The sequence below is a fragment of the Dreissena polymorpha genome, chromosome 2 (assembly GCF_020536995.1).
Source record: "Dreissena polymorpha isolate Duluth1 chromosome 2, UMN_Dpol_1.0, whole genome shotgun sequence".
NCBI classification, from domain to species: Eukaryota; Metazoa; Mollusca; class Bivalvia; order Myida; family Dreissenidae; genus Dreissena; species Dreissena polymorpha.
In genome coordinates, this window is record NC_068356.1 from 123,337,757 (window position 1) to 123,403,076 (window position 65,320).

Sequence of the window (65,320 nt, forward strand, 5' to 3'; positions counted from 1 at the left end):
GTGTTGAGGTCTTCATCAAACTGTTTCCACAGGTTCCTGTCACTTGTCTTGGGCCATGTAATTCTAACCTTCTGAGCTGTGGCATTAGTATTGGAAGCTGTATTTCGGGTGTTGTGCTGTGTGTCTGTGTTTGGCCTCAGGTCTTCTGGAGTACCTAAAAGCTCTAGAAGAGGGTCATCTTCTTCGAAGATGTCGCTGACTTGCGAGACAATATCAGGATCTGCTGAATTGGTGCGTGGCTTCTCAGCTGCGTAGAGGTCCCCAGTACTGTGGGTTGAGTCCTGACTAGGATCCTCCAACGTCTCACCAGATGTAAAATCTGAGCGTTGCCGCTGCCTTGCCGTGCTTCCGCATGCCGTTCTCCCTTGATGAATACGCAAGCCTCTAAGGTTCTTGCACACCTTTCCACATCTACACTTCACCTCTGCCTTTGTTCCGGTCAATGTCGATTGGACTAGCCGTGTCGTTGTCGTTGAATGCGTCTGATCGAGTCTCTCATCCTCCCCCCCTCTCGGGAGACTCTGGGGGTATTCTTCTGTATCGGAGTCTGTAGCTTGATAGTGGGTGTCTTCTCACGAAGACTGCAATCTGGGATGCTACCCCGTCATGCCCCGGGTCCAGTCTGTTCCTGGTGTCATCTGTCTCTCCAGTGTCACTGTTCTATTCTCAGTCGAATAATAAATTTATTATGAAAGAATTTCTATTTCTGGGTATTTTTATTCTAAAAATGGTCGCGAAGATATGCCTTAACTTAAGAAAATTGCGAGCAGTGTTTAATATTTCAATGCAAATAAAATGGCGACAACGCTTTTGTTTTCACCGTCGTCAAGGGGCATGTAACTCTAACTGACGCAAGTGCCCTATGTTGCGATAAGGTCAATCGCCCAAGAGGGTTCGCTTCGGTTCGCGAACGTTCGCGGCGAACCGAGCGTTCAGTAGCGAACGTTCGCGACTGTTCGCGAACTATAGACCAATTCACGCGTGACGTCACGCGCACCTGCGTGTCTTTATCAGTGCTACTCTGGTAGGCAAAAGAAAGACACGATCAAAGGGGAGATATCGAGCACGATATTTTATTGTCACGCTCTACATCTATATTAAATACATTATTTAATATATTTTGATATGTATACGATCATTTTTAGATTTTAGATTTAAACATCCCAAAAGTTGTTGTACTGTACTCAAACAAATAAGAATAAAAACAAACAATAAATAGATCGATTCCATGCACACAGCATATATTAACCTACCACTATGACAATCCATAATCCATCTGTTATTAAGTATGTACAATTGCTGCAACTAAAGAACAGGGTCTGAACTAATAACACTTTGATTATGTGTTAAGGAAACTTTGAGTATCAGATCAAATTTGTTAAATCGTATAACGTAATTTACCCATTGTTCATCTTATGTACCCCAATATACATTTGATTTATTCATACTCGTGTTTGTTGAAATATGTTTTCTGGCGCGTATCAATATCAACCACATGACTGTGATGTTGACGAGGTACATTGTGCAAGTCAACTAAAAAAAGTCTTCCAAAACATTGAACTAAATTTTACAATTATATCATTCTGTAATCTGACCATAGCTGATTACATCAATGCACATATTATAAACTCGGTAGTATTATTGGCAAAATATTTTATTTTTAAATGCAAACAGGCAAACCGGAAAAAAACAACACCATAAATCGATTTTCTTGTGTCCTTTAAATAATATAATTTTACAAAAGGAATTAATCGCGACTTTACAAAATAAATAACATATATTGTATATTTGTTGTGCGCTTTTTATGCTCAATGGGTACACCTACCCTAAAAAAAAATGTAAATATACTTTGTGACATAGTTTCACCTACCTGAAAGCAACATATATGTATTTTTATTGTTATATACAAAATATATTATGTTGACGATGGGAGTAAAAAGGAAATTACTAAAAAAAGTATTGTCTGTCTGTCTAGGAAAACTAACACTTTGACACATTAAATTAATTTAATTTAATTGGTTTGATTTGATTGTTTGCATCAATCTTAAAATCATGTTAGCCTTTGTATTCCGGTGTTTAATTGTCCCCTTTGATCGGCACAAGCCGATTATCTCGTTTTGATCAGATATTGTCCCTACTTAACTAACAGCAAAGTGTCATAAACTACAGCAGGGACCTATACAAACAATAGGTCCCTGACCACAGGTGGTATATGAAAGTCTGGTCATTAAACACAATTGATGGTACCACCATGTCTTCTCTTTCTAGTAGTATTGAGCAGTTATTTGGGGTTAAGTAATATACCGCCAAAGTTCAACTGTTCAATTAGATATGCTTCATATTGTAAAAAAAATATAAAATAATTTGTCCAGTATATATTAACAGAAAATGTACGCTTTGAAGATACTAGCCTGTTTGCCGGTAATTTATAACAAAACGTATTTAATAAATGGTAAATGTACATATAATCATTAAACGTATTTAGCGGGTACCGGTTAATGAAAACTACGTCATTCCGTTTGAAGATTGAATGTTACGACCATGCACAAACGACATCATGAAAACAAGAAATTACGTATGACTACCGGGGTAAATAATATTTACGAAAAATAAAAAACAATGTAGATATATATTATAAAATGTAAGATATTTGTCACTCATATACACTTGTAAAGGAATTTCAATATACATGAATTCACAGGTTAATTTGCATCATGTGAAGTTGTGTTTTTCAGTTGTATGTTACGATTCATCTATAGTGTTATTCACCTTAAAAACAAATCATCCAATTTAAAAGAAAATGATCATAACATTTAAATACTGTCATGCACTTCGCTTTTAATAGGGCTTTGTTGTACCGGTATGTCAGATTTTAATGCACCCCTTTTCTTTCACTCATTTTTTTTACCACACTTTCATACTCATACAATTGATAATTATAATTATATAATGGGATGCTTTATTATTTTTTGTAATTTTTGAAGTCCTTCTGCAAGAAATACAACGGCTAATGCATAGCTTTGTTTTGTGAAATTGTCGGTGTTTAGTCTTCAGACCACCTTTACCTTGATGCTAATGACTAACGAGTATATATTTTTTATAGATAAGAATACATGTATTAATTAAACAATATTGACATTAAAAATGCAATATCTTTAATAGTTTTTAGGTGTTATGATGTTGTTGTTAATGTTTTCGATATATTGACTAAACACGTGCCGTTATTTATATGACATAGTGTTTATCGTAACTGTACCCAGTGCTTTTGGTCACATAACCCCAAACCGGAACTCCTGTTTTTAGGGTTACATGCAGTCAGTTTGATACTTAGCACACATTGTTGAGTGCATGCTGCCTAGGATTTGTAAAATACATTGCAAATGGTTGGTTTTGGTATCAACTTGAAGGTATATTTGTAAGCAATAAGAAAATAAGCCATTTTTGTGCTCTACTTTTTGTGTTGATGGTTCCCGGCTTCGAAAGTAGGTCATACTATTTGAGCCCAAAATGGTTGTCTGCACAGCTGTCAAAACCGGTTTGCCTATTCTAAGGTAAATATTTTGAGTTTGCGCGTATAGAATTTAATGACATGCATTTTTTTCAAAAGTATATGCATTAATCTTTCCAATGATGTATGATGATATAGTGGGTATGCGCTTGATCATGGTAAAAATTGATATCGAACTTCAACTATTTTATATGTAATATAGAAGGAAATTAATTGCGCATGCGTAACCTTTAAGCACATCCGACCAAGTAAGTCGTCTGCCAGAATTTTGACATTTGACCATCAAAAACTCTCTGTATTGCAAAACATAACTGCCAGATGTCATTTTGACCCAAATAAGGGCTGTTTGCAATTGGGCTGTTGCACTTGGGGTCATAAGGGGGGTAAATGCTGGAAAATCACACCGAAACCTGTTCCGGAGACATATTCTAAGACTACTTAAACACCCGGTATTGTTTTTCAGTGCCATTTTGACATTAATTTGCATCAATCTCAATAATGAACCTAATGCATGTCTTTATTTCATCTGTATTTATTATTATTGTTTACTTTTTGAGCCTTTTTCTGTTAAAAATGCCCGCCAATTTTGGACCTACACTTCTATCCGCCTTCGCCTTCAACCCATTCAGGCAGATCTACTCAGAATAACACTACTTTGCCTTATTTTACCTGTTTGGATATCTCGCTGAGTTCAAGTAAAATCAAGTATTCAGCTGAAAACACAAAAATGATAATAATATTATGCTTTCTTTCCTGGAAGAATGTTGTTGCGATAGACCCTGCATGAAAAACACCAGGGAATCTGTATTTAAGTGACCTTAATATTATGCGTAAACCTAAGTGTGCATTTGTAGGCGGTGTCGAAATGGGTCTATAGCTCTGCCTGAACTGTCGTCCAATTGGTTTACAAGTCCGGCTGAAGTGACAGGCCATCAAAAACTGTACAGTGTGACTGATTCGGAGACGGCCCTCAACACTCGCCCAGTCGTGTCGAGAGGATCGGTGTCTTTGCAGGTTAGTACGCCGTTATTTTCAATTAAATCTATTGTAAAATGATTTCTTTGATATCCTGGCACACTTTTGTCACCAAAATTAGGAAATTTGTGTGTTTTACATTGACTGCAGCTCTGAAACCAAACTTTGTGGCGATAACTTTGCCGGTGTGCCCGACAATGTGATGCCGGCGTGGTGAATTAACCATTTGCAGCAAATAAAGCGAGAAAGACTATTGAAAGCTTACTCTAATTGTATCTAACTTACATTAGTTGGCACCGTAATGGGCAAATGCGCACAAAAAACCTTTTTTGTTTTCTCAGATTACACGGAATTGAGCACCCGGGCCAGACTGACACTTTCCGGAGCCTGCCCTAGACGGAACTCGAGCTGAGGAATCATAGGTCCAGGGTTGACAAAAGACTTAAAGCTCATGTCTGACGATGACTTTTTTTAGTCAGGAAGCCAAGTGTGTTGTTTTTCCATGCAAGCGAGCCCTTTTGTTGGGTCAAATGACATCAGCATTGCTGCTTCTACATGGATTTTACCTAAAATGTGCAAAAAAAATATAAAAAGTTTGTTCGAATCCTGTTCAAAACCTGCTTTGATGCACAAATATTGCCATTGATGATTTTTTTCACTTATTAAGCCATATGTAAGATAAGCTTTGCCTATTAGAATCGAAAGACATGCCTTGTATGGAGTCTAAGTGCTGCATGTATGATGTAACCGAGTTTGGCTTTTCTACCTTAATTCTTGACGCGAAACGCTGTTACGCATGGCGCTTTCAACGGCAACTTTTATGAATTAATCTGTGTGTCATTGTACCGGAACTTTGTGATCTTTCTCAAAACAGATTATACCTGTGGGAAAAGTGCCTTTAATTTAAATTTGAAGGGGTTGGGTTCTCTTAAAGGTCACATAACCCCAAACCGGAACTCCTGTTTTTAGGGTTACATGCAGTCAGTTTGATACTTAGCACACATTGTTGAGTGCATGCTGCCTAGTATTTGTAAAATACATTGCAAATGGTTGGTTTTGGTATCAACTTGAAGGTATATTTGTAAGCAATAAGAAAATAAGCCATTTTTGTGCTCTACTTTTTGTGTTGATGGTTCCCGGCTTCGAAAGTAGGTCATACTATTTGAGCCCAAAATGGTTGTCTGCACAGCTGTCAAAACCGGTTTGCCTATTCTAAGGTAAATATTTTGAGTTTGCGCGTATAGAATTTAATGACATGCATTTTTTTCAAAAGTATATGCATTAATCTTTCCAATGATGTATGATGATATAGTGGGTATGCGCTTGATCATGGTAAAAATTGATATCGAACTTCAACTATTTTATATGTAATATAGAAGGAAATTAATTGCGCATGCGTAACCTTTTGCCTACCAGCGCATCGCGCATGCGCGAAAATTCGGAATCAAAACAATAACAATGAATTGGTCTATAGCGAACGTTTGTCGGACCGTATTTGGTACAAAAACGAATATGAAGATGGTACAATTTTCGACCGAATATGGTACAAACATTGTACCATATTCGGTTGGAATAAGTTTTTCTATGCTCGCCAAAACGTATTTGGTACATACCAAAAAAACTCATAAAAATGAAAATGGCCTACGTATATGGTACATAAATTATGTATTTCTTAATAAATTAAATAGTCTGCCGATGTGTAAACTTTTTTTCAAACTCAAATACATTGTATTAACCTAATATTGGAAGTGACAAAAGTATCATCATCATCATCATCATCATCATCATCATCATCATCATCATCATCATCATCATCATCATCATCATCATCATCATCATCGTCGTCGTCGTCGTCGTCGTCGTCGTAACTAGCAGTAACAGAAACAGCTAACCTAACCACACTTTACATGGATTTTGCTGGTTGTGCAACTGTTTCGCCGGCTAGCTCAGTCGGTTGCGCGTCAGATTGGCACGCAGGCGGCCTGGGTTCGATTCCCGGGCGGGCCAGATACTTTCGTGAAGATCATTAATAGCAATTTTCAAATTTTTAAAACTTTTTTTTTCGAAAGTGTATTTTCACCAAAATCCGATTTAAGAGATTTTGAGCTCTTTTAAATGAATATATCTCTCCAAAAATAAGGATGTTTGACTGGCTGCTTTAGACAGGTGTGACTGTATTCCTAAACATTACTTTGTAAAGTTGATTTGTCGTTCCGACGTCATATTGCTGAGAAGCCGACAAAGCTTTGAAGTTTCCGATTTTTTCTTTGATAACGTGCCGCTTTAAAAAGGCGGGAATTTTGCACACGAGTCTTACTCAGAAGTCAGTAACCATATTTGACTTGGCGGTCGGCAAGAAAAGTTGTGATTTTCGACTAGAAAGAATTGAAATCCAAACTTTCTTCAAACTTCAAAAGAATTCTTGACAGTAAGTACTGTACATAATTTTAATTTTCAGTTGTCTTAATATGCATTGATGTTTTAACATGCATTGATTTTTATGTTTTATGCCCCCCCCCCCTCAGAGTGCATTTGCAGTTGTCCGTCCGTCTATCCAATTGTCCGTGGCATTCCTTCCGGGTGCGTAACTCCTAAACTGCTAAAATATTTAAGCCACAGTCATTTTTTCGAAAGTGTATTTTCCACCAAAATCAGATCGAGCTCCTGTAATCTGTAGATTCGAACATTTTAAATTTTATGGAGTTTATAGGTCTTTGACCTTCGAACCCTGCCTAGTCGTGACTTCTGGTGAGCGACCTAGGCCCCCAGGGCCCCTTCTTTATATCCCTTCCATCCACGTAGCATTGGTTTCTACAGACCGTTTGTCCGTTGACCGCCATAAGTTTGCCCGCTATTTTTCCCCTGAATTTGAATTCGGTTGGATTTCAATGAAACTTTACATGAAGTACTTGCTACTTTCATTGCGCATATTGCCCGGAAGTTCGGATTGTAAATTTTAGCGGAGCTATCAGACGAGTGATTTTAGCTCAGCTCATGTCGTGAGACATTCGTTTTCGACACGCGGTGTTCAATACAAGCTCTATTAACTAATGAAGTATAAATGTATAATAACTTATTATATTATTTCAGATGAAGGAAGCAATTAGGAGAAAAAGGAAGCAATTAGGGTGCTTGCCCAGGTCGAAGTACGACATTATTGTCAGATGTTTAAACGGATCGTTCGATGTCCCTGTGAAGAAACGGACACCTGAAGAGAATAATTGTTTGGCCATGATTAGAAAACGTAAGGACTTCGAGCTTGGTGACCGGGGTTCTTTATTGTGTGGCGGAAAGCAAGTCCTTGTGAAAGAAGATCTTCCTAGATTTGTTGAGAAGATGTTCATGGAAAACAAAGGATGTGGAGCAAGGGTTATTTACAACAAACTGAAAGTAAATTACACGGGGTTCTCGGAACAAGCTATCCTTGAAATACTGTACAATAGCAAGTATTACCATGAGAAGTATCCGATATTTACAAACAAGCCAAAGCCAAAGACAATTACAGAAGAGGAACCAGGCAAAAGATGGCAGATTGACATAATTAACATGAAAAATCAAAGTGTTAGCTACAAGGGGTCCACATACAGTTATATTCTACAAGTCGTGGACGTTTATTCTAGGTACGTTATGCCAAAACCCCTGAAAACGAAGAGTTCGCGTGAAGTTGCAAAGGCATTAGAGGACGTGTTGATGGTTAACCTTGCCCCTGACATCATCCAATGTGACAACGGACTGGAATTTAAAGGCCCTAGTATGAAACTTTTGTTGAACAAGTACAACATCAAAATGATCAATAGTAGGCCGTATCATCCTCAATCACAGGGCAAGTGTGAAAGGTCAAACAGTGTTATAAAGGCCAAGATTCTATTTGCAACAAAAAGTAAACGTGGATTTAACTGGGTCGAAGGGCTTCAAGATTTAGCCTATGCCATAAACACAAGTTTCAAACGAGTTCTTGGGGGTCTCACGCCCTTTGAAGCCTACTACGGAAGAAGTCATGTTTTTACCAAAGAACGTCATAGTTCTCGTGAAATAAAGAAAACCATACGGCGAGCAAATAAAAAGGCTTACAGGTCGCTGTTGAAAAACGCAACTTCCCCAAGCAAGTACAAAGTAGGAGAGACAGTATTAATTCGCTATCCCTTTCGAAAATCCAGGGTGCCAACCAAAAGATATGTTATCGAAGGCAAGGTAGAAAAAGTAAAACGAAATGGTGTTTATATCGTGTCATTTCAAGTACCGAACAAACCCGAACTTGGATTCGTAAGCAAATCGGTTGGGGTCGAAAACATGACTAGCCTAACTGTTGCGTTAGAGAAACAACGAAAAATTAAAAAACATTCATTAAAACAGAACCGCTCAGAGAAACAAAATCACAGAACTAAGTACTATCATGTTTTAACACACCATGAAAATCTGCAGTTGTTGGATGGGGTGAATATTGCCATGGACCCAAATCCGGATGGAAATTGTCAATTTGCTGCTATATCGCATCAACTTGGTAAAATTGGTATATACAAAGACGTAGATGCTTTACGTAAGGAAGCAGTCCATCACATTGTAGAAAACAGATATTTCTATGAAACTTTTGTCTATGATGAAACATTTGATGAATACGTTAAGAATATGTCTAAGAATGGGACATACGGCGACAACCTCACGCTCATTGCACTTATGAGAGAATATAATTTGCAGTGCCTGGTAGTTTCTACCCGAGGACTAGAACACTCATCAATTGTGTCAGCAGATGGAAAGTTCGATGGTGATGTTGGAACAATTGCATTGGGGTATTTCCCAGAAGGATTTGGCATGCATTACGTTAGTATCCGTATCAATCAACGCGTGTACAAGGACATAATATCACGCTTAGAACAGTCGTATGACAACCGTGACTCTGGCGACAGCGCTGCGTCTGGCGACAACGCTGCGTCAGGCGACAACGCTGCGTCTGGCGACAACGGTGACTCTGGCGACAACGGTGACTCCGGCGACACCGCTGCGTCTGGCGACAACACTGCATCTGGCGACAACGCTGCGTCTGGCGACAACGGTGACTCTTGCGACAACGGTGACTCCGGCGACAACGGTGACTCCAGCGACAACGGTGACTCCGGCGACAACGGTGACTCCGGCGACAACGCTGCGTCTGGCGACAACGGTGACTCCGGCGACAACGCTGCGACTGGCGACAACACTGCATCTGGCGACAACGCTGCGTCTGGCGACAACGGTGACTCTTGCGACAACGGTGACTCCGGCTACAACGGTGACTCCAGCGACAACGGTGACTCCGGCGACAACGGTGACTCCGGCGACAACGCTGCGTCTGGCGACAACGGTGACTCCGGCGACAACGGTGACTCTGGCGACAACGGTGACGTCTCTGTGTGTTCAGCCCTGAAAGAGCTTCAAGATATGATAAACAATAGGAGGGCACAGAAGCGAACGACTTTTCCATTTCTGATGTTACCACTTCACATTCAAGTTGAAATTTTTAAGTTCTGCATACAATCAAACCCGTCAATCCAGTTTGTGTTGGCGAAGGTCGGCAAACCCTTTAGAGATTTAATAAGGTCAATGAGTTTGCAAACACCTAGAATTTACATTCGGCCGGATATTGGACTAGATACTAGTAACAGAATTCCTGTTAGCGTTCGTTTCCTATTAACAAGAGCGGGCAGAAACAGCGGTCTTATTTCGGCAATAAAAGAAATCATCAAGGGGCCAAAATGGGCAAACGCATGGCTGCGTTTGCGTGTTAGTGGAATCGGTTGGTATGATATCATAGATGTCATGTACAGACATTACAGGTGAAATATACATGTATATCGGTGTTTGGAAACCTGTTATGTTATTTTTGTGATTGATGATTATGTTCTTCTACCGGAAATTTGTTGTCATTTGCTCATTTACTGGTAACTTTTTACGAAGCACATTTGGGATATTTTGGCTGCTACTAAAATGAATGTATATATGTATATTATGTCTTGTCAAAATGCTACAGTTGGATTAAAATTTAAATGCTGTTCTATGTTCTTCAATATTACTTTGAAAAATCCTGTCAGTATACCAATAAATGAAAAAAGTACAAGTTTGTTGAATCTCTTGAATGAAACAAATTATAAAATACAAAATGTAAAATGAATATGTGATGATGATGATGACAAAACATTTGTGATGATGATGATGGTAAAAAAATTGTGATGATGATGGTGGTGGTGATGATGATGACAGTGGTTATGATGATTGGGGTTTGATGATTGTGGTGATGATGATGATGATGATGATGATAATGATGATGATGATGATGATGATGATAACAAACGTTTTGGGATGATGATGACAGCGATGTTTATCGGACGATGATGATGGTTATAATGATGATGATAAGTTTTTAGATGATCATGACGGCGATGTTTATCGGCCGACGATGATGATAATGATGATGATGATAACAAAATATTTGTGATGATGATGATGGCGATGTTTATTGGCCGATGATGATGATGATATTCTCATCGTCGTCATCATCATCACAACATCCTCATTATCGACCGAAAACATCGCTGTCATTATCATCACAAAAAAATCTTTTGTGATCACCATTACGATCATGATAATGGATATGATGATGTTGGTTTTGATGGTGATGATGATGGTGGTGTTGGTAAAGATAACAACGATGATGATCATTGGGGTGTTGATAATTGATGTGATGATGATGATGATGATGATGATGATGATGATGATGATGATGATGATGATGATGATGATGATGAGATAACGATGATGATGATGATGATGATGATGATGAGATAACGATGATGATGATGATGATGATTACGATGATGAGTGTGTATCATATTCGGAACGAATGTGGTACATTTTTCATCCGAATATGGTACAAGTTTGTACCATATTCGGTCAGGCATTTTACCCCAAAACTGCAGATACGTATATGGTACAATTAGACAGTTGTACCATATTCGGCCGAATATGGTACAAACTTGTACATATTCGTTTTTGTACCAAATACGGTCCGACAAACGTTCGCTGTAACTGAACGCACTACAGAATCGCCTTACATTTCACCAATGTTTGCCGACGTTGTGACTGCCCATTAAGTTATATAAATCAGGCGATCAACAGATGCTACGCAGATTGTGTTTGTTACAGGAAATATGCGTATATTTTATTAGGTTTATTGCTGCAGGATTAAATAAACATGTACTTTTTGCAATTGGAAAAGTGGCAGAGTACATTTACAAGTATAATTCTGGCAGCGAATGAACGTTATTCCCTTAAAAATGTTGCACGTATTAACATGTTTCTGCTCATATTTGGAAAAACACATTTAATATTGTGTATTTATCTTTTTGAAATCTAATTACTTCATATAAGACCTCTGAAAATAAGAAATGCTGATTTTCATTCCCTCGTAGTCCGTGTTCATTATTGAGTAAGAGCAGACCGCTCATGTAATGAGAATTTTCCGTCATACGTTTGAAATATTTGTTTTGAGAAGTGATAAATATAGCATTTGTTTGTTAGTTTTTCAAGGTATAATATAATATACTGGTACACATCTTTTTTGTTCTTTCATTTTGGTTTGCGACATGATACATTTACAAGTACGATACTGGCGGTTGATAATTGTTCATTCCAAGGCACCTGTTACAACAATACATGTGTTTATTAGCATATCTTTATAGTTAAATTGACGACATTTATATTTGGGGACAATCTCCGATTATGATTTCCATATAGACCGAACAAGAATAATATAATCGTGCTTTGTCCTCCGTATTGATTATTTAGTTTGGGAACAGACCGCACACGTGATGAGTTTACTTCCGTCGTACGGTGGACACTTCAGTGAACCACACACAGCCTTCACAAAATACAGCAAGGCTCCGTCTTGGTCGCCAGAATTGCTCCCTTCTGCAACCGTCGCATCTGAATCTACGCAGATAAATTCTTTGCTGCCGGCGTGACCGTGATACGTTGTCATCAGGTATCCGTGGTACTCAAGTTTCCATCCTTCGTAGCAAATATTTCTTCCTGGGATCATCATGGTCGGTCCTCTGGATCTACACGCTGTACAAGGAACCTCGTTGTCATGGAGATGCGTCCAGATATTTGCCGACGAGGTCTGGTATTCTGAAGCATATATTTCACCAACGCTAGATGCCTTTGGATTTATGTCAGCCCATCTTGGTTCCTTGGATAGACATAGATAGTTCACGCCACTTCCTGTGTGAGAATAGTAGGAACCTGCCACAAATCCGTCATAGATGAACGAAGCCCCTGTAGGACATGAATCTCGGCCCAGCGGGTATACACGGATCCAACTTGATCTTTCACTTCCTCCGTTAATCGGGTACTGTCTTCAAAACATAGAACATTATCTTTACGGCCATTAAAACAAACGTATCCATTAATCAGTGTACATATATAATGCATGGTTACTTTAAATAAAGTCCTTTTGCTTTTTGATAACACATTTTATTGTTCAGCAAATTATGTCAAAAGTGATGTTAGTGACGTCCGTTTGTTCTAAAGAGGTAACGAAATCTTTTCCAAAAACGAAACAGCATCACAATTAGACCGTTACTATAACCGATATATTGTCTTAATTTAGTAAAACTAATCACTTATACTTTGTACTTAAATTTATGTATCAACACAATTTAAAGATATTTTTAAAAAGACAAATAATGTAACCAGCTAAATGTTAATGTCACCGTGCCATTATCACGTTGATAACATTAATAACACTTAAGATATCATACGATATCAATATAGTACTTAAATGGTATAAACTATATTTTACCTGTTAGCTGTTTTCTTATACCTTCCAATTTTGCGACTACCTCCGAAACACTGTCAAGTCGGTGCTGTAGGCGTTCACGTTAAATTCCATCCGGACCATCTTTACAAGAAGTTGTTCCTCGTAATGGAACCGGGAGCATTCTGGTTCCCGGTCAGCCCTGCACGCAACTGAGGTTATGTACAAAAACACTAATACACAAACTGTGCTTGTAACAAACATTTTAGAATGGAAATATGTGTGAATTTCTTGTTAATTTGTGGTATCTTTTATATACAGGATATATCCTGAAATGTCGTCTTGGCGTCTTCAGAAAATCAATTGGTGAAAAAGACAGAGAAAACACGCCAACAACCATTTGGCAGAGGAATGTCTTTTTTTATCGTCGTTTCAAATATTTTTAATGCGGCTGTTTCTCCTATAAATTCCTCCGTTCAGACGCATGTTCGAGATAAAATAATCTCTCGTTGATTAAGTTTTTTTGCGAATAGATGAATGAGGCCGTTTTATCAACAGATCATAGGGCGATCTTACGTAAGGTTCGTAAGATTCGGTCGTTCGTATCGTGAGTTATATTAACCGTTTTTATCAAATAAATAGCAGCTAAGATGTGGTAAGATTTTATCTTATCGTAGCTTTAAGCAAAATTATGTAGATTGGGTAAGACCAGTCTCAGCGTTCGTAAACATGGCGGCTATAGCAGACGTCGTTAAGCCAAGGGAATGGAGGCTGCTTCGATATAGAAAGACAGTTAGGCTAGTATTTCATCTGTCCGTATCCGCATCCGCATATCCGCATCCGCAAAAAATAGAACAAGTTGAAATGCACTGCGCTTATTCCATTCACCCGCATCCGCATCCGCATATCCACACGCGCAATAGGCGTCCACAAAAGAAAGCTCAAGTGAGCATTCTAATGCGGATGCAGACAAGATACGGACGGCATTTAGCACGATGAAGGAAGCTGTCATCTCAAAAATCAACTGAAAAACTTATCGAATTCGTAAAAAAATACCCGGAATTATACAACCAACGCAGTTCTGCATATCGGGATTACGATTTCACTCACTTAAAATGTTTGGACAAGCGTAACCAAGGCACTAGAAGAAGATGTTTCAGGTATTTACCATATGTATTCTTTTACAGACATAATGGTGATCTGTATCTTATATCTACTGAAATTCACGCTTGTCATTCATAATAATTATCTCAATTATAATTTTCAGTTTTATCCATATATTTTTTTCCCAAAAAAGAAAGATACGTTCGACGTATGCGGATAAATGGAATATAGTGTCCGTATTATGATTTTGCGGATACGGATGCGCATACGGATGCGCATACGGATGCGGATAGATGGAATAATAGCCTTAGACGTGGAAAGTTTGAGTCGGTATCTATTTGACAGGCGATCCATTGAGAGGCTAGTGGAGTTGTTGACAGAGGTATTTAAAAACCGACGAGGGGATTACATTGAATACCTGTCCTGACGCAGATTTGATTTAACATCAATTGACATGTTCTGTTGTCAATGCTCCAAATGTAATTGAACTTACTTTCGTTTGATAACGTTTACTGACTTTGTTATATCTACATAAATTTTAAAGAAAAATAATTTGAACTGTTTTAAATAGAAATGTGCGTCTGAATGTTTTACGTTTGGTTCATTTATTGTTTAGTCGTAAAAAGATAAGTATTTACATTTTTGTTTTTACTTTTCATCAAAACCAATGTTTAATTGTTTCTTTTAAACTAAAACTGTTCAGTTAATGACTTATATCTAAAAAAATTAAGGTTGAATTAGAAGCTAGACATTGCATATTTCGGTAGTTGCTTTGCTAGTAAGTTTGCGGCACAATTTACTGACTTATATTTTTACAGTTTTGAATTTGATTTCCACCTTTTATAATGTATGGAATATCTTCCCAATTGAAATTAAGTTTGAAACTTAAGAAAACCGAGTATTAGCGATATACTGTCAAGATAAGTTTGAAAATTTAACAGAAAAATGTACAGTTAAGACAAATCAATCTCAGACTGATGGTTGGTTATTACAGTGGTTCACCTGCCCAACGGGCATCAAACGTTTTGCGAACGTTGCTGCAACGTAATATTTAGGTCGCAACGTCGGCAACCATTACCGAACGTTGCCACAACGTTGCATACAAAACATTACTCGGACGTTTTATCAAACGTTGCAGTTTGGTTGTCACAATGGTGTATATAAAATTTTTCCCGACGTTTTTTGTTTTTAGGTTGCATTCAAACGTTGCAGTTTGGTTATCAAAATGGTGTATATGAAAGTTTTCTCGACGTTTTTTTCCCACGTTGCTGCAACGTTGTATTTAGGTTGCATTGAAACGTTGCAGTTTGGTTGTCATAATGGTGTATATGAAAGTTTTCCCGACGTATTCTTCAACGTTGCTGCAACGTTGTATTTAGGTTGCATTCAGACGTAGTATTTTCAAATTCTTTTTTTAAATAATATAAAAATAAAAACTATTTACTGCCAACCGCCCTTTCGAGTATTATCGGCAGATATGCACACTGTCGAGTCTGTTTCCTAGAAAGAACAAGTACTTGGTGTCTATAGAGGGGATAATGAAACGCTCCCCGAGTAGGAATCGTACTTCATAATAATACAGTTGATGCATAGCATCAATGAAAATATGATTTCTTGTAAATTTTAGAAATTCATTTTTTTTCATTTTACAAAAAAGTTGCTTTAACTTAAAGATGCTTAAGATGAACTTTAACTCAAAATCGCCAGATGAAATTCAAAGTCTCAACCAAAAAATTAATTTTCAACATTTTTCTCTGAATCTAGTAACAGTCGCCTTGGTGTAGTGAATGAGGTGTTCGCCTAGCGATCGGGAGTTGGTGGGTTCGATTCCCATGCGGGGCGCATTTTTTTATATTATTTATTTTATTGCGTTTTAATGCGACCTATATACAACGTTGCAGCAACGTTTGGAAAAAACGTTGCAGCAACGTTTGGAAAAAAACATCGGGAAAACTTTCATATACACCATTGGTACAACCAAACTGCAACGTTTGACTGCAACCTAAATACAACGTTGCAGCAACGTTTGGGTGCCCACTGGGTGATTTTCACATAGCTGGTCCCAGTTGACCACACCGCAATAGGATTTTTCAGTAAATAAAATAAGCTGGGCTTTGCAGCAGTAATTTAATAATGTGTATCCAACTTTTGTGAGTCTAGTAATTGTATTATTTAGGTGTGCGTTAAAATAATATGCCTTCTTGTAATATGAAGCCTCAGACACTGATAGACCTTATCAACTTCAAAACGTTCACCTGACACTGACCTTATGCATTAAACTGTTCTGCATTTATATGGTTATTTCCTGAATGAAATCTGCCAAATTTTCCCTTAAATTGACAATAAAATACACCACTGAATTGATTTCAGTTAACTCCTTTAAATCATATCAAGCAAGAACAATCCATCGGAAAACGTTTGGCAGGAAATCACGCGTTGAATTTATTGTTAATGAAATAACATTTATAGAGTTTATTTAGTCTAACTTTAATTAATGTTGACATGCATTTTATTACAACACAACTACGGCACTGTGTGATTTATGGTTATATACTCATGGGCAGATGAAAAACATTACCGTGTACAAAGAAGCACCATATTGGCAAGGAATGTCTGTTTAATTACTTGCATGCTAACTATTTATTATACACATAACTCTTTCATTATTTGTTGGTTCTTGAATCTTCCAAAATCTTTTATCGACATTTGTCTGATTTTCTTACTGCTAGTGATGCGTCATGATTTTACATTAAAACATAACTATTTTAAAGTATTATGCTATAAGATGGAATCATAATTCAACATTTTGATTTTTTTTTTTTTATTTTTTTTGTACATTTAGTTATTATTAGCTTTAATTATGTGTTGATATTTCGGCGGTAGGTAATTGTGAAGCTTCGGTACCTTGCGAAAGGTTTCCAAAGCGATTTCATAACGCATTCGTTGAGAAACTTCATTGTTGAGCCATATTATAGATCTTAGTCGAGCCTGATTACAGTTCTATTTTCCTAATCTTTAACCTCATCGCGATAAAACTATAAATCTAAATATTCTTTATCTTGACTTTACTTGGGCGAAGATTAAAATAAGGTCACTGGAAGTTAAAAGTGGAAGTAAAAATCAATGTCGACAGGTCAGACCATCTACACATGTTTGACCTTGATCACAGCTTAGCGCAATAAAACTGGAATGGCTTTTGTGTTTATAATAGTAATTCTTTGTTATGGGTTATTTACATGAAATACATATCATGTCTGGGGTAAGAAATAAAGATCATCCGACATGGTACACATGGATTGGAACAAACGAACGCAAATAAAAAACCTTAAGAAAATCAATGCCACGTTAGGCAACACAGTACTACTTCCTGTACAAAAAGAGTGTACTTATGTCACAGAGCCGGATGCACTGTACTTTTAAATAAAATAATCTACATTTTACAGAAACGTTGATCGAGGGCAAAGTGGCAGAGTGTCTGCTTTAAATACATAGAACTATACTTGTATTATTATTTTTTTAGAAGGATATATAGTTCATCGTGAATCGATTGTTAATGATATTGATAGTTTTACGAGAAAAGTAAGGATGGTAAAGAATATCCGGATATCCGAATACTGGTCAATTTTCCGTATGGTAAAGAGGATACGAATACTTTATTAAAAGCTATAACCCCGTTTGTTATGCACATTATGAATATTTTGACATTAATCTGTATACCAGACAGCGTTGACGGACTGTCATAAATCCATTGTTTGTTTCTCAGCGGGTGTCTGTGACAGGCAAGCTTTATGCCTTATTGCTCACTTGCACATCCGCGTTTTATGTTATGGTCATTTCTATTCGATAATTGACGCAGAATGGCTACATGGCTTCAATTAATGGGTGCAATACTGATAAAAACGTGCGGTATGTACATTCAAATTAAAAGTTTTTTTTTGTTTTCGAATTTGTTAATATGAAAATTCATCTGTAATAAAACACAGTATAAATAAAGTTGTGTCTTTTATTACAGTCGTGTAAAACTAATTTCACGTATTTTTTCGGCTTTGATTATGATCCAACAGACTGTTTTAATTCGATCAGACAGTCAGAGTGAAGTAGAATACATAAATCGTCAGGGGGAACAAGGTTAATTTAGTTATGTTCCCAGACATGGGATTTGTGGAACTTAGCACTTGACAATAATTTGCAATTAAAGGCAGTACAAATTGAAGGTAAAACAATTACACAGCAAATCGATTGAGTCGCAGTATTCTTTATCCCATAGAATGGATATTGAATCAAGCGATAGAAGAGATGATATTCAAAATGTGTGGGCAACCCCTGATAGATCTTTTTGCGCAAAAACAGAACAAATATACAATACTATTTTTCAGTTGATCATACCATCCAAACGTGTATGCAACAGACGCATTATCAGCTATGCTTTTTTTGTTTAACCGCATGAAGATAAAATACCAATGAGTTAACATCCATTTATTATTAGTGTGCCTTATGGGTTTTTAAGAGTAGCCCACCGGTAAATAAGATTGTACATGATTGGAACCTACTTATTGTTTTGCAGGTCTATGAACAAGGCACTGCTGAAGTATGTGATGTGCTTCTTATAGCAATTACCAATTTTAGACGTTGGTGTGATCTTCAGTCTCTTACACTTGGAGAATAAATTTGTAGTGTACAAAAAGGGTGTTACTTTTGTAATAAATGGTTTCAGTAAGCGGGATCGAATTGGTCATATAAATCCAACTATATTTATCCCTGCATTTCCAGAATCAAAGTTGTTGGACCTCAATCATGCAATTACTATATATTTAAGAAAAACTGAAAAATTTAGACACATAAATAATTCAGAGTAGTTAAAAAAATGATTTGTTTCGTATGTGATGCCTAATAAATCTGTATATAAACAAAACATTAAGGATGTTCAAGTTAAAGGACTCTCAACTCGAGCAGTAGCCCATTCATGGTGTTTGTACAAAATTAAGGACTTTTCATGAAAAGTATCATGAAAGCAGCTGTTTGGACAAAAAGTCCACTTTAACACGTTTCTTTTTAAAGAGTGTAAATCGAGGGATGAAAGCGAAACAGTGCATTTTTCAAAATTTTACAGGAGAAGGTTAAAACTGTATCAAATAAACACAATAAACTATCAAGGCTTTATATTTTCAATTTTGATAGAGAATATTCTGTTTTAATCACATTTTTAACAAACATTTTTGAATTTTCAGAAACAAAAAAGTTATTTGAAAAAATGTCACTAAGACCCTTTTCGCATTGAAATTTCACATTTTTTGCACTTGGCGTTAAGAACGAAACAGGTCTAAGTGATTGTTAACCTAACTTAATTAATCAGTTTGCAGTATTTATTTTATATAAACATCTTTTTTCTATATTGAAAATAATAATATTGCAAAAAATGGCACTTAAAACCTTTTCGCACTGAATAAATACTTTTTTCAACTTATTTTTAAAAGCAAAAAAAGTTCTAAGCGACATTTAGTGACTTGAAAAAGTAAAGAAAATTCTCACTTTATGGCAAATATTTGAAATTGAATACTTTTAACATTTGTATTAAGGTATGTTTAAAATATATTTGAAAAAATACTTATAGCCATTTTTGCTCTAAACAGATAGCATAAATATATTGTTTTTATATAATTTTATAATGCTTAATATTCTATATGTCAATTGATGTTAGTTTACTCTTAATATTCATTTCTTTGCAGTTGTTTTTTGTCTAAACATAGGAGATGTACAAAAGTATTTTGTTAAATGTCTCAAAAACATTAAAAAATGTTTTGAATTCACAACAAACAATAAATAATAAGATTTTTTTTGTTGTGAGTGTGTCCAACAATTAGTATCTAGTTAGAAATGGTGCATTGGGGAAACTTCTGTGATAGTACAATACGTTGTTCATTCCTTTCTGATTTTTTGTATAATGTGTAGTTTTCAATTAATTTTGCAACATTCTATCATTATTTGTGAAATTAATTCATGCTTTGGCATATATTTAGCGTATTGTGTAAGCCTAAGTCATGTCATTATACAACAAAATTTATACCAATGTAATTAACAATTTTATATTGAAATGTAATATTTCATTTAACATCAAAACTATTAGTTAAGTGCATTCTTAGTTTTACTTACAGTAAATGCAGTATGTCTTGACATTTTTATAGAAAGTACACAATCAGAAGTCAAGCACACAACAACAACATGCACCATCAAACTTTTTCCACTGAACACTAGTATTAGCATGGTGTTGTACATGTACGTCGGATGAACCGTAAAACACATAGTTACTTGAGAAGGGGCTTTTCCATTGGGATAACTGAACTGTTATCAGGCAATTATTAGGCATGATAATCAGGCATGATAATCAAATTATCATGATTGGCATACATTTTCATCATTCAGTTGTTTGATTTCAACTGAACAGAATTGTAACCCTCTGATCAACAACCACTGGCACACATAGCAAATCACATCATTCCTAAATCGTTACTTATTGTTCATCATCTACTGACACAGAAACAAAGCAAATCACATCACCAATAAATGGTTACTTATTGTTGTACATTCACTGGCACAGATACCAAGCAAATCGCATCACCCCTGAATGGCTTCTTATTGTTGTACAATCATTGGCACATATACCAAGCAAATCGCATCACCACTGAATGGCTTCTTCTTGTTGTACATTCACCGGCACATATACCAAGCAAATCGCATCACCCCTGAATGGCTTCTTATTGTTGTACATCCACCGGCACATATACCAAGCAAATCGCATCACCCCTGAATGGCTTCTTATTGTTGTACATCCACTGGCACAGATACCAAGCAAATCGCATCACCCCTGAATGGCTTCTTATTGTTGTACATTCACCGGCACATATACCAAGCAAATCACATCACTCCTGAATAGCTACTTATTAACCACTGGCATCCACAGGCACATAAAGTAAGCAAATCACATCACTACTTAATTGGAAACTAACTGATTAGCAATCACCGACACAGATACCAAGTTAATCATATCACTCCAGAATGGACATTAACTGATTGACATCCACTGGCACAGATACATGTACTAAGCAAATCACATCACAACAGAACTGAAACTAACTGATTAACAACATTTGACACAAATTCCACCCAAATCACATCTCTCTTGAATGGCAACTTACTGATCAACATCCATAAGCACACTTACAAATCAAATCTCATCACATCAGAATGGAAGCCAACTGATTCACGGTTTATTTTCAGAGTTTCCTAAAAATTCATGTCTTTCCAGAAAAGTACTTAGTTGACCAACGAATTCACATCTCACCTCAGAAACAAATTCAGTATTGGTAAATACCATAATATCAACCAAATTGCTGTTAAGTTTTTTTAATTTATATATCATAACTGTTATGTTTAACTCTTTATGAAGTTGTATACAATAAACTAGGTACTAGGTAATTTTGAGAGAAGTATACAAAGATTTCAGGTATAAGCAATTTAACAATTACACAACTTAATATTCAATAAATAATTATATAAAACAGAGAAACAACTTCTTTGTTTAAAAAAAAATCTATTCATTCAACGTTTCGGTCAATTTAGACCTTCATCAGGAGTAAACATGTTGTTATTAAATAAAGGAAATGACGTCACAATCACATGACGTCAATTGCAACAACGTCAAAGTGTTACATTCTATTTGGCGTTAAAATTAACATATAATCAAAATAATATACAACATAATTATAAAAAGCATACAGTTCATATATGTAGATGTTATCTAATTAACTAGATTATTAAAGTAGGATCAGTTATGATACAAAATTACTGGAAAAATGCAGTTTAAATGCGAAAATGTTGAATGACCCAGTAAAAACTACCTTAAAACTAGAAAATTAGAAGAGAACTTTAGAATTTATACCTAGGGGAGCTATAGTTCCTAGGTAATGCATCCAAGAACATTCTTTTAATAGGCGTTTCCAGTTATTTTGTATTTGTTCAATAGGAACAAAAGAAAAATCATCAATGCTATGTCCAGCCGAATTAAAATCTTCTGAGACATTAGTTAAACAGTCGGGAAAATGTTTAATGTCAAATTTATGGCTATTCATTCTTTGACTACATTTTTGATTAGTTTGACCAACATATTGTTTTAGACATTTTTTACACGTTATCAAGTAAATAACACTTGATGAAGCACAATTTAAATTATTCTTAATAGTAAATTGTTTACCCAATGTAGAGCTGGTAAAACCATTTGTTTCTGTAATATAATTACAATGTGTGCATCGTTTTCTGTTGCACTTGATAACTGAATGGATTTTTCTATTTTTATTATTATTAAGATTTGTATGTACTAAGATATCCTGTAAGTTTCTGGGTCTTTTGAACGCCACTAATGGCTTATGACTATATACTTGTTTCACACTCTCATTAAGAGATAACTTAAGCAGATTCCAGTAGTTGTTAAGAATTTTCCCAATGTTGGGCAGTGAAGGGTTGTAAGTACATACAAATGGGATAATTTTCATATTAGCTGACTTTTTAACACTAACTTCTAGTGCATCTTCCATAGATAGCATGTACGCTTTTTTAGCGCTTTGTCTATTACCTCTTTTGGATAATTACGTGCAAGAAAAATATCATTGAGATGAGTCAGTTTTTTGTATAGGTATCATTATTAGAAGTGATCCTTCTATAACGTTTAGCCTGTGAAAATGAAATATTAGCTTTACAAGACATAAGATGGCATGAAGAATATTCAATATATTGATGACAATTAGTATTCTTTTCATGAACTGATGTATGAATGCAACCATTTTCATCCTTAGAAATATTAACATCTAAAAAAACAGCACTTTCCTTAGAAAAATTGTATGTAAATTTAATTGTTTGATGAAAACTATTAATTTCTCTGAGGAAATTTATAAGCTCTTTTTCGGAATGGTTCCAAATCATGAAAATGTCATCAAGAAATCTTAGCCATATAACAGGCTTAAACTGGCAATTTTTTAAGAAATTTTCTTCAAATTGACCCATAAATAAAGATGCATAACTTGGTGCCATTTTTGTACCCATGGCAGTGCCTAAGACTTGCAAATAATCAACATCATTAAATTGAAAATGATTTTTGGTTAAAACTAGTTTTATAAGTTCTGATACTGAAGTAATAAAGATTCAGATTTATTTTTTTTTCGTAAAAAATGGTTACATGCTTTTATACCATCATCATGAGGGATATTACTGTAAAGTGAAGATACATCTAATGTAACTAAGTACGAATCGTTAAGCCTTGCAAACTATGTAATTTCTTAATAAAATCAGAAGTGTCTTTAACATAAGATGGTAAACATTCCATGTAAGGCTTTAAAATTTTGTCAATATGGAATGAAATATTTTCAGTTAAACTATTACAGCCTGATATAATTGGTCTACCTGGAAAGCCTAATGGTAGTTTAGTATCATGCACTTTATGAACTTTAGGTAATAAATAAAAGAGCGATGTACGGCTCTCTTTAGATGGGTAAAGATTTTTAACATCAATTTCTTGGCAATCAATAGTTTTTACGACATACTCTATATCTTTTCGAAACTGTTCATGTGGATTCTCACTAAGTACCTCGTAGTATGTGCTGTTGTTGAGTTGTCGTTGGGCCTCAGCAATGTAATCTTCTCTGTTCATTATTACAATTTTGGATCCTTTGTCAGATTTTTTAATCACAATATTGTCATCTTGGCTTAAAGATTTCAAAGCTACTTAATATTCAAATTTTGATCACTATTACCGTAATAGTTTTATTCTTCTTGTTTTCTAAAACAAGATATTGTACATTAAGAAATTAGACAGAGCTCAAAACAAATTTAGTATGCTCACATCTCTTTGAAATTCATTTCAAATTAAACTAGCTTTTCTGCAATTATGCTTCATAAATTATGGATAAATAAAACAGAATGTTAAATAGCGTTTCAATGCTTATTAAATTGTCAAAAAAGGTAATTATTAATGTTACACATGAAAAAAATAATTTAAGAAAATTAGTAAATATCCAAATTCAGTGCGAAAAAGATCTAAGTGAACAATTTATTCAATATTTGTTACTAGTTTTCATCAATTACAAAACATTATCTGTTCTGGAGGTTTCCAAAATACAATTTTTTGTTGGTATATATATTCCTCAAATATTGATAAAAGTTTCATTTAGATTTTTTCTTAACGCTTAATTCCTGAATGCGAAAGAGCTCTAAGTAGCACTTTACTGCACATAGAACCTTTTCGCACACAAAAATATATTTAATTTCACTTAGAGCTGTAGGACAAATTTCTATTATACTTTTTATTTGATTGCCTGTAACTAAGATATTTTAATACATGATGGACATGGGTGTTGCGATACAAAATATACAAAAAAGTCATTTTGTGAAAAAATGTCAGTTAGAGCCGTCTCGCTTTCACCCCTCAAAATGCTAATTTTCTTGAATAGAAATGTCGACTTATACATATTAGCGATTGGGAAAAGAACTATTAATGGTTATGAATTGTTTTTGTACATGACTAATAATATGCTTTAGGAAATAAAATAAATTGTTGAGGACTATAATTTGAAGTTAAATAGTCGCTGTAAAGTTTTTAAATATTTTTATTAAAATTCAAAGTTAAGCAGGTGAGGCAGACCTACACATACTTCTTTCTAGAATCAGTGGAAATAACTTTCCAAGATCATATTTTCCCACCCTTCATTTTAAATTGCTCTGGTATCTTTAGATATCCAAAATGTATGTCAAGCAAGTATAGCGATGAAATAAAATTGTTTTTTTTTAAATACGTACTTGAAATTTAAACAGCAAACAACTTTATAAACAATTGTTGTTTTTCGTTCTTTAAAACTATTTTAGAAAATACGGCTAATCACATGTTTACTTAGCTTACATTCGCGTTTTTAAAGGTGACGATGTTTTATGTTATATGGGATTTTTTTTATCGAATTCCTTATAAATATCATGTAAGAAGAAGAGTGTGTTTTAAATGTACTATTCTTTTCTTTCGTTAATTACAGACACGTAAGAAACGCCCGTGTTCATCTATTTTCCATTGTAACTTTAAACTACTGACTTTCATTCGCTTCCCTGACCGCTCAATGTTTGCAGAAACTACGTATCTGGTCTTTATTCAATAATAATACCATGTCAAGCCTGGCTAATTTTAAAGAATAGACGTTCCTTAATTCAGATATAAACAAATGCGTTCCATCGTCCTATGATTTCATTTTGTTTCAAGCGGGTATACAAGATCTTAAAATATTTCAAAACGAATACAAAGTTCGTTTACAAAACTAGACAAAAAGTTCAGAACAAGTAGTTCCAGAATATCAAAGAAATAAGCGTCTTGTGCAATAGCAAATAATTCATTTATGAAAGATACGTACACTGATGGAAAATCGACACTTAATTATGGATAATAATTTGGCGGAGTAACAGACATATTACACACTTTTGGGTCCTACAACATGTGCGACTAAATGCGCCGTTTAAGGCGTTCACTGGTCGTTAGGAAGTTCATTTAAGTAAAACAGCGTTTGATTCATTGCACCATTATACAATTATTTATTGGTTTTATAAAATATGTCTCGTATATTTACAAAGTTTGTTTGAAGAATATGACCATTGTAGATACCACGTATGCTTTTCTCTTGATAAAAATTTGTCACAATATCTATGCCGAGTTCTAATATGGTACGTCATATTTGAACGAATTACATCTTGTAATCACCGTGTTACCACTCTAGATGCCACTTGTATTAATCAATCGAGATAAAACTTGGTCAGAATGTTTCTCTTGACAATGCTTTGACGAATCTGTGTCAAAAACAAGGTCTCCGTTTGCATTTCAAATTCAAATTCTTTGAAAAAACATTATTACCATTTTAGAAGCGACATACAATATCGTTTATAATTCACTCGTGATCATAGAAAAAATATTTTTTCACGATTATCGCAATGTTATTTTCTATGATCGCTCGTGAATTAAAATCGATAATCCACCGAATCCAACAAATATCCTCTATGTAAACATTTTTTTTACCGTCATACGGTTTACATATTTGTTTTGAGATGTGATAAAATAAAGTATAGGTTGTTTGGTTTTGAAGGTATAATATTTTTAACCGGTCCACATCTTTTTTGTTCATTAATTATGGTTTGCGACATGACACATTTACATGTCAAGTAGTATATTGAAGTTTGATAATTGTTCATTCCACTTGTTACAGCAATAAATGCGTTTATTAACATGTCTTTATAATTGTAAAATTAACGCCAATTATATTTAGTCGCAATATTCGACTATGATTTCCATATAAAACCGAACAATATTGACATAATCGTATTTTGTTTTATGTCCTCCGTTTTGATTATTTAGTTTGAGAACAGACCGCACACGTGATGAGTTCATTTCCGTCGTACGGTGGACACTTCAGTGCACCGCACACAGCCTTCACAAAATACAGCAAGGCTCCGTTCTGGTCGCCAGAATTGCTCCCTTCTGCAACCGTCGCCTCTGAATCTACGCAAATAAATTCTTTGCTGCCGGCGTGACCATGATACGATGTCATCATGTATCCGTGGTACTCAAGTTTCCATCCTTCGTAGCAAATATTTTTCCCTGGGATCATCATGGTCGGTCCTCTTGATTTACACACTGCACAAGGAACCTCGTTGTTATGGAGATGCGTCCAGATATTTGCCGAATCGGTCTCGTATTCTGAACCATGTATTATACCAACGTTAGATGCCGTTGGACTTCCGTTAGCCCAGATTGGTTCCTTGGATAGACATAGATAGTTCACGCCACTTCCTGTGTGAGTAAAATGGGAACCTGCCACAAATCCGTCATAGATGAACGAAGACCCTGTTGGACACGTATCTTGGCCCCAGCGTGTATACACGGATCCAACTTGATCTTTCACTTCCTCCGTTAGTCGGGTACTGTCTGCAAAACATAGAACGTTATCTTTACATTGCGGGGAATCACGTGATCACAAAAGTACATCGTACGCACAAAATGGCGGAAAAAGCTCTCGCTTAATGACGAAAATCAAGGTATTCTCATATTTTATAGTTTCAAAATAAATGATAACTATGCGCAGAGTACCCGCTTAGTCGCCTTATGTACTCTGGTAATTGTCGTTTTTCTTAGATTTCTGTAGTTTTCTCAAACATTCAGGAACAATAAGCAATGAAAATTGTACATCGTCTGAACATAATTTATTTTGACGTGTTTGCTATTCAAGACGACAAACAACGAAACAAATACAACATTTTTTGGTTGATAACATGCTTAGAGTATTTCGTACAAGGTTTTGCAGATTGTTTAAGCTTTTTTTAGATCTGTGGCGAGGAATTTTTAAAATAGTACATCGTCTGAACTTTTTTTGTTTGAGTACATCGGCTTAACGCATCTGAATTGCTTCTGTTTTTACTTTTAATGCGATGTTTATCATAAAAAAATTGTAATAACATCTGTGATCAGCCAATAACTTTATTTATGACGCTAGTATTCTTTTAATTTTACTACAAAAATTAATAGACAAAGAAATCCTAAATGCCCATCTGTGAATGTGTGTTTATTCAATGTGTTAAAAATTTATTTGCTGTTATATTGTCAACTGTATGCTATCATATTTAAATTTCAGAACTGAGATAAGATTGTAACACACAAGGTCCACGAAGTCTTTGCCAACAGCAAATTGAATCCAGTAACGTTCTACATAGCGATGGGCAAATAAATTAAGCCATCAATATGAAATGGACAAATTACACTGGATTGCTTTTGATTGTTTCATATTGAGAATTAAACATAATGAACGGAATGAAGCAAGCTTCAGTAAGGGCAATTTTATAAATGCACTACCATGACCACGAATATTTGTGCTAAGGTACAGCTGGCTTGGTTTGGACACGTCTCCAGGCACGAATCTCTGTGCAAGTCTTTTCTCTATGGCAAGTTAGAGGGAGGTCGACGCCGAGGCCGTCAGAATAAAAGCTGGATGGATAATGTAAGAGTGGACATCCCTTCCTATGGATGAATTTCATCTAAGCAGCACACAACAGACTACTGGAGGAGGATTTTTGTATTGCTGTCCCTCATGTCCCCCCAACAGCCGAACCGGTCAAGGGATTGATGAGAAAATTATTACCGTGATATGACTTTAATAAATCTTGAGAATGACTGTGATAAAGAATTTTTTTAAACTAACAGTCATATATTTGAATTTGTGAACATGCCAATCTATGTACTGTATATGTGCATAATATTTACCTCTCTGACTATGACGTAACGAATAGGAAGTACTGGACATTTAGTTTAGTGAAAATAAAAATTACATTTGTTTCATAAAGCATATAACGTTAAGTTTCTTATATTTAGCTCACCTGAGCACAAGGTGTTCATGGTGTGCTTTTAGGATCATTTGTCCTTAATGCGTCGTCAACATTTTCCTTGTTTACACTCTAAAGGTAACATTTATTGCTTGATTGTCATGAAAATTGGTATGAAAAGTTGTCCCAATGATATCTTTTTCGTGTTCGAAACTGGGTCACACCAGGTCAAAACCTAGATCACTTGGTCAAAGTAAAGACAACGATTGTTAGCACTAGAATCCACATTTATCGTTCAATCTTCTTGAAACTTCGTCAAAACGTATGTCTTAATGATATATCAGCTTTCTTTGAAAATGGTTCTGGTTCGTTGAAAAAGATGGCCTCCAGGGGGGGGGGGGGGGCATATTTGCTCACATGGCTATAGTAAAACCTTTTAAATACTCGAGAAGTCACATTTATACTTCAATCTTCATGAAACTTTGTCCGAACATTTGTTGTTATGATACCTCGGCTGAATTCGAAAATTATAACTGTCCGTTGAAAAACACGGCCACTAGGGAGCGGGGCAGTTAACCTTGTATGGCTATAGCAAAACCTTGTTAACACTATCGTTAATGAAAAAAAACTTCCTGCACTGATGTTGTTCATTGGTACTTGTATCTGACAATGTAGAAAATACTCTAAGCACTAGTTGTAATGCACCACATGCTGAAGTGTACACATGCATAATTTCAACATTTTGCAAGGCTATCAACATCAGTATATTCTGTTATGAAGACATTCATGTACCGGGTATAATATATATAAAATAGATAATAGATATAAAAGTCCTCAAAAAGCTTAAATCCAGTAAATTCCTCTCGAGTATCAAATATACTTGTGTAAAGAGTATTTGCTGTTTTTTGTTATATAAATAACAACCTTTTTTCGAGCATGACTTGTATTTAATTTGATAAATTTAATTTAATAAAATTAAACACTATGTAAACATGTTAAATAATACAGGATTTTGTGTTTTCTGATCATATAACGAAACGTCATTTTGACGAAAAATCGCTTGGCTGATCACAGATGTTATTACAATTTTATTATGATAAACATCGCATTAAAAGTAAAAACAGAAGCAATTCAGATGATATGATAAACTCAAGACAGTTAAGACGATGAACTCAAACAAAAAACGTTCAGACGATGTACTATTTTCCAAATTTCTCGCCACAGATCTAAAAAAGCTTAAACAACGTGCAAAACCTTGTACGAAATATTCTAAGCATGTTATCAACCACAACACGTTGCATTTATTTCGTTGTTTGTCGTCTTGAATGTCAAAATAAAGTATGTCCAGACGATGTACAATTTTCATTGTTTATTGTTCCTGAATGTTTGAGAAAACTACAGAAATCTAAGAAAAACGACAATTACCAGAGTAATTACCAACGTGATTCCCAGCAGTGTTAAAGGTCATTAAAACAAATGTATCCTTAATCAGTGTACGTGTATAATGTATGGTTACTTTAAATAAAGTCCTTTTGCTTTTTGATAATACATTTTATTGTTCGGCACATTATGTCAATAGTGATGTTAGTGACGCCGTTTGTTCTAAAGAGGTAACGAAATGTTTTCCCAAAACGAAACAGCAAACAAAGAACCATCACAATAAGACATGTAAATATTATCGATATATTGTCTTAATTTATTCAAAATAACCACTTATACTTTGTCCTGAAATGTATGTATAAGCACAATTTAAAGCTGTTTTTAAAAAGACAAATAATGTAACCAGCTTAATGTAAATGTCACCGTATCATTATGACGTTGATAACATAAATAACATATTATACGATATCAATATAGTACTTAAATGGTATATTTTACCTATTAGCTGTTTTCACTTACCGTCCAATTTTGCGCATGACTCCGAAACACTGTCAAGTCGTTGCTGTATGCGCTCCACGTTAAATTCCATTCGGACCATCTTTTCAAGGAGTTGTTCCTCGTAATGGAACCGAGAGCACTCTGGTTCCCGATCAGCCCTGCACGCAACCGAGGCTACGTACATAAACACCAAGAAACAAACTGTGCTTGCTACAAACATTTTTAGAATTGAAATCTTCGCGGATTTCTGGGTTATTTATGGGTTTCTTTTATATACAGGAGATACCCCGAAAACACGTATTGGAATCTTCTGTAAATTTATTGCTGAGAAAACACGCCAACAACCATTTGGCAGAGGAATGTACTTTTTATCGTCGTTTCAAAAAATGATTAATGCGGCTGTTGCTGCTATAAATTCCTATGTTCAGAGGCATTTTCGAGATAAAATAATCTCTCGGCGATGTATTTTATTTGGGAATTGCTGATACTGGTTTTTACTTTGTTTCACCAGAAATGTGCAATTCTGTTCGTCTTTCGTTTCTATGTTAACATTTTAAATAGTAAAGCGAAGAATTTAAGTTAATTACTCGTTCCATAATTTTAGCAAATTTAAACCTTACGAGAAATAAAAGATCGAAATATATATAATGTTATAGTTTAAAGTGACAATTGAAAATTCATGTCTGCTGCGCGTTCATAGTTTGTGAAGGGGGGGGGATATGTATCAGGAGGCCGTTTGATAAAAAAATCATAAGTTATATTCGGTAGTACGCTTATCGTAAGTACTATTAACCATTTCATCAAAGATCTCAGCTAAGATGAAGTAAGATTGTTTTTTAACGCTACGATTGGAAAGACCAGTCTTAGCGTTCGTAAACATGGCGACTATAGCAGACGTCGTAAAGCCTAAGGAACTTTTCACAAATGTTTGCAGATATTGGAAATTGTCATTAAATGCTTTATATTGATAAATGTATATATTGGATCTAAAAGGCTCCATTAAAAAAAGAATAAAATTAAAGAAAGAAAAAAAGAACCCTCAACTGGGCAGGAACCACTTGCCCCCTGGAGTAAAAGTCTACCGCTAAGACCATTCGGCGGCCATCCGTGCTCACACAATGAGTGATGTTTTATACTTTATATAAGAAATCCTCGTCGTGTCACAAAATATAACGACACCAACAGAACTCTCCAAATTATTCAATCGTTGCAATGCTTTATAATGTTAAGGTTTTAAAATCGTCAAAAGATGCATAATTATAGTTGATATTTTATTGCATGGTAAATTGTCAGTTTTACTGTTTCCTCACAAATATCATAAGTATCGTACAGTTACCGGCTTTCGCACCCCACCAGCTTTCGAACCTTTTTCTATTTTCCGTTTATCGCGCATGCGCGAGCGTGTACGCGTCATCAATCTGTGTGTACCGATGCGTTTGTTTACAAACCAGACGACCGTAGCTATCGATCGTTAAAATGCGATATAAACAGGTAAATTTTCACAAATTTTGAACAAAAATAACTATTTTTAATATTATTTTTTAAATTTATATATATATATATAAAAGTCAGATACATAATGATTTTACACTTAACACTTTTTGACAGATGACTCACATTATGGTCTGCGTCAAGGGTCACGTGACCATGGTAAATCACATTGCGATAGGTTACACCACAGTAAAGTTAGTGTGAAGTTCAACATAGCTGATCCACTTTGCAAGAATTGACATTAGAGAAACATTTCTTTTTTCTCTCCTCTTTTCTGGTAGCAATTTAATTATGTTTCAGGTGTTTCCACAAAAAAAAGTAACAAAACACAAAGGATACTCACCATCAGCTATGATGAATGCATATAAAATGGTAATGGAAACTGGTGCACCAGTAAAACTGTTGCTAGACAGTACGGTGTACCACATAACACCCTAAGAGATAGAGTGAAGGGCAGAGTAGATCCGCAGACAGTCATGACAGGACAGGGTCCATTATTCTCCACTGAAGAGGAAGCAAAACTTGTCGACCATGTTAAATATATGGCAAACCTTGGGTATGGTTTCACAATAACTGAGGTTGTAGCCAAGGCAAATGACTATGCAGTGTTCTTGAAGAATCGAACCCATGACAACCCATTGTCAGTCAAGTGGTTTCATGGTTTCAGACGACGTTGACCTGAAATAAAGGTAGTAAAACCTAGAGCCCTTAGTCAGTGTAGAGCAAAATCCACAACTGAGCAGGCAGTGTACTCATACTTTGACAATCTAGAAACTGTCATAAAAAATAATGATCTACTTAATAAGCCTGAATGTGTATACAACATTGATGAGAAAGGTATACAGACTGAACACTCTCCCCCATATGTTGTCAGTGGCAAGGCATGTGTCCCGGCCATAACTTAATTAAGGTCAGGAATAACCACTATCATTGGTGGTGGCAATGCACTAGGAACACAGACTCCACCATTTTTTATTTTCAAGGGGCAGCGAATTAATGAAGACTTGTTTTAAGGTTCAACACCTGGCTCTGCTGGCACTATGTTCAAAAGTGGTTGGTCCAATTCTACCATATTCCTTGAGTACTTGGAACGTCATTGTGTACGCTACATTCAAAGGCACAATGCAAGTCAGCCAATCCTATTGATATTTGATGGACACAAGTCGCATATCAATGTTCCTGTACTAGAATGGGCACAAAAGAATAATGTGCTTTTGTTTGTGCTTCCTGCCCATACAAGCAATTGCCTACAACCCTTGGATATTGGATGCTTTGGTACTTACAAAAGATTTACAATAACATGTGTAAAAAATTTGTGAGGGACAACCCATCTTCCAAAATCACTAAAAACAATGTAGCTGCACTGGCTTCAAACGCATATGTCAAAGCACTCTCTAACAGCAATCTAAAGGTGTCTTTTCAAAAAGCTGGCATATATCCTCTCGACAGAACAGCAGTCCCTGTTGACAACTTCAAGCCCTCCGAGCCATATGTCGGTTTAGACCCTACACCTGTCCCAGCTGCTGATCAGTCTGACGTTGACTCATATTTCAAGGCTGCAGAGTCTGTTATCGATAAAAAGAAACAATATAACAAAACATCAATCAATAAAACACTAAGTAGTGTTGTTTCCGGGAAAGAAATTACCCGATCAGACATATGCCAGGAAATTGTCAGCAAAGCACAGTCTCAGCCAGCACCCAAGAAGCGCAAAAACAATTCCAACCTGAAAGTCTGTAAAAGGTCTGTCAGCTCACAAAAACACAAACAATCCTGTTGTTACCCGATTCCAGAACCGGTTCCTGGTCCATCAACCATAAACTTAAACCTTCAGTCAGATTCACATTCAGATGACTCTGACTCTGATATTGCTGACGAGGATAAGTGCTGCGTTTGCAAGCAATTTCAACCTGAAAAACTGAAAAATTGTGTGTCCCTTGTGTTCACTAAATGGGCACAGTGTGACTTCAATGGCTGCAAACATTGGACACATCTCGAATATTGCTGCAAGCAGCGAGTCATTCGGCGTAATGACATATTCATCTGTCCTTGTCATGGCCAATCAAGCACTGAAGAATAATAAAATAATAAAATCAGTATAAACATGATCAGTTTAAGTAGTTAAATGTTTAAAGTTATTAACTGTTTCAAGTTTTATTGTTTTGGGCCAAAAGTTATGAACTATACTGTAATTGTGTACATGGTTCGAAAGCTGGTGCTCTTAGGAGGCGGCCATATTGGATTTTTTGTGACATGGTGGTGGAAACTACCTAGCATATTTCAAAGTTATGAATTGGGATATACATACGTAAATTTATGCAGGTATGTAGCAAACATGATATTTTTTGGAGGTATTGTTTATTTCGTTGTAATTGTAATAAAAACTATTATTGTATTACATCTAATATTAAGGGGTTCGAAAGCCGGTTCGTCCACGCTACAACGAAAATTTGCGAATCTGAAACATTTTTTTTTAATGTTGTTAATTTACCAAAACGTGAAAAGGCCTCTTTAAAAGGATAATAATTTACTTTGATTTGTTTCACTTTTCATCAACGCCAATGTTTTGTTGCTTCTTTTAAACTAAAACTGTTCAGTTAATGACATATATCTCGAATATTTAACGTTGAATTAGTAGGCAGACATTGCATTGTTCGGAAACGATTTTCACACTTATTATCGGTAGTTGCTTTGCGACACAATTTACTGATTTACATTTTTCACATGGAGTTTTGAATTTGATTTCCACCTTTCATAATGTCTGGAATATCTGCCCCATTAAATATTAGTTTTAAACTTAATAAACCCGGGTATTTGCCATGTTCTGTCAACATAAGTTTTCAAAATTGTACATAATATGTACAGCCAAGCAACATTAATCTCAGACTGAGGGTTGGTTTGTACAGTAGTTAGCTCACCCGATTCTCACACAGCTGATCTCAGTCGACCACCAACCGCGATTGGATATGTCAGTAAATAAAATAAGCTGGGCTTTGCAGCAGTGAATTAAAAATGTGTATCACACTTTTGCGAGTCTAGTAATTGTATTGGTAAGGCGTGATGTCTTCTTGTAATGTGCAGCCTCAGTCACTGATAGACCTTATAAACTTCAATACGTTCACCTGACACCTAATGCATTAAACTGTTATGCATTTATATAGTTATTTCCAGTATGAACTCTGCTCAACTTTCATTAAAATTGACACTAAAATAACCCACTGAATTCAATTCATTTAACTCACTTGAAATCAAATCATGCAAGAACATCGGAAAACTTTTTGAAGAAAATCAAGTTTTGAATTTATTATAAATGAAATAAATTTTATGGCGTTAATTTAGTCTAACTTTAATTATTGTTGGCATGCATTTCATTACAAAACAATTACGGCACTGTATGATATATGGTTATATGCACAATTGTCATGGGCAAATGAAATACCAAACAGTGTGCAAATAAGCACCATTTTGACAATGAATGTCTGTTTAATTACTTGCATGCTAACTATTTATAATAGACATAACTCTTTCAGTATTTTTTGGTTATTGAAATTTCCAAATAATTGTCAATCAACATCTGTCATCGATATTTGTGCGATTTCTTATTGCTAGTGAAGCGTCATTGTCATGATCAACTTTGAAACAAACAACTGCATTTTTTTAATGTGCAATAATTTTACTTTGATTTTACATAAAAAGATGACTATTTACAAGTATTATGTTAAAAGATGGAATCATAATTCAACAATTTAAAAAAACACACTATGTTTTGTACATTTAGTTATTATTAGTGTTAAGTATGAGTTAATATTTAAGAAGGTATTGGTGAGGCATCGGTACATTTCAAAAGGTCCCCAAAGCGATTTAATAACGCGTTCGTTGAGAAACTGCATTGTTGAGCCATTATAGATCTTAGTGGAGCCTCATTACAGTTATATTTTCCTAATATTTAACCTCATTGCGATAAAACTAAATCGGAATATTGCTTATCTTGACTTAACGGGGGCGAAGATTAAAACTAGGTCAGTGGAAGTCAAAAGCGGAATTCAAAATCAATGCAACCAGGTCAGACCTTCTACACATGTTTGACTTTGTTTACAGGCGCTCGATGGCAATGACTAAATGATCGACTATCCGTTGTGATGCAATTTTAGTTACCCGTTGTTTATTATAATGCATACACATACTTAATCAATTTAAATTTTCCGACAAAACGTCTTCTTAAAAAAAGATAGTATATGATAGGATATGTATATATTTACTGAAAAGGTAAATCTCTAGCCAATTTCTCAAGCAACTGAAGTTCGTCATTACCCATAATTAAATCGCTGTCACCCCGCTCGCGTATTGAAATGCGCGCGCAGGCCGGGTACCTCGCTCTTTCTCTACAACAACAGCCAATACACACTATGGGCGCCAGATTTATTTTTTTACGCGCTGATTTTTTTCTACAATTTACCATGGCAGACGAAATCAAGTTAAAAAATTGGTAAGGAAAGATTCATGTGTATGCAATTTACAACATATTTCGTTGATTACCCCATTAAGTGAGTGATACAATAGTTACATGGATTTATCACATCGTTTGTGGAAGTCTTTATACAGTTTTCAAGTATTACCAGAATAGATAGATCTTAATCCCGACTTATATAAAATGATAAACTAAGGAATATTTTACTTAGTAGCTACGTTAATGCATACATGATTCTGTTCTAAAATGACCATCTTCTTTCAGTTTTAACAGAACGTATGCATGTACATGCGTGGTTTCCGGCCCATGTACATTCAAATTCAAAGGTTGTTTTGTTTTCAAATGCGTCATTATAAAAATTCATCTAAAACAAAACACAGTATAAATAAAAATGTGTCTTTTAATACAGTCGCGTTAAAATATCTTCACGTATGTTGCGGCTTTGATTATGATCAAACCGACTTATTTGATTCGATCAGACAGTCAGAGGTACAATACATAAATCGTAAGGGCGAACAAGGTTAATCCAGTTCTCATACACGGGGTTTGTGGGACTTAAATATGCAATTGAAGGCAGTACAAATTGCAGGTAAAAACAATTACACAGCCGATCGATTGAGTTGCTGTATTCTTTATACAACAAAGTGGATATTGAATCAAGCGATAGAAGAGATGATATTTAAAACGTAAGGGAAATCTCTGAAAAGAGAACAAAAAGACAACACTATTTTTCAGTTGGTCGTACCATTCAAACGTGTATGCAACAAACGCATGATCACTCAACCGGGACCAATTCTTTGCATACGTTTTTCCACTTTCTCCTCTGATACCAAGAGTTCTGTCTCAAAGGACACAATGTCATTGTCAGATCATTTAATTGCTACACATTGGCAATGCGGTTTGGGTGTCCTCATTTACTCGAACTTCTCATAGCAAACCAATAGCACATCCTGTTTAGGACAATCTATTATGTCAGAAAGGGATCCTTTATCCCAGTGTGAAAACTCTCAACCTGACTGCGTGGCAATTATCATCAAACAGTTTGCAATAAAAGAATGCTCTTCTAATACAAGACAAATAGTGTTACAATCATGAAGGTAAGGGACTAAAAGAGATTTCTCAGATAAATTCAGGAAGTTCTGTAGCTGGTGTGCGGAAAGGAAAATTGATACCTTTTCAATATCTTTGACTGGAACAATTAAGGTTTTAACAGATTTGTCTCATTCAGGACTACAATACAGGACTATTGCTGGCTATAGGTCTATCTTTCGTTTGTTTTACCGCATGTAGATAAAATACCAGTGGGTCAATATTCATTTAGTATTAGACTGCTAAAGGGGTCGCGAGACCTTATGGCAAACATCGATACGCTTCAAAAAGAGATACAAAATTCATGCCTGTATACAGGAACGAGCCCAAAGTGGGCCACTTAACTATTATTGGTTAATTCAACGCGTATCTGTTTGTTCTGTATGACAAATTAAAAACTTACACATATTGTTCGTTACTGCTCCTACTTGAATTTTAAATAGCTAACACTATCAATTTATTTGTGTATATGCTTCTTAATCAAATGAACTTATATTTATACACACATAATCACGAACAGTTTAGAAAGTAAACGTCTTTATAAACGAATGGTGTTTTTCTTTCAATAAAAATATTTTAAAGAATAAAGCTAATCACATTTTCACTAAGCTTACATTCGCGTTTTTTATTTGTGACGATGTTTTATTTTTTTTATTTTCGAATTCCTCATAAATATCTTGTAAGAGATGAGTGTGTTTATAATGCATACTTATGTTCTTTCCTTTGTTACCGATAAGTAAGAAACGCCCATTTTCATATATTTTCATTTGTAACTTTGTAGTACTGACTTTCATTCACTAACGTGACCGCGCAATATTTGCAAAAACTACGTACGTCTGGTTTTTATTCAATATGAATACAATATTAAGCCAAGAAAATATTTCAAGAATACCCGTTTCTTAATTAACATAAAAAATGCGTTGCATCGTCACATGATTGCATTTTATTTTAAGCGGGTATAAAAGATCTCCGAATATTTCAAAACTGATACTAAGTCCATGTATACAAAACTAGAAAAAAAAATCCAAAACAAGTAGTTCCCGAATATCAACTAAATTAGCGCGTTGTGCAACTGTAAATAACTCATGTATGAAAGACATGTACAATGTTGGAAAGTCTCCACTTAACTGTGGATAATGTTTTTGCGGAGTAACAGACACATATCGATTTAAGGATAAAACAACTGTAGAGAACACAAATGCTTTTCTCTTGGTAACACTTTGTCACAATATTAAATCCGAGTTCTAATATGGCACATCATATGTCACCAAGTTACATCTTACAACGTTACAATATAGATGCCACTTGTATAAATCAATCTAGAAACTCGGTCAGAATGTCTCTCTTGACAATATTTGTGTAACCATTCTAGAAGCGACATCAATGACTCAGGCGATCAACAGATTCTACGCAGATTGTGGTTATGTTACAGGAAATATGCGTATATTTTATTAGTGTTATTGTTCCAGGATTTAATAAACATGTACTTATTGCAACTGGAAAAGTGGGAGAATACATTTACACGTATAATTCTGGCAGCGAATGAACGTTATTCCCTTAAAAAATGTTGCATCAATTTTCATGTTTCTGCTCATATTTGGAAAACAAATTTAATATTGATATAAGTGTATTTATCTTTTTGTAATCTCATTACTACATATAATACCGCTGAAAATAAGAAATGTTGATTTTCAGTCTCTGGTAGTCCGTTTTCATTATTGAGGTAGAGCAGACCTCTCATGTACGTTTGAAATATTTGTTTTGCGGTGTGATAAATATAACATTTGTTTGTTAGTTTGTCAAGGTATAATATAATATACTGGTACACATCTTTTTTGTTCTTTCATTATGGTTTACGACATGATACCTTTACAAGTACAATACTGGCGGTTGATAATTGTTCATTCCAATGCACTTGTTACAGCAATACATGTGTTTATTTACATATCTTTATTGTAAAATTGACGACATATTCATTTCGGGGCAATCTCCGATTATGATTTCCATAGTAAAGCAAATAAGAATAATATAATTGTGTTTTGTATTATGTCCTCCGTATTGATTATTTAGTTTGAGAACAGACCGCGCACGTGATGAGTTTATTTCCGTCGTACGGTGGACACTTCAGTGAACCACACACAGCCTTCACAAAATACAGCAAGGCTCCGGTTTGGTCGCCAGAATTGCTTCCTTCTGCAACCGTCGCATCTGAATCTACGCAGATAAATTCTTTGCTGCCGGCGTGAGCGTGATACGATGTCATCAGGTATCCGTGGTACTCAAGTTTCCATCCTTCGTAGCAAATATTTCTTCCTGGGATCATCATAGTCGGGCCTCTGGATCTACACGCTGTACAAGGAACCTCGTTGTCATGGAGATGCGTCCAGATATTTGACGACGAGGTCTCGTATTCTGAACCATGTATTATACCAACGCTTGATGCCGTTGGATTTCCGTTAGCCCATCTTGGTTCCTTGGATAGACATAGATAGTTCACGCCACTTCCTGTGTGAGTATAGTGGGAACCTGCCACAAATCCGTCATAGATGAACGAAGACCCTGTAGGGCAAGAATCACGGCCCCAGTGGATATACACGAATCCAACTTTATCGTTCACTTTATCTGTAAGTTGTATATTGTCTTTAATACAAAACAACATTACGTTAAATGTCATATTTAAGCTTAAATCAGTGTATATCATATGGTTAATTTAAAGATGACCATTTTGTGCTTTCAGATCAACCTTTACTTCGTCATTTTAGTTACGTCCTTTTTGTTCAAAATTGTTAAAGATCGATGTGTTGTAAACAACATAAATAACACCATATATACCACAGAACCGTTTCAATTACACGTGTAAATTTGTCCGATATAATGTTTAAATTAAGTTAAAATCACCACTAAAAAAAGTACTGAGGTTTGTACTGGCATTATTTATAAACTTAATTTAAAAATAATTTTAAATAAATATGATGTTTAAAGTAAAATGACAATAACACCGTATCATAATGACGTTGATAACATGAATAAAATTCATTATATGATGTCGATATAATAGCTATACGAGTACCATTTTACTTATTATTTGTCTTTACATACCGTCCAATTTCCCAACAGACTCCGAAACGCTATCAAGTCTTTGCTGTAGGCGCTCTACGTTAAACTCCATCCTAACCATCTTCTCAAGGAGTTTTTCGTCGTAATGGAACCGGGAGCATTCTGGCTCCCGATCAACCCTGCTCGCCACTGATTGCACGTACAGAAACACCAAGACACAAACTTCGCATCTGACAAACATTTTAAGAATGAAAAGCTTCGTTGTATTATGGGTATCTATTATATGCAGGAGATATCTTCAGTAAATAAGATGTTGGATAACAAATTACAGCTAAAACATTCCAATAACAAGTTGGCAATAAACTATAATTGAATCATTGTTTCAAGGATTCACCATATGGCATTTTCTGATTTAAATCGGAGATTAAATCTGTGTCACGGTCGTCAAAAAACTAGGCCATACAATCAAATCTTTTTAAAAAAATCTAGAGACATTTATGACTTAATCTTGATGTAACTTGGTCGAAAAGTTTATCTTGACTTTATCTGAAACGAGTTTAAATTTGTGTCGCGTGCGTATAAAAACTAGGTCACCAGCAAAACCGTGTTACCGCTTTAGAAGTCACATATTTGACTCAATATTGATGACATTAATCATACATTTAATATTGCCTATATCCAGAAAGTGTTTAAATGTGGGTTAAAGCATGTCCACTACGAGCTTAACAGGTTTTTCTTATGCCCGTCTCTTATATTTATGTTACGGAGAAATAACTGTCTTATATATTAAGAAATGTTCACATTAGTTTCTATACATGTTATCAGTGTGTTAAATTAATAAAATCAATAATTAATGTATATGTTACAGTAACTCTGTTTCATGTTTGGACGCAACGAAATATCTATTTTTGTCTATTCGGAAATATGGGGCATTACGGTAATTTTGAAAGCTCTTTTTTGAATATTTTATGGACATTTTCATTGTATACGCCGTGTGAGAGCAGGTTGTTTTATGGATTAGGATTTGCATATGTTTCTTCATTTACTATTTTTAGTAAATGAAAAATCCGGGCGAGATTTATATCTCTTCATGTCATAGTCCCGCAACCACTTTCTATGTAAGAACCTAACCATTAAAAAGTTCATTCGTCCGAAACTGACAACTACAATAGTTCAATATTGCAGTAGGATTACGATATGATTACGTCCTAGAAATTAAGACAGAAGAAGGTCGGGCTCGATGCCCACTCTTTCATCGTTCTAAAAACTTTCAACCAGACACCAAGTACTGGTACAGGAAACAAATTCTTATGTTCTCAGTATTCCACACACTTTCGATGCTTTCGAGCTTAACATAACGAGATGTGTGTATTTCTAAGTTTATGAGGTTCTACATTATGTGTGGATCTGGAGTGTGCCACCCAATTAACTTCCTTGACTCAAACAAAGTTTAGATGATTTTTTTAAATTGTAGCTGCAATTTCCAGCTATTTCGTTGTAACTGAAATATTTTTCAATTTTGGTTTTGTCTTGTGTTGTGGTGGGAAGCCGGAGTACCCGGAGAAAACCCCACATGTCCGGTATGGTGAACACTAACCAAACTCACATGCTGCCGGGAACGGGAATTAAACCTGTGTCGCCGAGGTGAGTTTACCAACCACTTCGCTAGCCGGAAAGCATTTTTTTATATATTTACAATAAGATATAAATATATCGCCGGCACAAAATCTTCTATTTAGAAGGAGTGCTGTACCAGAAGAAAAAGAAGATTTAAAACTAATGAAATATATATCGCAGCCTACTTCACAGTGCTCATGCGACAACCGCAGATTACTCTCTTCAATTACGATATAAACGACAAACAAATGCTTTGTCACGTATATGATGAAATATTTATCTTCAAATTGCTAGCACTGCCAAAATAAGAAAATGTGTTTAAAATGCTCAACCTCCGAATCTGAATAGCTGGTTCAAATTCCTGCATTCATAATCAACCACGTGATGATTGCCGAGCCACGTGGTACAATAATTTTCCAAATGGTATTTTTATTTATTTTTTTATTTTATTTAAGGTTTTTTGGTAAGAACCTAAACTTATAAACACTATTTTTAAAATATTAAAGAAATGATTCTACTTGTCATAATATAAAACTTAAACATAAAAATACATTATTATAAAATCTGGTAGGATTTTCATGTGATGGCAGAGATTGTATGTGAGCATGGAACAACAACGGAAATTGGTTTATTATCGGAAAAATGAATGACTGGATTTAGTCGTATCTAAACGTTTTCACGGGAAGTAATACTATTTCAGAAAAGACAAAAAAAATGACATTCCGTAAAGTCCAAAAATAAAAAAGCCATTTCATCAAAATCCAGAATCGATGAGGAATTTCGTAAATATAGAAAATTCACAGAGTTACTGAAACATATAAATTGTTAACTAATTTAACTCACTGATACCATGTATTGAAACTAATGTGAACATTATTTAATATATGAAACAGTTCTTTCTCCGTAACATAAATATAGAAGACGGGCGATAAAAAAACTTATTATACCTGTTAACAGACTCTGCCATTTTCACCATGTCTGTCATAACGCTCCAAAGATCAAATTGTGACATTCCGGTTGTCATCGATGCGTCTGAATACGGAGACATACTCGCGCTCGGTAGGCTATCGACAGAGAGTGGAGTATCCGACCGGTAACAAATGAACGATGTGGACAAAGATTCACAATTTCTTTCTGTATGAACTTTAACAACGTGCTCTTAAATGAAAGCCTGCCTTTGAAAAATCGAGGCATTTACAGCATTTGTGCTTTTCCGTGGGGAAAGATTTTGAGTTTCCAAGAGTGTTCCCGGACCAGTATTTCATCAGGCACATATTAGGGAAATGTTGTACTAAAACTGGGGAACCGGAAATGATTTTCTGGATTCGAATACCATTCTCTCTGAAATTGACACCCCCAGACATTAAATTTAGTTACTGGATGGGCGGTATCTATGTATCTATTCTATCACTCGGGGTAGCCTACGCCTGGTACCATTTTTGAAAAACCAGTTTTAGTCTATAAAGGCATATCTAGACTTGGACACTACACTCTGCTTGAACGCAAACTGGTCTGGCAAAGTTGCCTTGTATCAGAGACACCAGATGTAGTGTTGGTCTTTACGGATTCATTTTCAAGAAATCAGATATGGGTATCTCAATTTGCTCTTCGAACAACTTGCGCAAATCAGTCCATATTTAAATCCACACGCTTTAAATGTCATCTAGTACGCCACACATTTTCCCGATAGCGTTGTCATAGGGAACTACCTGGCTGATATCCATCGGGTGGCGAACTGCGCCTGGCCTAGTTATATATATTTAACTACAAAAACTCTGCCCTTCACGTGCCGTTTCGCCCGCTAACGAAGCAACACTATAGCAATGTTCTAGTAGCCGGTAAGACAATATCTCAGACGTTTATTGCCAACGCTGCGACGAGAACGCACCCTACCGAGTTCAGCACTGGAGAGGCTGGGATGGCGGCTACATTAATGGTCAATAAAAGTTACTCGTCGCGAGACATGTTGGCTAACATCGATACGCTGCAAAACGCGCTACGCAAATTCATGCCTTTATATTAGGACGAGCCCAGAGTGGGCCAATTAACTGTAATTGGTTAATTCTGCACGTATCTGTATATTCTGTATGAATCATTTCAAGTTTACACATATTGTTCGTTATTGGTCTTACTTGAAATTTAAATAGCAAAGAACTTTGTTAACGATTGCCGATCTTCTTACTTTGAAAATATTTTAAAAAATACGGCTTATCACATGTTGACTACGCGATCATTCGCGTTGTTTAATGGTGACAATGTTTTATTTTATTTTCTGATTTTTTTTTCGAATTTCTCATAAATGTCATGTAAGAGGAAGAGTGTGTTTTAATGTACATTGATTTTCTTTCGTTAATTACAGACAAGTAAAATACGCCCATTTTCATATATTTTCCCTTGTAACTTTAAACTACTGACTTTCATTCACTTGCGTGACCGCTCAATATTTGCAGAAACTACGTGTCTGGTATTTATTCAATAATAATATAATTTTAAACCTGGATTATATTTTAAGAATAGACGTTCTTAAATTAAAATAAAATAATGCGTTACATGCTCGTGTGCTTGCATATTTTTCAAGCTTGTATAAAAAATCTCAAAATATTTCAAAACGAATACAAATAAAGTTCATTTATACAAAACTAGACAAAAAGTCCAAAACAAGTAGTTCAAGAATATCAAAGAAATAAGCATGTTTTGGGATAGCAAATAATTACTTTATTCAAGGCATGTACACTTTTGGAAAATCGCCACTTAACTATGGATAATGTTTTGTCGGAGTAACGGACATACATGCACAGTTTTTGGTTCAACAACATATGCGACTAAATGCAGCGGTAATGGCGTTCTTGGTCGTTATAAATTTCATTAAAGTAAATGGGATTTGATTTATTATACCATAATACAATTAATTGGTTTCATTGAATATTTCTCGCATATTTACAAATTGTTTTTAAGAATAAGACCACTGTAGACACCACGTATGCTTTTCTCTTGATACGACTTAGTCACAATAGTCATGCCGAGTTATAATGTGGTACCAAGTTACAGCTTGTAATCACCGTGTTTTCACTCTAGATGCCACTTGTATTAATCAATCTAGATGAAACTTGATCAGAATGTTTTTCTTGACGATATTAATGACGAATCTGTTTCAAAAACAAGGTCTCCGTTTGCATTTCAAATTAAAAAAAACATAAAATAAGAAAAACTTGTTACCATTCTAGAAGCGACATACATGACTCAATCTTAATGAAACATGATCAGAATACTAATCTTGACAATATATAGTCCAGTCTTGAATCTTGATTGAGTTGGGTTAACAACAAGGTAACTAGTTTGTTTACCTAGAACCCGGTTGACCGCTTCAGGGACATCATTTCCGTCTGGTTTTCTTTGCTAGCATTGAAATTAAAGATGTTATATTTTTGCGAAAAACAATAGTAAAATTTTTAATCGAAACTGCTTGTTTCAGTGTCATCACTGTGTTAGACTAAATTTCATGTTACAACGAATAAAACATTAAAATTTTTAAAGCTTTTTCTTAGGAAAATTAAGGAAAAATATATAAATGCAGGTGATAGTGTCCGAAAATAGTCATCAGAATCGCCATACATTTCCCCAATATTTGCCGGCCTTGTGATGGCACATTAAGTAAAATGAATCTGCATGGCCCGGTTGCTCAAAGCATCGTTAAGTCTTAATGGACCGTTAAATGATAACGGACCTGTTAAAATCTGGGTAAGCGTTAACATTGGGTTGCTCAAAATAACGCTGGCTTTTAACGGCAAGTTTAACGTCAGTTTCTGCCGTTAACTTTAATTGAGGTTTAAAGCACAATTAAACAGTTAACGCTAGGTTTCAAAATGGCTGCTTTAGCTGTTCTGCCATTTAGGAAACCAAAGGAATTTCGATTGTCACATCATCTTGATGAATTAACTAGTGAAGAGTTTATTGCACGTTATCGTTTTTCTAAGAATGGAGTCTCTTTCTTGGAAAATCTTCTTAAGGACGATTTGCAACGGCAAACAAACAGAAACCATGCGCTGACATCAATCAAACAAATCCTCATAACATTGAGATTTTTTGGTACTGGAGCATTTTATTCAGTCATTGGAGACACTCTAGGATTCCACAAATGTACGGTATCTAGAGTTGTTGAAAATGTAACGGATGCCATCATCAAGCACTTGCATGAGTTCGTTGTGTGGCCATCACCAGCGGAGAAGGAAAGAGTTAAACAAGGCTTTTATGCAGTTGCTGGATTCCCGAATGAAATTGGCTGCATAGATGGAACACACATCCGCATTCAGGCATCTCATGATGATGAAGCTTCATATGTCAATCGGAAAGACTTTCACAGCATAGATGTCCAAGCTGTCTGTGATCATCAAGGTAAACTTAATGCTGTTTTATTGTTTATATATATATATCATCTGAAATGAATAAATAAATGCATTTAGATCATGTGCTTATTTGTTTGTACTTGTAGATTTTTATTTGCAAAATCAGCGCTCAGGCAGCAGTATCATAAATTTGCCCCCCCCCCCCCCGGGACCCTACCCCACCCCCCCCACAAGCTTACCTCAGAGGTTCCAGATTGTTAAATGTACACGTATTGTGTGTGGTTTGACTTTTCAACAACGAATATTGACAAAAATTCATAGTTTGAAAAAATAACCCTCGTATAGTTATTATATATACACAAGGTATGAAACGCACTATATGCCTATTGCTGAAAGATTGTGGAACACTGGACGTGACCTTTTTCATCGAAAACACACATGTTCCCATGCAGTTGCCGACAAAATGCAACTGGATTCGTTAAAAGACAGTAAATGCAACGAGATTACACTACTAACCGATCTCCTGCTCGGCTAATAACTTAAATATTCAATTAAATTCGACTTTCTCGCTACATGTCTGTGTTTTGCTGTCATATTTTGTCGATCGAATGCTCGGTTCTAAAACGCCATATCATTGGCCAACACAATGAGAACAACCAACCAGATGACGCGTTAGAAAATTAAAATGGTGTACATGTGTAGATGAAACACCGAGTGACTAGTGGCACACAGCCTTTACAAAATACAGCAAGGCTCCGTCCTGGTCAGCCGAACTGCTTCCTTCTGCAACCGTCGCCTCTGAATCTACGCAGATAAATTCTTTGCTTCCGGCGTGACTTTGAAACATTGTCATCAGGTATCCGTGGTACTCAAGTTTTCATCCTTCGTAGCAAATATTCCTTCCTGGTTGGTCCTCTGGATTTACTAGCTGCACAAGGAACCTCGTTGTCATGGAGATGCGTCCAGATATTTGCCGACGTAGTCTGGAATTCGGAACCATATATCAATCCGACGATCGATGCCGTTGGATTTCCGTTAGCCCATCTTGGTTCCTTGGATAGACAAATATAGTTCACGCCACTTCCTGTGTGAGCATAGTGGGAACCTGTCACAAATCCATCATAGATGAACGAAGACCCTGTCGGACACGTATCTCGGCCCCAGCGTGTACATACGGATCTAACACGATCGTTCACTCCATCTGTAAGTTGAGTATTGTCTTTAACACAAAGAACACTAGGTTCAGTATCATACAAACATGTTTAAGTTTAAATCAGAGTTAATCTCATTGCAAATTAATAGATGATCCCTTCGTGTTTTTAGATCAACCTACACTTCGAAGCCTATAGTCATTTTAGTTAAGTCCTATTTGTTCTAAATTGTCAAAGATTGATGTGTTGTAAACAACATAAATAACACCATATATGTCACAGAACCGTTTCAATTACACGTGTAAATTTGTCCGATATATTGTTTTAATTAAGTTAAAATCACCACTTTTGAGGTTTGTACTGGCATTTATTTATAAACTTAATTTAAAAAAAATCTAAATAAATATAATGTTTCAAGTCAAATATCATTGCCAACGTATCATTATACCGTTGATAACATAAATAAAATGCATTATATGATATCGATATAATCTTTACCGAGTAACATTTTAATTACTTATTATTTGTCTTTACATACCGTCCAATGTCCCGACAGACCTGAAACGCTATCAAGTCTTTGCTGTAAGCGCTCCACGTTAAACTCCATCCGAACCATTTTCTCAAGGAGTCTTTACGTCGTAATGGAACCGGGAGCATTCTAGCTCCCGTTCAACCCTGCTCGCCACTGATTTCACGTACAGAAACACAAAGACACAAACTGCGCATTTGACAAACATTTTAAGAATGAAAAGCTTCTTGGTATTACGGGCGTATGTATGAGTATTTATTAAATGCAGGAGATTTCCTATTACGATATATTGGCATCTTCAGTAAATAACATGTTGGATAACAAAATACAGTTAAAACATGCCAATAACAAGTTGGCACAATACTATAATTGAATCATTTTTTCAAGGATTTACCACATGACATTTGCTGATTTAAATCTGAGATTGAATCTGTGTCACGTGCGTCAAAAAACTAGGCCAATCAATCATATCTTTAAAATACTATAGAGACATTAATTATTTATGACTTGGTCGAAAAGTTTATCTTGACATTATCTGAAACGAGATAAATTTTTGTCGCGTGTGTCTAAAAACTAGGTCACCAGCAAAACCTTGTTTCCGCTTTAGAAGTCACATATTTGACTCAATATTTATGACATTAATCATACATTTAATATTGCCTATATCCAGAAAGTGTTTAAATATGGGTAAAAGCATGTCAAACACGAGCTAAACAGGTTTTTTAACGCCCGTCTCGTACATTTATGTTACGGAGTAAGAACTGTTTTATATATTAAATAATGTTCACATTAGTGTCAATACATGTTATCTGGGTGTTAAATTAATTAACAATGTATATGTTACAGTAACTCTGTGAATTTCTAAATTAACGAAATTCCTTATCGATTTTGGATTTTGATGATCTGGCTGTTTCATTTTTGGACGAAATGTCCAATTTTTGTCTATTCTGAAATGTGGGACATGACGGTAATTTTGATAGCCCTTTTCTGAATATTTTATGGACCTTTTCATTTTTAACATATCTAAGTTCCGCAACCACTTTCTATATGTAAGAACCTAACTATTAACAATTTCATTCGTCCGAAACTGACAACTACAAGAGTTCAATTTTGCAGTACGATTACGCTAAGATTAAGTCCTAGAAATAAGAAAGAAGAAGGTCGGGCCCGATGCCCACTCTTTCATCGTTCTGAAAACTTTCACCCAGACACCCAGTACTGGAACAGGAAACACATTTTAATGTTCTCAGTATACCTAACACGTTGATGCTATAGAGCTTAAAATAATTAGATGTGTGTACCGGTATTTTCAATTTATGAGGTTCTTTCCGAACCAAAGGCTACATTATGCGTGGATCCGGAGTTTGCCCCAGCGGAGTGCCTAATAAACTTACTAGACTCACGAAACTGAACGATGTTTTTTTCAATTTTGGTGTTGTCTTGTTTTGTGGGGGTGCGGGAAGCCGGATCCAGTACCCGGAGGTTACCCCACCTGTCCGGTATGGTGAACACGAACAAAACTCACATGCTGCCGGGAACCGGAATTGAACCCGGGTCGCCTAGGTGAGTTTACCAACCACTTTGCTAGCCGGACAGCATTTTTGATATATTATATGTACAATAAGATTTAAATATCGCGCCGCCACAAAATCTTCTATTTAGAAGGAGTGCTGTACCAAAAGAAGAAGATTTAAAACTGACGAAATATAAATCGCAGCCAGCTTCATTTTGCTCATGCGAAAGTCGCAAATTGCTCTCTACAATTAAGATATAAACGAAAAACAAATCATTGTCACGTGTATACGATGAAAGATTTATCTTTAAATTGCTAGCACTGACGAAAAAGAAAATGTGTTTAAATGCTCAACCTCCGCGCAGAGATCTGAATTGCTGGATCCAGTCCCTGCATTCATAATCAACCACGTGATGATTGCTGAGCCGTGGTACAATAATTTTCTCAATGTTATTTTTATTTATGTTTTTTTTGGTAAGAACCTTTTCTTATATACACTATTTTGAAAATATAAAAGAAAATGATAGTTCTTTTCATAAACAAACAAATACATTATATTAATATCTGGTAGGATTTTCTTGTGATGGCATAGATTGTATGTGATAGCGTGGAACGACAGCGGAGATTGGTTTATTATCGGGAAAATGAATGATTGGCTTTAGTCGTATCTAACCGTTTTCAAGGGAAGTAATACTATGACAATACCGATCACATGATTGGTCACATGACAGTGTACTGATAGCGGACAAAATGGTTGCTCTGTCGATTGTGTTGTTTGCAGTAGTAATTGTTTTATTTAGCGTCTGGTTGTTTAAGCTTGAGAAAATACGACGTAATGTGGATCGACTTGGTGGTCCAGTATCTTTACCACTTATTGGTAATGTACACCAGCTTCGAAGAAATCCAAAAGGTTTGTAAATTTATAAAATATAACTGAAGTAAGATTAGTCTTATTTATAAGACGCGCAAAGAATTTAGAAATTAGAGATACTTTTTATATGGGCTAAATTCTTTGGAATATTTCCAAATATTACCCATATAAAAAGTAGCTTAATATTTAAGAGCGTCAAAAATTTGGACTAAAGTAAGGTAAACCTAAGGTCACCATCAAACATAATCCAAATAGACGTAATCTACCGATATCGACCTCATATTAATAGGAGAACATTACAAACAGCCATGCTGTTGTTAACAATACTAAGCTAGCACTTAAGCAAGCGATAAGAGTGTCAAAGTTAATGAGGTCTGTTCCAAACCAGAGGCTACATTATGTGTGAATACAGAGTGTGCCTTAGCAATCCTACATGTACCTAATTAACTTATTCTCCTGTTTACCGCGCATCAAGCGGTTAAATAACGGAGTTAAAGAATTTCTGAATTAATGCAACAAATTCAGCTATAAACAATTTACCTTCTAAAATGTATCACATTCCGGTTAAATCCATGTCATAATTATTCATTAACAGAGTGTTTAACCATGCAAAACCTATATTTCCATAAGTTCATAACACCATCAATAACATCCACTACACACGTGTTAACAGGCTGGTATTGAGATGTCAAATAGTCACTCTGAAAAGGGAGAGTACTCAATTTTAATAGGCATTAGGCTTACAAAAATTGATTCACTGAACACATTTTATTCAAACTGAAAGAGTAATTTAACTTTTATTTTGTGGAGGAAAGCCAGAGTATGGTAGTTTCTTGTTGAGTCCTGGTTTCTTTTAGAGTCGTGGTTAAAGAGATCGCTCGAAATTACGTGATTACACGTTCCAAAATTATGCAGTCTATGACGGGACGTATTATGGTATACCCCGCGTCTGTCCGTCCGTCCGTCTGTCCGTCCGTCTGTCCGTCCGTCCGTCCGTCTGTTAATGTCGTACGCTACGTCAAATATCCTTTGACAGATTTTCTTCAAATTTTAACACAATCTTAATATTGATAAACCCTGATCCCCTTTCGTTTTTGACGGAATTCTGAATTGTCGTTCCAGAGTTATGGGACTTTGTTCGTCAAAATTTCGTGATTTCATTGAATGTCCTACTGTAGCTCAAATATCCTTCGATGGATTTTTTTCAAATTTCAACACAATCTTAATATTGATAAACCCTGATCCCCTTTCGTTTTTGACGGAATTCTGAATTGTCGTTCCAGAGTTATGGGACTTTGTTCGTCAAAATTTCGTGATTTCATTGAATGTCCTACCGTAGCCGTCCGTCCGTCCGTCTGTTAATGTCGTTCGCTACGTCAAATATCCTTTGACAGATTTTCTTCAAATTTTAACACAATCTTAATATTGATAAACCCTGATCCCCTTTCGTTTTTGACGGAATTCTGAATTGTCGTTCCAGAGTTATGGGACTTTGTTCGTCAAAATTTCGTGATTTCATTGAATGTCCTACTGTAGCTCAAATATCCTTCGATGGATTTTTTTATATTTTTTTTTAGTATCCCTGAAAAATTGAACAAGGTGAGCTTTTTTCTATTCCGATTGTACACTACCACTTACCCATCTACATTTCTCTTTTATTATTGGTCAAAATATCTATAACAGGTTTACTTCAACTCCATATCCTCTAAAGAAATGCATACATATACTCAAAAAAAGATATGGTATGAATGTCAAGGAGACGGCGCTCCATGCTCATGTACTTATAAAATAAACCATGTATTCAAATAAAAATAAACTGAAGTAAAAAAATGATTCAAAGGGTTATTTATTACCTTACTACTTCATTGGCGAACGACGGGCGTATCATGCGCTCATGGCGCAGCTCCTCAGTTAGAAAAATAGTTTTGACCAGGTCAACATCGTTTTTCTTATCATAAATGCGACAAAAACAGGTCAATATTGTAATTCATCGGAGCTCTTATAAAATATTTCCTCTTTTATAAATTGTTCATATAGTGTTCCTCAGTAACACAAAATCGTTTATTTACAATTATTTTCCATACTACATCGTCTGTTGACATTTTAAGCTCGACTATTATATATGAAATATAAAGTGGAGCTATCCTACTTACATGTGTACCCCGGAGTCGGCGTTGCCGTTCCCGTGTCCGTTCACGTGCAAATGTTAAAGTTTGCGTACTACCCCAAATATTTTCAATGTCCTTTGACATAATTGCTTTCATATTTTGCATACTTGTTTCCTATCATGAACCCAACCTATAAACAAGAGCAGACAACTGTATCAAGCATTTTGACAGAATTATGGCCCCTTTTATACTTAGAATATGCATATTATTGATAAATCTATGTTAAAGTTTGCGTACTAACCCAAATATTTCCTGTGTCCTTTGACATATTGCTTTCATATTTTGCATACTTGTTAACAATCATGACCCCAACCTATAAACAAAAGCAGACAACTGTATCAAGCATTTTGACAGAATTATTGCCCCTTTTATACTTAGAATATGCATATTATTGATAAATCTATGTTAAAGTTTGCATACTACCCCAAATATTTCCTGTGTCCCTTGACATATTGCTTTCATATTTTGCATACTTGTTAACCAACATGACCCCAACCTATAAACAAGAGCAGAAAACTGTATCAAGCATTTTGACAGAATAATGGCCCCTTTTATACTTAGAATATGCATATTTTTGATAAATCTATGTTAAAGTTTGACAAAACAACACTTACCTTACATACCACAATGCACTCCACCCAAACCATCCCCCACGCCCCCCCCCCCCCTCCAGAACCCCCCCCTTTTTTTTCTTCTTCTTATTTTTGAAAGATCATTTATTAAATGATCACACACCCACACTATACCCCCCTCTCCCACCCCCCCCCCCCCCAACCCCCCACCCCCATTTTTTTTTTCTTATTTTGAATATACCCCCCTCTCCCACCCCCCCTCTCCATGATGGCTTACATTATACTGTCAAGCACTCGAATAGTCGAGCGTGCTGTCCTCTGACAGCTCTTGTTTCACAAGAAGTTACTCTTCTCTGCAATATCAGTTTTAAGGCTATTTATAGATATGCAAATCTTGAAATTAGAATAGCCAATCAGAATACACGGCTCAACAAGAAAACATTTTCAGGATGGCAGTTTGACACTATCAAGACAATCGATTATTATCCCCATGCTTTTTGAAAAGCGTTGTGATATTGTGGTTATCTCCACCGTCTGTCTGTCTGTCCGTCCTGGCCACTATCTCCTCCTACACTATAAGCACTAGAACCTTGAAACTTACTCACATGGTAGCTATGAGCATATGTGCGACCCTGCACTATTTGGAATTTTGATCTGACCCCTGGGTCAAAAGTTATGGGGGTTGGGGCGGGGCCGTGTCAGAGATTTTCACTCATTTTTTTGTTATTTTACGTTAACTTCTTCATTTCTGCACCCATTTACTTCAAATTGATACTAAACCTCTCTTATGACAATACAGTTAATCTCAACTATGCATGGCCCCATTACCAACCCTGGGGCGCCCCGCCCACATAGACCACACCCACCCAAAATTGCCTTTTACTATAATTTCTTCATTTCTACACTGATTCACTTCAAATTGATACTGAAATTCTCTTATGACAATACGGTCAATCTCATCTATGCATGACAATACGGTCAATCTCAACTATGCATGGCCCCATTACCAACACTGAGGCGCTCCACCCACATGGGCCACACCCACCCAAAATTGCCTTTTACTATAACCTCTTCATTTCTACACGGATCCACTTCTAATTTATACTGAACTTCTCTAATGACAATACGGTCAATCTCAACTATGCATCGCCCAATTACCAACCCTGGGGCACCCCGCCCAAATAGGCCACACCCACCCAAAATTGCCTTTTGCTATTATTTCTTCATTTCTACACCGATTCACTTCTAATTGATACTGAACTATTCTTATGACAATACAGTCAATCTCAACTATGCATAGCCCCATTACCAACCCTGGGGCGCCCCACCTACATAGGCCACACCCACCCAAATTGCCTTTTACTTAACTTCTTCATTTCTACACCGATTCACTTCTAATTGATACTGAACTTCTCTTATGACAATACGGTCAATCTCAACTATGCATGGCCCCATTACGAACCCTGGGGCGCCCCGCCCACATAGACCACGCCCACCCAATTTTTTTCAAACATAACTTCTTCATTTATTCACTAATTGACTTGAAATTAATACCGAACATCTCTTATGACAACACTGTCTATCTCCACCATCCATGTCCACATTACCCATCCCAGGGCTCCGCGCACATACGCCGCATCCACCCAAAATTGCCTTTTACTATAACCTCTTCATTTCTACACAGATTCACTTCTTATTCATACTGAACTTCTCTTATGACAATACGGTCAATCTCAACTATACATTGCCCCATTACCAACCCTGGGCCGCCCCGCCCACATAGACCACGCCCACCCAAAATTTTGTTTCAACATAACTTGTTCATTTATTCACCAATTGAGTTCGAAATCTGCGACAGTGATTTGAAAAAGGCTCATAACTACTGTGTCCCTTCAGATATTGCATTCAAATTTGGTATGCATGTGTATCTAGACAACAAGTTTCTATGTGCATACAATTTTTTACCCCTGTTACCTTGACCTTGAACATGAGGTCAGTGTTCATGTTTCGAAATCTGCGACCACGATTCGAAAAAGGCTCATTACTACCGTGTCCCTTCAGATATTTCTTTCCTTTTTGGTGCATGTGTCCCTTCAGATATTGCTTTCATATTATAGTAAGTTTTGTTAATTTATAAAACATGGCCGCCAAGGGGCGGGCATTTTTCCTTATATGGATATATAAGGCTATAGTAAAATCTTGTTAACACTCTAGAGACCACATTTATAGTCCGATCTTCATGAAACTCGGTCAGAAGATTCATCCCAATATTATTTTGGAAGAGTTTAAAAATGATGCGGGTTGGTTGAAAAACATGGCCACCACAGGGGCGGGGCTATTTTCCTTCTATATGGCTATAGTAAAACCTTGTTAACACTCTAGAGGTCACATTTATTTTCCGATCATCATGAAACTTGGTCTGAAGATTTGTCTCAATGATATCTTGAATGAGTTCAAAAATGGTTTTGGTTGCTTTAAAAACATGGCCACCAGGGGTGGGGCATTTTTCCTTAAATGGCTATATATGGCTATAGTAAAACCTTGTTAACACTCTAGAGGCCACATTTATTGTCCAATCTTCCTAAAATTTGGTCTGAAGATTGGTCTCAATGATATCTTCGATGAGTTTGAAAATAATTATGTTTGCTTGAAAAAAATGGCTTCCAAGGGGCGGGGCATTTTTCATTATATGGCTATAGCAAAATCTTGTTAACACTCTAGAGGCCACATTTACTGTCCGATCTTCATGAAACTTGGTCAGAAGATTCATCCCAAAAATATCTTGGACGAGTTCAAAAATGATGCCAGTTGGTTGAAAAACATGGCTGCCAGGGGGCCGGGCATTTTTCTTCATATGGCTATAGTAAAACCTTGTTAACACTCTAGAGGCCACATTTATTTTCCGATCTTCGTGAAACTTGGTCAGAAGATTTATCCAAATAATATCTTGTTGTCTCAGGTGAGCGACTTTGGGCCTTTCAGGCCCTCTTATTTTTTCACTGATTTACATCATAATTCATTGTTGATTACGGGGAATTGAAAATATGCATGACTTTGAAATTTAACTGGATGACATTACTAACAACATGCGGTGTGGGGATACATGTACGTGTCGGCCGAGGCAGCGCCATTTCTAGTTTATTATTATTTCTGATGATAAACTTTTGGGAAAAAAGCAACAAATATAAAGAACAAATGTTAATAATAATGTTTATAATGATTAATTGTCTTAAATTTATATAATATTTGTGATGTAATCACTTTATGAAAATTACCCACAACTCAATCAACATATAGCATACCTGAAGGAAACCCCACCTGTCAGGTATGGTGACCACCAGCCAAACTTACATGCTGCTGGGAATAGGAACTGAACTTGAGTTGCCTACATCATCAGAAGCGAGCGTACCAACCACTGGGCTAGCTAGACAGCTCTCTGGTTATTGAAGACCTTGGTTAAATTCCCTGTTTGAGCTTGGGATTTTTCGCTTTTTTGTGACAAGGCAAACACACATTGGGATTAAGTAAATGGGTCTGTGATTGTGTAATTCTATCAGGGTCATTGAGAGGCAAGATACATGTACACTAAAGTGAGTGTTCTGTTCACCAATTTAATAGGACCATTTTTCAGGTTTGAGTTTAGACATTATGCAATCAGATCTCATGTAAAATTTGGATATTGTGGTTATCTCCGCCGTCCATCTGTCCATCCGTCCGTCCAGGCCACCATCTCCTCCTATACTATAAGCACTAGAACCTTGAAACTTACACACATGGTAGCTATGAGCATATGTGCGACCCTGCACTATTTGGAATTTTGATCTGACCCCTGGGTCAAAAGTTATGGGGGTTGGGGTGGGGCCGGGTCAGAGATTTTCACTCATTTTTTTATTTTATGTACTTTAACATTGGCCATAACTTTTGCAATATTGAAGATAGCAACTTGATATTTGGCATGCATGTGTATCTCATGGAGCTGCACATATTCAGTGTTGAAAGGTCAAGGTCATCATTCAAGGTCAAAGATAAAAAAAACAAATCCATGGGAAGTAATAAGCTTTAAAGGGAGGTAATTAATAAACCTGCTAAATGATAAAAAAATATTATTAAATCAAAGCGACACAGTAGGGGACATTGTGTTTCTGACTAACACATCTCTTGTTTTATGTTATTTTACATTAACTTCTTCATTTCTACACCGATTTACTTCCAATTGATACTGAACATCTCTTATGACAATACGGTCAATCTCAACTATGCATGGCCCCATTACCAACCCTGGGGCGCCCCCTGGGTCAAACATGCGGCGTGGGGATAAGCGTCGGCCTCTTTCGTGCCATTTCTAGTTTTAACTTTTGATGATTATAATTGTTGATGTATGCTATGCATATTTAAGGTCACTTACAAGCCCTCAATAAAACCTGTTTGCATAATTGCAACTGAAGTATGCCCTAAACATTTGACACAGTTGCCAGAAATAAAACTCTTCATGTCTGATATTAAACTTTCTTCTGCAATGCACACAATGCCAATACAAACAAGAAAAAAACAGCACTTATATTACTTAAAACTTTCTTGTAACCCAGACCAAACAAAGCTGTAAAAATAATAAAAAAATCATGATTAAATAGAGAACAATTTTGGAATTACTCATTTCTAGTTTTATTTGTTAATATTCCTAATTTGTTGCCAATTCATAAATTAATAATTAGAAACACGTACAGGTTTGACGTCATGGGATTTACAGAGTATCTGAAAAGCAATGTACGCTTTAATTCATATGTCTGCTACACTATTGGTCCATTCCAGCACAGGATGTTTACCTTTGCATTTGAAAATTAGATCAAAGAGTAAGCAACTTTTATGCTGAAATTGCATTTTTAAGCATTTACAAGCTTTAATTGTGTATACATTTTATCTTAAAATACTTACCGGTATTCTGATATTTACAACACGGCATTGAAAACATTTGGTAGCATATAAACAAATGTTTTTGTTGTGAATGAGATTTGTGAAGACTTAAGCGATGTGATGTCATAAAATATAATATATGTAGTTATGGAGGTTGGTATTTTAACTTCTTTATAATTATGTTGTATGCATATTTAATGAGTTCATTATAACAAAAAACAATAAGTATATTTCCTCCAGTATAGTACTGTACTAGGGTTAGTTTGTATAAACCAATTTAATTGACACTGACTCACATTTTTTACTGGAATATACATCACATCAGGGTTAAATGTTGTATAACTAAGTCAATTCATAAAAAGTGTTTGCATTGCAACCATGATCAAATCTTGTGTACATGTTTCTACATGCTATATACATCTAAAACTGTATTTGTCAGTATCTAGGTGTAGATTCTTTGTCATCAATGTTTTTATTATGCCCCCGAAGGAGGACATATAGTGATCGCACTGTCCGGCTGTCTGTCTGTCCTTCCATCACACTTATGCGTTTAGGTTTCGAAAAATGCTCATAACTTCTACGTTGCTTCAGATGCAACCTTCATATTTGGTATGCATGTGTATATGAACAAGGCCTTTCCATACGCAAAAAAATGTTGACCCCTTTGACCTTGACCTTGAACTTAGGGTCTGCGTTTAGGTTTCAAACTATTCGTTAGGTTTCGAAAAAGCGTTTTTCGGGGGCATATCATCCGTATGTCTTCCGATGGAGACAGCTCTTGTTTTCATCCTGTATTTATTAAAGTTTGTTGACTTTAAATTAGCAATAGTCTGATCCAATTGATAAACAATATGATGATTTGTAGTCATATTATTATATAATTTATGAGGGATTGGTAAGTCGGATTATTTGTATTTGTTCTGATTTCTTTATAAGATTGTTTATGATTTGTTACTGATTCATTAACCCGATTTGTTGCCAATCTAAAATCCAATATTTTAATGATTTATTAGCACTTCCTAACTAATACATTTACCTGATTGTTCAAGATTTGTTACAGATTTGAAACTGATCCATCAAAACAATTGTTATTTGTTCATTATTTATTAACATTCATTAACTGATATGCATATTTTTTTTTATTTTTAACACATGATAAACATTTCTAGTACATCTATCTATAAGACTGATTCTACCAATCTTTTTTTATGCCCCCGGATGGGTGGCATATAGCATTTGAACTGTCCATCCGTCTGTCACTCTGTCTGTCCGTCCGAAAACTTTAAAATTGGCCATAGCTTTTGCAATATTGAAGATAGCAACTTGATATTTGGTATGCCATGCATGTGTATCTCATGGAGCTGCACATTTTGAGTGGTGAAAGGTCAAGGTCATACTTCAAGGTCAAAATAAAAAAAAACAAATCCAAGGGAAGTAACAAGCTTTAAAGGGAGATAATTTATATTTTTCATTTGGTAGGTACAGATCATTTTCACAAGGGAAGTAATATAAAAAATTACTTCCCTTGTGAAAATGATCTGTACCTGCCAAATGATATAATCCAAAGGGATATAGTCAAACAAAAATTTCAAATCAAAGCGGCGCAGAAGGGGGCATTGTGTTTCTGACAAACACATCTCTTGTTTTCATTTAGATTAGAGGTATTGAAATATACAACCAAATATATGCTATGTCTAATTATGTGTTATATGATTGTTACATATTTGAAACAATTTTGTACCAACAAAATTGATATGTTTTAGGTTTTAATTTTTAAGGATCTGATCATCGTAATAGCTGCTTTACATACTTTTTACAACAGATTAATTTAGTGTTTTGCTTCTTTTTAGATTTCACACGACAACTCTTTGAGTTTATGAAAGAGTACTCCCACCTTAAGTCTTCCGGTTGTTGATTGGGCGGTCACCCGTTGATATTAGTTTGCAGTCCAGAAGAAGCAGAGGTAATTAAGCCCATAATAAACAATCAATTCTTAGACTTAAGTCTAAATGTGAGCCTTTTTCTGACAGTCCGCACAGGCTTATCAGGGACGACACTTTCCCCATAAACTCGATTTTCAGTAAGGAGAGACTTCCTTGAAACTAAAAATACCATAAAAGCGGAAAGTGTCGTCCCTGATTAGCCTGTGCAGACTGCACAGGCTAATCTGGGATGACACTATACGCACATGCATTATGCCCAGTTTTCTCAGAACACGACTCAAATAAAGAATATTCTTATACTGTAATGTACTAAAACCACGTGAAAGTCAAGTCTAGCATGACAGTTAACACCTATAAGTATATACCGGTAAATCTCTATTAGAACAATATGTTCATGATATAAACGTTTTTTTTAGCCTAATACCGGTAATGTGCAAACTCTGAGGTATTTTTATGAGTCTAAGACTAAGAATTTTTTATGTGGTGTTGAATACATGTCCTGGATTCTAAAAAGATTCCAGGGCCCGTATTCACCAAACAATTCTTAGACTTAAGTCTAACAATCAAAAAATTCTTTAAATTAGAATATTCAAGAATTTCTTTAACTTTGTGAAAAACTTGTTATTAACCACCCCTATATACATCATTATTCTTAAAAACATTTGTGAATGACATTATCACCAGTGGTAGCTTGTATATATTCAAAACTGAGCGCATTTTTCTAGGTTCTTAGACAATTCTTTATTCTCAAGTCTAAGAATGGTTTGGTGAATACAGGCCCAGTACTCATCAAAATGGGAGTTATGTTGTCTTTCCAATTTTGAGTATTATTGCTACAAGTCTTCAGTAGAAGCTTATAATAAGCTAAAATTTTGAAAACATTCTAGGCAAAAAGCATGGTAGCATAACTTTCAAACAGTGTGACAAGATTTTAACTTTATAACACTGTGTCTGATAAACTCTAAAATGGTTTTTACTGTTCTGCCTTTCCATAATTATTTAATGAAAATAAGTCATGACCATTTAATAATAAAATACAATGTAAAACCCTGTGTAATAACATGAAAATAATAATGTATGGAAATAAAACACTTTGCATCTTTTCTAGCCTCTGATGAACAGTACCAAACATCTGGACAAGGCTTCTGACTACAATTTCTTGCATCCATGGTTGGGCACTGGTTACTGACCAGGTATGGTGTGTTGATTTATTAGTTCCAGGTCCAAAACTCACTCTAATGTGAAATACTGTGTCATTAAAGGCTGTTGTTCGCTTTTAAATGTAAAAATGAAGTTGCAGCAATTATATGCACTGCTTAAGTAAAGAGTCTGGTGCACTTTTTAAATGGCAATGCTGTAAGGGAAATTTAAGACAGAAGTTGGATAAATTGAGTATCTGAAACTAGTTTGATTAAATAATAATTATGTTTATGCAAACCCTGCAAGTCATTTCAATATTACTGCTTGGATTAAAGATGCACTCCCTTTGGCTAATTTCCATAAATGTAGAGGCATTCATATTGATAATCTTCATAAAATTGTGTGATTATCTGTATTTGTTTTGTACGTGATTACAGACAGTCAAGTGAAGAATGTTGTGACATATGAAGTCTGATAGATAACAGTTAACATGTCTCATTCTTAAAATAATTTTATACCAACAATGTGCATCATTACACTGTAATAACCAGTGACAGAGAAAAAGATAATGGAATAAAATGGGAAAACTTTTTCTTTATAACAAACACCCACAAGGTTTTACTGGTAGACCAAGCAATAGTTTGACATGTAATTAACAAGAAAAATGTATAACATAGTATATTGTATCACAATAATTACTGTTTTTCTTTTTTGTAGCAAATATTATATAATAATATTATGCATAAAAACATCAATTGATTAAATTGTTATAAAACAAAAGCAAAGGGAATTGAAAACTACCTACTGTAGAACAGTACACTTGCTAAATAAAATATGTACAAGATAACAACAGTTTATGTTTGTAGCACTGGTGACAAATGGAAGTCAAGAAGGAAGTTGCTTACACCAACTTTTCACTTCAAAATTCTCAACGATTTTGTCAGTGTATTCAACGACCAGAGCAAAGTTCTTTTAGAGAAAATGCGGGGGCTAGCAGATGGGAAAACAACAGTTAACGTTTTCAACGATATCACACTTTGTGCTCTGGATATCATTTGCGGTAAACACAATTTTTATTAAAAGTACATATTATCTTAACAAAAGTGGCAATAAGTACAGGGATTGTTGTTTACATGTTTCAGATAATTTGTTGCTGAACAGTGTACATACTCTTAACAACTTCTTATGGAAAACATTGAAATCTTAAGTTCCATCAAGACTCACTGAGGTCTCTTATTATAAACTTGTATTATTACCATTATCATTAAGTGTTTGTAAAAAAGATGTTTGCTCTTTTCTCAAATGAAAATGCAAGTTGACATTCTACAAAAATAAAGCCTACAAATTATCCTAAGAACTGTAAAATAATCAACATTACTTTACCTCAGAGACTGCAATGGGTCGCAGTGTGAATGCCCAACTGAACAGTGACTCTGATTACGTGCAGGCAGTTTACAGGTATACCAATTATGCTGATGAAAAGTTTGTGATAATACTCCCGCCATCTTTACTTAGAGATTTAACAGGATTGACCTATCCTTGAATCAGTCCATTGTAAACTAGCTTTTGAACTTTCTTGTAGCAATACTTATTACAAAATATGAATTATAACTGATAATGACCTGTGATGATTTTTAAGACATATTTTAGCTCGCTTATATCAAAAGTCTGAGGATTATTGAAAAGCTCTTAAGTCTGTTTCCTTGATAGAACCAGTACTTGGTGTCTTTTGGGGAGCTTGAAAGAACCCTCCCAATGTGTGGATCGTACTTTTGACCTCCCATTCCCTAGGTGGACTCCACATCCTATGTATCACAGCAAGCTCAGGGCCTCTTAGTACATACTGTCCAACTTTTCATTTCTTCAATGTACACACTGTCTTATTTTTAATTGCTCCAGAGTACACACCGTTCTACTTTTCAGGGCATTTGAGTGTACTCTGTCCCACTTTTCATGCGTCCAAGTACACATTGTACAAACATTTTAGGGCCTCTGAGTAAACACTGTCATACATTTCAGGGCCTCTGAGTACACATTGTACCACATTAAAGGGCCTTTGAGTTCACACTTTCCTCCATTTCAGGGCCTCTGAGTACACACTTTCCTTCATTTCAGGGCCTCTGAGTACACACTTTCCTCCATTTCAGGGCCTCTGAGTACACACTTTCCTTCATTTCAGGGCCTCTGAGTACACACTTTCCTCCAGTTCAGTTCATCTGAGTACACACTTTCCTTCATTTCAAGGCCTCTGAGTACACACTTTCCTCCATTTCAGGGCCTCTGAGTACACACTCCTCCATTTCAGGGCCTCTGAGTACACACTTTCCTTCATTTCAGGGCTCTCTGAGTACACACTTTCCTCCATTTCAGGGCCTCTGAGTACGCACTTTCCTCCATTTCAGGGCATCTGAGTACACACTTTCCTTCATTTCAGGGCCTCTGAGTACACACTTTCCTCCAGTTCAGTTCATCTGAGTACACACTTTCCTCCATTTCAGGGCATACAAGTTCACACTTTTCTCCATTTCAGGGCATCTGAGTTCACACTTTCCTCCATTTCAGGGCATCTGAGTACACATTCATTAGACAGAGAAGCCCCTGGCTGTGGCCAGACTTTCTGTTCCGACTAATTGGACCCGGCAAGAAGTATGATGAGTCCTTGAACATACTGCACAGTTTTACTGAAAAGGTGCGTTAAGACTGCATGTGGGCAAATTTGTTCAAATAATTCATGATATAATTGTATAATTGACATGCATGTTGATAATAGTAAAATACTTTTTTTTTACAAGGGCCTTTACAAACGTCAAATTATATTATAAAATTAACTTACATTTTAAAATAATATACATATAATCTGATTTGGTAAAACAAAGTGGTCCTTTACAAACGTCAAATTTTTATTATAAAATTAACTTACATTTTAAAATAATATACAATATAATCTGATTTTGTAAAACAAAGTATTGTTTTATCAAATGGTTGAAAATATAATTCTATACTAGCGGTTATATGCCGTTTTAAAGGTTATCAAAGAGAGGCACATGAGTTCTGGAAGAGGTATGACCAAAACAAAGATAACGATGGAGCAAATGCTGAGCGAACAGGACTCAGCAGGGGACAGAAACAGCGACTGGCCTTCTGGACATGCTGTGTGTACGTCATCTGAAGGAAGCGACTCTCATTCCTCGACATCAGAGAGGAGTGGATACATTCATGTTTGAGGTATGTCATGGCTCTTAGAATTATAATAATCTTCATATGTCTTCAATGGGCATCAATAAATTCCTTAATACTCAAGAGGAGGTGAATACTTTTCTGTTCCCAGGTTGTAGTGGCACTACCATGACAAATGAAGCACTTTGAAAATACACTTTATTTGTTGATTGAGGCTTCAATCTACCTTCCTTTGTTTGAATATAGAGGGAATCTATGGTTCCATGCACTATAAAGTGATGGAACAGGTGGCCTTTAGTTAATAATTTATTCATGCAATATCAAATGGTGAGACATGTGGCCCTTAGTTTTCCATGCACTATGCAGTTGGATCCTAGATCATCTGTGGTGCGTTATTGGGCTATTTCCTGAGCAAAATTAAGACTACTTTTGTCTGAAATTAGGCCATGTTTTGCTTGAAAAATTTTCTTCGCTGGTGAGCCACTGCTGACATTTGCAGCCGATATTTTTTGTTACATGACACGGTGGCGTGTGATGTGATAATGAACAGTTACACGTTAAACAGTTTTCAGTTCATGTGGTATCTAGGTTAGAAACCACTAAAACAACCCGCCCTCTCGGTAGAATTATACGACATTT

The 65,320-nt window shown here is 35.6% G+C and overlaps 4 protein-coding genes across 4 annotated transcripts in view; 1 reads left to right on the plus strand and 3 right to left on the minus strand.

The window, feature by feature from the left end:
* LOC127870041 (uncharacterized) overlaps positions 1-1,883 on the minus strand; it is a 4,112-nt gene extending 2,229 nt beyond the window's left edge. Inside the window, exons 1-2 of the mRNA XM_052412702.1 lie at positions 1,871-1,883; positions 1-553 (exon numbers count right to left, since the gene is read on the minus strand). The exon at positions 1-553 is cut by the window's left edge and continues 850 nt beyond it. Coding sequence (XP_052268662.1) covers positions 1-553; positions 1,871-1,883 — 566 coding nt within the window. The remainder of the gene's footprint in view (positions 554-1,870) is intronic.
* A 10,408-nt stretch (positions 1,884-12,291) lies between these two features.
* On the minus strand, positions 12,292-41,116 carry LOC127870425 (short-chain collagen C4-like). Its single transcript, XM_052413019.1, has 3 exons — positions 40,789-41,116; positions 40,092-40,311; positions 12,292-12,633 (listed from the first exon to the last, which is right to left on the minus strand). Exons 1-3 carry the CDS (start codon positions 40,985-40,987, stop codon positions 12,294-12,296), a joined length of 759 nt encoding a protein of 252 aa, XP_052268979.1. The 5' UTR covers positions 40,988-41,116; the 3' UTR covers positions 12,292-12,293.
* Positions 25,963-30,886, minus strand: LOC127870424 (short-chain collagen C4-like). Its single transcript, XM_052413018.1, has 2 exons — positions 30,663-30,886; positions 25,963-27,375 (listed from the first exon to the last, which is right to left on the minus strand). Exons 1-2 carry the CDS (start codon positions 30,859-30,861, stop codon positions 26,798-26,800), a joined length of 777 nt encoding a protein of 258 aa, XP_052268978.1. The 5' UTR covers positions 30,862-30,886; the 3' UTR covers positions 25,963-26,797.
* A 20,939-nt stretch (positions 41,117-62,055) lies between the features above and the next one.
* Positions 62,056-64,728, plus strand: LOC127870042 (cytochrome P450 4V2-like). Its single transcript, XM_052412703.1, has 5 exons — positions 62,056-62,128; positions 62,371-62,564; positions 62,893-62,962; positions 64,067-64,193; positions 64,531-64,728. Exons 2-5 carry the CDS (start codon positions 62,486-62,488, stop codon positions 64,726-64,728), a joined length of 474 nt encoding a protein of 157 aa, XP_052268663.1. The 5' UTR covers positions 62,056-62,128; positions 62,371-62,485.
* The last annotated feature ends 592 nt before the right edge of the window (positions 64,729-65,320 follow it).

Excerpts from the sequence above, each read along its gene's own strand:
- LOC127870424 (XM_052413018.1), bottom strand. The coding sequence starts at position 30,861 with ATGTTTGTAGCAAGCACAGTTTGTTTCTTGGTGTTTATGTACGTAGCC. Across the intron at positions 27,376-30,662 it reads GTCATGCGCAAAATTGGACG|ACAGTACCCGACTAACGGAG; the intron begins GTAAGTGAAAAC and ends TATGTTTTGCAG.
- LOC127870425 (XM_052413019.1), bottom strand. The coding sequence starts at position 40,987 with ATGTTTGTCAGATGCGAAGTTTGTGTCTTGGTGTTTCTGTACGTGCAA. Across the intron at positions 40,312-40,788 it reads GTCTGTTGGGAAATTGGACG|ATAAAGTGAACGATAAAGTT; the intron begins GTATGTAAAGAC and ends TACAACTTACAG. Across the intron at positions 12,634-40,091 it reads CATGGTTCAGAATACGAGAC|CTCGTCGGCAAATATCTGGA; the intron begins CTCGTCGTCAAA and ends AGAATACCAGAC.
- LOC127870042 (XM_052412703.1), top strand. The coding sequence starts at position 62,486 with ATGCGGGGGCTAGCAGATGGGAAAACAACAGTTAACGTTTTCAACGAT. Across the intron at positions 62,963-64,066 it reads TACGTGCAGGCAGTTTACAG|GGCATCTGAGTACACATTCA; the intron begins GTATACCAATTA and ends CCTCCATTTCAG. Across the intron at positions 64,194-64,530 it reads TGCACAGTTTTACTGAAAAG|GTTATCAAAGAGAGGCACAT; the intron begins GTGCGTTAAGAC and ends GCCGTTTTAAAG.